This window comes from Medicago truncatula, chromosome 2, assembly GCF_003473485.1.
Source record: "Medicago truncatula cultivar Jemalong A17 chromosome 2, MtrunA17r5.0-ANR, whole genome shotgun sequence".
NCBI lineage: Eukaryota > Viridiplantae > Streptophyta > Magnoliopsida > Fabales > Fabaceae > Medicago > Medicago truncatula.
The window spans coordinates 16,382,322-16,443,269 of record NC_053043.1 but is presented as its reverse complement, the minus strand read 5'-3'; the positions used below and the strand labels follow the sequence as shown (position 1 = coordinate 16,443,269).

The window sequence follows — 60,948 nt, the reverse complement described above, 5'->3', positions numbered from 1 at the left end:
AACTTTTTAAAAAAACTGGATATAACAAAAAATATATAAGGTGTGAATAGAAAAACTCTTTTATAGGTTGCCTCCTAAATACATATAGTATTTGAATTGATTTGCTTCCTCAACTTGCCTAGAGTTTAATGAATGAATATTTAATGATAATTGGTTTTGAATTGATCATCATCCTTAAATTGTTTATCTCATTATAGGATGCCAAAAGGAGCATTAGTTTCATGATAATTTATGCAGGATCGATGTTCAAACTTCAGACACCTCACTTCTTCACATTTAATTATGTGAACTCTAGTCATTGAGCTATCAGAAGAAAAAAAACTAAAAATCATGCTAACTCTATTTAGATCGAAAACTTTTGACATGAGTATTAAGTTTTGTTCTCTATGTTGTTTATAGAACTTTTGCATACATTCGTACGTAAACACGCATTTCGAAATATAAGAGTTTAGTTCCCTCAAACAAATTGATATTTCTGGAACACCAAATATTCCAAATAATAATTGCAAGAATAATGCCATGTCTAGTTGCACCTTTCAACCAATCCTTACGCTCAATATCTGTGGAGGGTGCTAAGAAATGGGGCAGCATCGGTGCCAAACCTCTAAGGCGCGACCACACGAAAACAAACAATGCAAAAAGTCTTCACCGGTGCCATCACAAATTGGATACACAAGTCCAAGACAATCATACTCCTCCTCTTCAAAACCCCGCGAACATGAACGCAGTTATGACAAGGCTCTTAAAGGAAAAAGTGAACATTAGACAATAAATAGGAACCGAGTTTTCAGACATTAGTGTTCTTAGATACAACTCCTTTGGATTTATCCTCTATGTTGTTTGCTGATGCGCTAGACATCTCTTTTATTAGGCATTAGCCTTTTTTAGTTTTATCTATTCTTTTTCTTTTTTCCGTCTATAACAAAAAAAAAAAAAGTTTTACAGTGCTGTCTTTATAATTCATTCTCAAATTAGTCTTTGACTCTTAATATTTCAATATAGTTTATGTCTTCGTCAAAAATTTCTTAATTAGATTTCTATCTCTATGTTTTGTCACATGATGAGGCAATTAATTGAACAACTTTTGATAAAGGCAGAGACCATTTTAAAATATTGTGAAAAGTTTCTCAATTAGATATTGTCTCTATGTTTTTTCATATTGAATTGTTATGACTCATTTATTTTTTATTAGTTAATCAAAATGGATCATGACTCATTTAATTTTTATCAGCCAATCAAAATTTATCATGCCATGATTTTTTTCCCTATATATAGACATTTAACTTTTCATTATTTTCATGTGTCTTTTCCCGTCTCTTCCCCCCATAAAAAATTTCATAAAAAAAGGTATTTTATGTGTTTTAAAAGCATGGAAGATTTTGTCAAAAAAAAATAAAAATGAATGTTTAATCACTTGATATGGGGTTGATTTTCTTTTGTATGTGTATCTAATTGTTAATTTCTAATTCTTCTTTCTCAAGGGCTCATTGGAGAGCATGTGTCTATATTCTTCGACTTCAAGCCGTTCAATATTAGCAATACATTTGTATTTGATATAGAATCAAGATGTTAGAGTTTAGATACCTTATGTTGATTGAATATTACTTAATAAATTAATATGTCGAAAAATTAATCTCAATAAATTGATTTAGCTTTTTTCTATATCTATTTTATAAACATTTGTCTTGCATAAATGTTGTATTATGCATGAACTTTTATTCTTTTAAACACATCTCCTGACGTGTTACACATCATCCTAAAGGTTGCATACAGTTGGTTCACATCATATAATTTGGACAAACCTTTTTTAGTAAGAACACACCTTAACTTCATCATGATTTACTATGGCGGTTTTTCACTTATCACAATTTCTTCAATAGAATGTATCAAAATCTTCAATCTGCTATTGAGCAATAATCATATTTTCTCGAGACACATAATCACGGTTTTCTTGTGGTGGCTGGAATTTGAATTCTAAACCTTGCATATTTTATGCATTTTTCCTACCAATTGAATTAAGTTCACGAGGACATAATCACAGTTTCTAACTCTAAAGGAATGTGTCATAAAGTCATAGTTTTAAGAAAATGTTATTACATTATCTTCAATACAACTTTGATCAAATCAAAATTTACTCAAGTTTTTGTTTCTTATACTCTGACTAATGCTTATGTATTTTTAAATGTGAGGCACCGACTTCACTATACAAAAACAAAAGTTCGGATAATTCAATTCATTTTAACTTCATGAGTTTAATCTATAGTATAAATATTTGTCTAAAAAGTTTCCTTGCATTTCATTTAATATCTCTTTAATACTCAATTTATTTTAAAAAACCGATGTCATAATTTTTTGCAAGAACCATTTCATTCCTCCTAAAATTTAATTAATTCAAATTATTTTTCGTCAATTTGTTTTAATTAAAAAAAATTGGATACTAAAAATATTCCAGATTCTACAATTAATTTAAAGATTTGTCTAACATGTATAATATTATACACGTTAAAACAACTAGAAGTAACTTTTTTAAAAAACAACGATTAACTTTTGCTTATACCCTTATTGCAAAAGAGGAACTTCATCTAGAACGATGAGAAAGAGCGCCGATGAAAAAAGCGTTTTAATTAGTGTTTGCACTCTTTACAATTTTTCCTTTGATTTCATAACACCTTGCGTAAAAGGAGCCTCTTTCTCATATTGTCACCACCTTTTGCTCTTCTAAATTTTTTTTTGTCAATAGCTTAGTGACACTAGAATTCACCTTTTTCAAGGTAAATAAGTGGAGTGTCAGAGGTTCAAATCCAAATCCTGCAAATAACAATGCATGTCTCTACCAATATGCTCACGGGGACTCTTCTAAAACTTTTCTAATGACCTCAATATCATTCCAAATGTATGTATATTGTGACGCATATTTAATTAATTAATACAATTATTTTTTATACATGTATCCGGTAATATATTGCCACGTCAATACTCATATCAAAACACATATACACGAGGGAGTATTATTTTACACATGCATGTGTTCAAACGTCGATAAAAAAATTGTTTGGTGCAAGAGAAGCAAAAAGTGATTGTTTTTCCATCTTGGTCTGCAAGCCAGCCACTGCTCACTGCCATTCGACTTGATTTTAAGGTTTGTACTATCAACACTTCTGATCGAAAAATTGTCCGACACATATTATTACTATGTCATTTTCTCAGTGCTTCATAGATTTTAAGTAACTTTAGTTTTCACTTCCTTCATTCATTTTAACTAAGGATTATTGGAAATTGAATAGTTTAATTTCTGCATTTATCACATAAATTTTGAGTTCACAACCTGATTTTTCTTTTTTTTACTATAGGTTATGTTTGGTTTAATGTATCCATGATTTAGTTAGGGATTTGATTTATGATAGAAAATTATGGCACTGTTTAATTCAATTATACGTGATTATGAGGTTTTTTTCTGTTGTTGAACATCAAAAGTGTTTCTGATAATAGCATTTGGAATTATTGTTGCTAGTGTTAAATTGCAATTGCGGTTGCATGGATTTAAATGGTTGTTTGCTAATGTATTGACCTTTTGTGTTTTGATTTCAGATTTTGTGTATGATTTTGAATTCATTGAAGATTTCTTGCTGGCTATTGCTATTGATTTGAATGATAACAAGATTTTTTGGAGGTGAAATTTGTGATTGATTCATTGGCATAGATGAAGACAGCGAAATTTTGGCGTTTAAGCATGGGCGATATGGAGATATTGCTTGGATCTCCAGTTCTACACCGTCCTCAGATGAAGAAGCCAATGTGGATTGTTGTTTTGGTTTCATTTATAATCTTGTTTCTAACTTGTGCTTATCTCTACCGGATGCAAAACACTACATCTTGTAACATGTTCTATTCTAAACCGTGCATAATTGATATTTCTGTTCTGGCCGTTTCTCATATTCCTGTAAGTGTTTACATAGAGAGAGGGATTACATTAGATATGCCGCAAAATCCAAAAATCGCCTTCATGTTTTTGACTCCTGGTTCTTTACCATTTGAGAAATTGTGGGATAACTTCTTCCAAGTAAGGATTGTTTGTTACCTATCTAATCTATTATTTTGAATTCAATATTTGAACCATGTAATGTTAATTTGCATGAAGAGAGTAAGAGGCAACGAGAAGCTTCTGAATTATTAATGCTTCTTTCTTTTCTGGTAGGGTCATGAAGGGAAGTTCTCTGTTTATGTGCATGCTTCTAAGGCTAAACCAGTTCACGTGAGCCGGTATTTTGTTAATCGGGATATACGCAGTGATCAGGTGCACAAACTTCTTTGGATTTATTGACTTAGGGTAACTTGATGGTGTAACTATTTGATAAACTTCATAAACAGATTTTGTTATAATTAATATTTGAATGTACTTTTAAGTTCGGTTATTTGTTTCGAAAGTAGCAATTGCGGTAGAAAGTGTAAGTTATTGATTGCTTTCTAAGTAGAAACTTTGAGAGTGAGACTAATTAGATGCACTGTTGCAGCTGGTGTGGGGTAAAATGTCCATAGTTGAAGCAGAGCGACGACTGCTGGCAAATGCGCTCCAAGATCCTAATAACCAGCACTTTGTTTTACTTTCTGATAGGTAATTTGCTTAGTTTTTTTATAATCTATTATTATGTTTTAATTTCTGATCTTTTTGCATTGACTTTGCAGCTGTGTGCCGCTGTATAATTTCAACTATATTTTTGATTATCTGATGTATACAGATAAAAGCTTTGTCGACAGGTAGGACATGCTCCCTCCAAAGACAGTTGGTTGACATGTTCTTTTATGGTGTCCTTGATTAATGAGCCCTTCACTTTTCCATTTTAGCTTTAGGGATCCTGGTCCTGTTGGCAATGGCAGGTATTCAGAACACATGCTACCTGAAGTTGAAATTAAGGATTTTAGAACGGGTGCGCAGGTAAAAATTTTCTTAAATCTTGTTGCTGCTTACTCAATAATTTGTTTTTATCATTAAATATTTAAGTGAGTTGAGTCCCAGGGTCTCACAGAGGTCAGGGCAGGCCTCAAAGTTCATAGAATGTTGATTGCTTGCTCCATAATTTTAATATATGCTTTACCTGTTTTTATTACATGAGGAATATTTTTATTAGATGGGGACCAAAATCGTGAAAAATAAAATACGGAGAGTAAAATCATGATTTTAAAAATAGGGTGATCAAAATTGTATTTAACTCTATGTTATTAAATGTAGTGCTCAATTAAACATTCCATCACATTGTTAAATTCTTTATGCAGTGGTTCTCTTTGAAGCGGCAACACGCTGTTAAAGTTATGGCTGACCACCTTTATTACTCAAAATTTCAGGCTCAGTGTGAGGTATGCTTTTTATATGTAAACCTCATTAATTTGTTCAATTGTTAATATGAACATTCTTGACGTTACAGTCCTGTGTGGATGGGAAGAATTGCATTCTAGATGAGCATTACCTACCGACCTTCTTCACTGTGAGAATTTCGTTCGTGTTGCAAGTTTGTTTAACATTTTTAAATTGTCAGCTAATTGACTGATATTTCTGTTATAGATTGTCGATCCTAATGGAATTGCAAAATGGTCAGTAACTTATGTTGACCGGTCTGAGCAAAAAAGGCATCCCAAATCATACAGGACTCAGGATATTACATATGAACTTTTGAAGAATATTAAGGTATAGTGCTTCTTCTGCAATTATAACTTCTACCGAATCTTTTTGCATTTTTTATTACTTGAACACATTCTTCATGTGGATATTCATGTTAACTTTCGTATTTTTGCAGTCGATAGATGAAAGCGTGCACGTCACCAGTGACGAGAAGGTAAGTTGAGAGCTCCCTTGATCCTGATTTATCGATAATACTTTAAGCGACTTCACAATTTTCATTTGTTTCTTACAGAAAGAAGTACAAAGATGGACTTGTTTTTGGAATGGATTTCGGAAGCCGTGCTACCTATTTGCTAGGAAATTCAGTCCCGAAACAGAGGAGAGTTTGTTAAAGCTTTTTTCCAATTATTCATCTTCATGAGCTGGCTAATTTTCCTGGAAATGAACAGACCATACAAAAATAAAAGAGAAGGAAATTTTCTTAAGCTTATTGAACAGACCTACAAGACTTCTATTTGAAACTGTGTAAACCAGTTTCTCATGTAGAGTTTTTTTTAATTATTTTACTTATTTATCTTTTAATATATTGAGTTTTTAATTGTTTATGTTCATAGAAATTGTGTTTGCGAGGCAACAGTTGCTCAATAGCAACCGTTGTTGTAAATATTAGTGTAGAAGTTTTGCTCTGTGAAACATAGACACGACATTGACGCGTCGACACTAATAATAATTTAAAAAAATGAAATAGTTGATAGAAGTACATGTGTCAGTGTTATGTAAGACATGAAACACGTTTTCAATGTGAAGTGTTGGGGCTACATAGATTTTGCTTAAGGGCTTGATCTAGCATTAATATTCATAAACTTAAACTTGGTCATAGTTATAGGAATTGAGTTCTGAATGCATCCATGATAGTCATTAGCTACTAAGAAGTTCACAACCAATTCTTTGAAAGTAAATAAAGCTATTAGCTTGGTCATATCCCACATTGTAACTCTGCCAAGCTAATAACCCAATAATAGAAAGATCAATACCAATATCACTGATTGGATCTACACTTATACAAAACAAATGATCCCCCATTTGTTGAAATTTTTGACTTGTCAGTTAAGCTACCTATGCAGTAAGAACATTTTTTACCTGTTTAGTCCTAACCCTAGTATTCCATTGTAAGAACATTTTTTTACCTGTTTAGTCCTAACCCTACCTTCGTCACATGTCTCAAAGACCAGCATGTCCAAGCCAAGTGTTCCTGATGAGGATGAATTGTCTGCGTAAGTGGTGTTGTATGTCAATTGTCAGCCGATCGGTGAGGCCGCATTCACACAGTCGTTGAACTAACAGGGTTATTTGCATGATGGTGAATAGGTTGGCGACTTTTAAGGATCGAAAATATGACCTTGTTACTACCGGTGTCTGCGATGAGTGATTGTGGGATAGGGGGTTGACCTATTGAGATATTTGCTACAATGGTTTTACCTGTTGTTGAGGGAGAAATATTAGCTCTATAATCATTAGATACCATGTAACCATGTGTTCAATTCGATATCAAGTTTCATTTGGTCGTTTGGATGGTAAACAGAATCGCAACACTTCTTGTACCTCCTCAACTTCATGGGCATCCTTCATTGGAACAACCCTAAAAAAGTTTATAAAAACATATATTTTGAACTTAGAATGATAGTGTGTTAATTCGACGAACATGGTTGTTATAATTATTGGTTGTTTTGGTTTGGGTTTTATAAGAAAAAACTTAATTTAATGGCATAATTATCTTTTTGATCCTCTAACTATTTAATTGGTATCGGATTGGTCCTCTAACTAAAAATTGATTTATTTCAATCCTCTAAGTTTCTCACCGTTACTACATTTAGTCTTTTTTGTTAGTTTTATTCAAATAAGAGTTATGGTTTGTGTTATGTGGGTACCTGACCTCCTGTTTCACACATACATATGAACCATAACAGTTACCAATAATATCAATCACTATTTAATCATAATATCTTAACAAGACATAAGACCAAAATGATACTAATAAATAAAGTTAGAGGACCCACATAACACAAACCCTAACGTTTATTTGAATAAAACTAACAGAAAGAACTAAATGTAGTAATTGTGAGAAACTTAGAGGACCGAAATAAATCAATTTTTAGTTAGAGGACCAAATCCGATACCAATTAAATAGTTAGAGGACAAAAATGTAATTTAGCCTAATTTAATTGAATAAAACACTTTCATTGATTTATTTATCTTATTAAAAACGGTATCAAACTTGCTAAGAAAAAACTTTCTGGAACTCTTTAGTTTCCCAGTCTCATTGTGTCACATTTGTATTTTTCTTAGTCTCAGAAATAATTGTCACTTTAAAATAATTTAAAATGTTTTTTCAATACTCTTTTTTATTGAATTTCACTTCACTTGACTAAATTTCACTAACTGCAGTTAATAATTGGTACAAATTTTTTGGGAGACTTCACTCGACTTTTCACCATGATCAGCCCTAAATCTTTCCACATAAAGGTTAGTTTAGAGCGTAAAGCAAAAATAATAAGGGGGTTGCACCCTTTAACCAAATAATCCTTGAATGAAGATTATGCTTGCATGCTTCAATCCATGCAAGATACTCATCCTCGAGAATGGTGATTGTAAAACTACCACGTTTAAGGGTCGGTTGAGGAAGCTGCAATGAAGGAATTTCACAAAGATTGGTTAGGGCTTGAGCAAACGTCATTGCTTGCTTTTGGATTGGTTGAGGTGTTTTTTTTTTTTTTTTTTTTTGAGGATTAGAGCTTGTTGTTGTTTCTTGAAGACAACTCCATGTGTTGAGGGATTTGTGGTTTTGGGTTAGGGTTTTTTTGAGTGTGGTACTGTTTTTGGTTGATTCTTTGTGAGATTGGTTTGATACGTTGGGTTCTTGGGGGCAAGGCCATGGTCATAACATAGTATGCATGATGATTAGAGAAGAAAAGGCAATGGCGGTGGTGGGTGTTGAGAATAACAGTAGACTTTGAGAATAACTGTGGACCAACTCTAATCTATCTTAACAAAAATATATTAATCAAGGGCGCAACTCAGCGAACCTGCATATAAGCGCAAGGTTAGATTACAAAAAATACGAAGAGTGAATATCAACGAAGAATGGTTAGGGTTTAAATTTGGTGAATGGATCAAACGCCAACACAATATCAAAGTTCAAGTGTCAACAATTCCTTAAACAAAGCAGCAAGCATATAAGTTTTTGGGTTAACAATGTCTTACCCCCTGTAATATAGGTCATTTTCAGTTTTACCTTGTAAAATATTTTTTTTTGGATTTCTTCCTTGTAATTTGAAGAATTTTGGTTTTGGACTTTCATGAATTTTGAGAGTACAAAATCAAAGATATGGCAGGGGGTAAACCGAAATTTGCTGAAATTAATTGGGGGTAAACCAAATTTTTTTCAAATTACAAGGGGGTAAACCTAAATTTGCTCAAATTAGAGGGGGTGAAATTTTCTATGAAGGTCCAAAACAAAAAAATCTTCAAATTTCAAGGATGAAATTAAAAAAAAAAAAGTTTTATAGAGGGAAACTGAAAATGACATATATTATAGGGGAGTAAAACACTATTAACCCTAGTTTTTTCGAGCATGAAACATCAGAGTGTAGGCAGACATGACACTTTGAAACGTGCCGATCTTAACACAACTGAAAGATCAAAGAGTTGACGAAGTCAAACCATAAAAAAAAATATTTCAAACAAATGCATATGAACTCATCTAGAGAGATAAGGATAATATATATCTTTTGAGTTAACATAGCCACACCTTTTTGGGATTTTGAGTCAGAAGCAAACTCTTTCAGGTTATTAAAAAAAAAAGGAACCACGACAAAATGAGTCTCAAGTTTGAAGCCACCACAATCTCTAATCAAACAGAACAAAAGAAACACATAAACAAATAGGAAAATACGAAAACAAACATAAGAGCGCAGAAACAAACTGGCTCCACCGCAACAACAAGAACATGCGCAACAATAGATTGCACGTACAATTCGACGACAATAAGAACAAAATAATCTGATAGTATTGTTCAAGACATATATGAAATGAATTGTAACATATTTAAAAAAATTGAGGACGCCGAAATTTTGTTAATAAAAGTGGCATTGTTGATTATGTTACTGGTAAAATTTAAACTTCATCCCTTGAGATTATAAAGTAAAGCCCTGACCATTGAGTTAACACCTTTTGATTTAATTTAAAGAATTACAATAGTTTTTTAAATTATCTATGACATAGTATTTATAATATAATACTTCTAATAATAATATGTATGGTTAATAAATTGTAAAGAGGATTTTTTTTTAACCATTCAATTTCATGAGAATGAGGCCTTGGTAATTCAATATTTGTTCTAGAGATAAGTAAAGTCCGACTAATAATTGTTCCATACAAAAATCAAATTCAGTTTCTCATAAAAAATTGTTATTTGATAGAGCTCATTAACAATTTAAGCTCAATTTCTTGGTCAATTAATTATCAAGAGATCATTTTGTAACATTTATGCATACAATTAATATTTTATTTAAGTGCAATTCTTAAGTCAATTTCTTTGATTTACGACGGCTAATATTTTTAAAAGTAAGACTATGCTTGGAAAAAAAAAACAAATAACTAGTAAACTAATTTATAATGGATGATCTTATGTACCGTTTGATCCGGTTTTTTTCCAGCTTTTTTAAATAGTTTTTTTTTTATTATTATATTCTGTAAAGATAAAAAAAAATTGTTTATAAAACTTTTATGTTCAAAGTCTATTATATGAATAGTGCATATAGTCAAATAAAGTCGATATATTCTATATAGATAAACGTTAACATATAAAATATCAACTATTTATAGTTTTTACTAATAGATATAAGTAAAGACAAAAATTGTCCATTAACATTCCTTAAAAAAAAAATTATCCATTAATATATGTGAAACAATCAATTAAGTCAATTATTCTCTTCAAAGATAAATAAAGACAAAAATTGTCCATTAACATATGTGAAACAATCAATTAAGTCAATTATTCTTCGACCAAGTGGGTATGTATTTTATTCTTAAACATATATTTTGGTCAAAAATGAAATTATTATCTATTTATTATCAAAATTGTTTAAAAGAAAGTTGGGTGCAAAAAGTGATTTTTGATTATAAAAACAAAAAAGTGACTGTTTCGTTCTTCATATCTGGTCTGCCAGACAGCCACTGCCACTAAACTTCCAACCCTTTTTTCTGGTTTTAAAGAGAGAGACACCAAAACACAACACAGCAAAAAAGCCAAACCAAACTTTAAAAACACACACACATCGCATTAACAAAACGTTTCGTTTTCATTAAGAAATCAAAATCAAAATCAAATCACAAAACCAAACCCACTCTCTCCCCCCAACATTCCAAAATCTTCACAGAGCAGAAACAGATTCTCTCTCTCTCTCTCTCTCGCGGCACTCTCTTTGGAAATACACAATGTATGTTGATTTTTGATTCTGTTTATTTATATGTTACGTTGAAATGTCGATAAATTTTTTGTACTGTTTCACGTTTTCTCTAATTTCTTAATGTTGTTCTTGTTATTGTACTGTATCAATGTCTGATTTCTTTATGATTTATCTCTCTGAACATTGAACATGTATTAATAGGTTTATTCTTATTCTTATTCATTTACCAATTTTTAAATTATTTGTTTAAATTTTATTAGTGTCTCTTTCATAATTAATAGCTTTTTCATTGTCGTATTTGATTTTAAATTTTAAGTAGCATCACTGTCCTTTTCACTCTCCTTTATGTATTTTCAGTTAGGATTATTTAATTTAATAATTTAATTGATAACTCGATAGTTTAATTTTTCGTACTATAAATCATGTTTGGTTAGATACTTGATTCATGGAAGAAAATTACGGCGTTGTTTAATTCATGTAGTCGTAAGATTATACGTTTTTGTTGTTGAATGTATTCAATAAAGCACTGACAGACACGTACACCAACACTTCGACCGATAATAATTAGAGAAAATGACATAACTCAATGTAATCACATATAGTAGTGTCGTGTCAAACACGATACGTATCCGACACGGGACATGACTAATCCGAGGAGTATCTTTGCTTCATAGAATGTATCAAACATGTTTGTAAAAGCATTTTGAATTATTGTGGTTAGTATTAATGCTACTTTCTTCCTCTTTTTCCGATGGCTTTAAATTGCCATTGCGTTACGCTTCAAACTTATTGCGTTAAATACGGATAAATGCAGTCGATGTGGCCGCAATTTAAGTGGTTGTTTGCTAATGTATAGACCTTTCGTGTTTTGATTTCAGATTTTGTTTAGGCTTTTGAGTCCATCGAAGATTTCTTGTCGGCTATTGCTCTTGATTTCTTGTGATTTGTATCTGTAGTATATGGTGGATATTCATGAAAAGAAGATTTGTTCGAGGTGAAAGCTGTGATTCATTAAGATAGATGAAGACAGCAAAATTTTGCCGTTTAAGCACGGGCGATATGCAGATCTTGCCCGGATCTAGATACCGTCCTCCGATGAAGAAGCCAATGTGGATTGTTGTTCTGGTTTCAGTTGTTGCCGTATTTCTAACTTGTGCTTATCTCTTCCGGCCGCAAAACAGTACAGATTGTAACATGTTCTCTTCTAGAGGGTGCAACACTTTTTCTGATTGGCTTCCTCCTATTCCTTCAAGGGATTACACAGATGAGGAAATTGCAGCACATGTGGTTTTTAGAGATATTTTGAACTCACCAGTAGTTATGCCACCAAATCCAAAAGTCGCCTTCATGTTTTTGACTCCTGGTTCTCTACCATTTGAAAAATTGTGGGATAACTTTTTCCAAGTAAGGATTGTTGCCTATCTATTTTATGTTTTATTTATTATTTTACTTATTTGATATGTGATGCATCGTATTAGTTTGCAACTTTGCATTTACATATTTTATTTTTGTCATTGTTGTCAACTGTGGATTGCTGAAAATCGAGATATGTTCAAATAGGGTATTGCGGAATAAAAGCAATTTGTTTAAATTCCACTATACTAGTATTGCGCTGCTAGATGACAACACTGATTTTCATCAATAATCTCTTATGCAAACAGATGTTTGAGCAAGTGTAGCATGGAAATTCTGAGTTTAGATAAGGATTGATGGGTGACTTATACATGATTTAGGATGTGCAACATCTGGTGTCTACGTACAAATTAATTATATATCATCTTTTTAGGGATAACGTGGTCTGTGTGTGATACTTGATAAGTCTAAAACTTATGATCCTCTAAGAATATAGGAAATTTAATAATTTAGTTGATATCTTCTTATATGGTTGACTTAGATCACTGCAAGAAAGATGAAAATTTTCCTTAGGAAAATCACTGAATTTCCTCATAAATGTAGGTTTCCTAGGAAATTTCTGAGGAAAATACCTTGTCTTAGGAATGAACTTTGTTTCTGGTGTTTCATTCTCTCTATCTCCCTCTACGGAGTTGTGGAAAATGGAATTAATTTATGACTGAACTTGATTGCAAGTCCATTTGAAAGCAATAGATAATGTGTAGATATTCCAACTTATTGCAAAATTACTCACAATCCTCCCCCTTGTTTGATAAGAGGTGTTCTTGGAAACTGTTGTGGCAAAGATGTTGGAGCCTTGAATTATAGTACTACTTAATTAAATATTTCAACCTAATAATGTTAATTTGCATGAAGAGCATTAGAGGCAACATGTTTTACTCGTAAGTTCATTCATGATAATATTTAAGTTAGCATTTCCCTTTAATTAAAATATTTGAACCTAATAAGTAAATTCGTGATAAATGTAGAACAGACTTGATTTGATATGTGATTTCGTTGGTTTGTTTTCTAACTTAGCTTCTGAGTTATTGATGCTTTTTTCTTTTCTGGTAGGGTCATGAGGGGAAGTTCTCCGTTTATGTGCATGCATCTCAGACTAAACCAGTTCACGTGAGCCGGTATTTTGTTAATCGGGATATACGCAGTGACCAGGTGCACAACCTGTCTTCTAATTGCCCTGTTTACTAGTCATCTGTCAAATGTACCATGTCACATTTATATTCTTTTTAAAAAAATATTTAAATGTGTATGACATCCTTCTATTCCACTTTCATCACTTCTTTATTTCCACACCTTTAAACGCTTGTTGCATCTTATTAGTTTTTGCTAAAGTTATATGAACTTTTGATCAAAATCCACATCCTACTTTAGAGAAAAGAAATATATATGAAACTAAAACCTTCTTTGGATTTATTGACTTAGGGATAACCTGATGGTGTAACTATTTGATACAATTCATAAACATGTCTTGTTTTAAAGAATAATTGAATGTATTTTTAAGTTCAGCTAATTCTTTTGAACGTAGCAATTGTGGTAGCAAGTGTAAGTTAGTGATTGTTTTCTTAGTAGAAGCTTTGAGAGTGAGACTAATTAGTTGCATTGTGCAGGTGATATGGGGTAAAATGTCCATGGTTGAAGCAGAACGACGACTGCTGGCAAATGCACTACAAGATCCTAATAACCAGCACTTCGTTTTACTTTCTGATAGGTAATTTGCTTAGTTTTTTTTTTCTTTTTATATAATTTATTTAACTTATTTTTTTATTTCTGATCTTTTTGCATTGGCTTTGCAGCTGTGTGCCGCTATATAATTTCGACTATATTTTCGATTATCTGATGTATACAAATATCAGCTTTGTCGACTGGTATGACACGTTCCCTCCCAATAGAGTTGGTTGATATCTTCTCTTATGTTGTCCTTGATTAATGAACCATTTACTTCTCCATTTTAGCTTTTGGGATCCTGGTCCAGTTGGCAATAGTGGCAGGTATTCAGAACACATGTTACCAGAAGTTGAACTAAAGGATTTTAGAAAGGGTGCTCAGGTACATTTTTGCTTAAATCATCTTGTTGCCGCTAGCTCAATAATTTGTTTTGATCAATAAAAGTTTAGGCGAGTCCGGTTCTGTGGGGCTCACCAGGGTAGGCCTCAAGGCGGACTGCTTGCTCAATAATATGAATATAAGCTTTACTTGTTTTTATTATACAAGGAATTTTTTATCACGTAGAGAGCAAATTTGTGGACAAAAAAAATAGGGAGACTAAAATTGTATTTATGCCTATATTATTGAATATAATTCTCAATTAAACATGTCATCACATTGTTAAATTCTTTATGCAGTGGTTCTCTTTGAAGCGGAAGCACGCTCTTATAGTTATGGCTGACCACGTGTATTACTCCAAATTTCAAGCTCACTGTGAGGTGTAGTTTTTAAGTATATTGTTGCCATTAAAATTTATAGCAAATTTCTTTTATTTATAAAGAATTATTTTCATCAGACAAACTATTATTATTTTTTTACTGTAATTAAAAATATTCTATTGGAAAACCATGAATGCTGGCTGACCTTTTGTTTGGGTATACAACTTAATTAAGTGTTTGTTTATAAGCTATTCTAAAGAGTTTATTGAAGTAAAGCTAAATTAAGCTGAATATCAAAACTTGCATAAGATGTACTTGTATTGATATTCATAATGTTAAATCCATTATATGCTCCTCTGTTCAAACTAGAAAAGTGAAATGTCTATGGAAGAGTGTAATTAATAATCTATAAACCTCAAAACTGGTTAATTTGTTCAGTTATTAATATGAATATTCTTGACGTTGCAGCCCGGTGTGGATGGGAAGAATTGCATTCCAGATGAGCATTACTTACCGACCTTCTTCACGGTTAGAATTTTGTTTTTATTACAAGTATGTTCAAAGTTCAAACAGTTTTAAACTGCCAGCTAATTGACTAATATTTCTGTTATAGATTGTCGATCCTGGTGGAATTGCAAACTGGTCGGTAACTCATGTTGACTGGTCAGAGCAGAAGTGGCACCCCAAATCATATAGGGCGCAGGATATTACTTATGAGCTTTTGAAGAATATTACGGTATAGTGCTACCACTGTGACTATAACTTGTACAGTAAAACATTTTGCATTTTTTTAATTACTGTTGATATATCATTTATCTTCAATTATTTATGAAAATGTGCTTAGAGTGTAAGAATTGTCACTTACGCTTTCATCTTTTGATTCTTTGTATCTAACCTCACTGTCTTAGGTAGTTCTTCATTTTCTGCATTGTTGGAAATAATTTGAGGATTAAATTCTTTACTTGTTGAATACCTTTGCATTGTTGGAAATAATTATGTTGAAGTTATTCATGTTAACTTTGTTACATTTGCAGTCTATTGACGAAAGCGTGCACGTCACCAGTGACGAGAAGGTATGCATAGAGCTCTCTTGATCCTCATTTATCGAGAATATATCACGTGACTTAACAATTTTCATTTGTTTCTGCAGAAAGAAGTGCAAATATGGCCTTGCTTATGGAATGGAATTCAAAAGCCGTGCTACCTATTCGCTAGGAAATTCAGTCCTGATACAGAGGACAATTTACTGAAGCTCTTCTCCAATTATACATCCGCCTGAGCCAGCAAATTTTTCTATCAATTCTTTGGTCGGATCAGACGTTGATTTCGGCCGTCTTCTTGGTTAAGAGTTGTACATTGTAGCAGTATTGAGTTTTGATCACATGATAGCTGTTGATAATTGGTGCAAATTAAAGTACTGGCAATGCGGTTAGGGTGGTCGATTGGAAGCTAATGATTTTACTGTTACTTCCTTGGTAATTGATAGCTTGAATATTTTCCCCCTTCCATTTTGGTTTGGTAAAGTTTTGCAATTGCATAACAAATTTTGGTGGGGAGGGGGGGGATGGTACTCATTTTCTGATTGGTCCTTTGTATACTCTCAAAATGAATAGCTGAAATACAAATATATTGTTGGCATCTTGTTAGGGTATTGCATTTTTAAATTCATGGTTCAATTCCTTGATGCTATATTAGTGGCCTCTTGTTCGGAATTTTAAATACGGCGAACGCTACCACGGATCATCTACACTGTCATAAGTGGTCCATCATGTACCACCTTTGTTTACCGTTGGATTTATCTAATCTTCACTTTCATACTTCACACCCTTCACCTAAATTATTTCTCCTTCAAATTTCCCTAAACCCTTCCCCTAGTATGTCATTTCCTTCATCTTCGACCTCTATTTTAGTCATTGATTCCACCTGCGCTTATCGTTCACTACCATGGCATTGGCTCCTCTATCTTCTACCTCACTATTGCACTTGACACTGAAAAATGGTTTGATTAGGGGTTACAAAACAGGTTTACCCGTCCAAAACATGGTGGAGATGGCACACTTTGGCCGCGTTGAAAACTTCAACTTGCTCCGGCTAAAATAGCGGGTTAAACCATTTTGACACCTCTAATTTGAATCACCTATTGGAAGCTAAAGTGTTGAACGATTTATAAATTCATACACTGCATTATATAGTGACTTTAGGCATTTTTCATAGAGGTGAGAAATTGAAGATAAAAAGAGGGAAGAGGGAAATAAAATGAGAGAATGTGTAATAAGAGAGATAGAGACAAAACGGTGGAGGGCAGATCCCAACCCTAAAGTTAAACAACCCCAACCCTAAAATGACGGACTTATAGTGAAGATTTATAAAAGAATCATCATCCACCGTTTGAAATTATAGTGGTGGTTTGAAATTATCAAAAAATATTGAAGAGTTATATCTTGGTTTAGTTGTGGCTATGTCAAAATATTTACGTTTATGTTTTAAGGGACCGGTTTTTATATGTTAAAAAGTCTAGTCACCTATTTAAAAATAATAATAAATTAGTTCAAGGATCTATCTATATCACATCAATATTTTTTTTTTTAAAGAATGTTACATTGATTAACTATGTTATGTATCCTAAAATATTAACTAAATAAGTTCAATGCTACCCTGACTAATTTTCAGTTTTCATTTTGGTCTCATCACTAAAAAAAATCAAGACTTTGGTCCTTAACTTTTACTACAATTTTTAAAAACATCACTTTTACTACAGTTTTTAAAAACATCACTAGCTGTTAACTTTAACTTTAAATGTTTTTGGTGGACCAACCTTAACAGTGGTCCACCATAGATCCTATTACAACAATGATAGAGATTTGGCAAGTGAACCAAAACTATCGAAGTAATAAATAAGATCAAATCCACGAGGACCGTTGTTAATTTCTACTCAGCAATTTCGTTATCGAAAGGATGTATAAAATTTATATTGATGCCCTAGGCAGTTGAGTTGATTTTGTATCATAAACCGATTAAAAACAAATAAAGATTAGTTTTCAGAAAATTGAGAGAAGTATGGTTAAGTCCTTCGAATCCTCCGAAGTTCTCCTATGGTAATTTGCACTCCTAGTTTAATCAATGATTATTTAGTTTCACGACAGATTAACTTAGTAATTCTACCCAATCTCTTGACCTAGAATTCTCCCCGCAAGTGACAACCCCTTAATCTCTTAAGTGAATTCGAAACCGTTGGAGGTATTAAAGAACGTTAATCCCTATGTCATAACCTAATAATGATCTATCTCTAACTTGATTACTTAGGTTAAACCTATTACATAGTTCAGAGTTAAAAGCCAGAGTTAGTGGTCATTCAATTTCTATGATCAATATGCATATTCATAAAGCTAGGGTTAGTAGTCGATGATAAACATACACAAAGCATTAAACACAAGGTAATATGAATCATTTGAAGTAAATAGTTAACATGAATATTTAATCTCAATAATAATTCATAATGATAAATCCAAGTATCACAATCAATCACTCACAACCACAAGTATATCAATTATTTTCACAATTAGGACTCATGCCACAATATGATATGCCCCTAGACACGACACATAAATGCATGCGGTACCGTCGTCACCAACGTCTAGGCCGTCACCCCATGATGCCAACAGAACACCATAATCACCTCAATTGGATATAACATCTGTCACCATCAGTCATGAATGCATGAACATATGACTCGACAACAATGCATATGTTCACACAAACCATTCACCACATTGGATATAAAATCCGTCACCATCAGTCATGTATGTATAAACATATATCTCAACAATAATACATATGTTCACACAAACAATTCGCCACAATCTCACCAAATACTTAGCATATATGCATTCACCAACAATTCACCATCACATGTCAAATATGTACTCACCAACAATTCACCACAATCATTCAATATCAATACATGAATTTGCACATTCCAAGTGAAGATGAAATACAATAATCTTATGATGAACATCATTTCCAACACTTAACAAGTCACTCACATAACTTCATTCAACCATACAAAACTATTCACCAAAGATTTACAAGTTAAACAGCTTTAAAGAATCATTATCGACAAAGTCCGTATCAAGTGGCAAAACGGCCAACATTGATAATTTTCAAAGTTAGGTAACTTATTCAAGTTTTAAAACCTACAACTCCATCTTATTCAATCATGTAGTCATGAGTTTAAGCCACTTACGAACTATTAAACATTAGTTCAAAGATTAGCTTAAGTTCGTGTGAGAAAACCCAAAGTTCACATTTCCACATTCCCACCCAAAAAATGAAGTTTGACATGATTAAGACATTAAACCACTATACAAGCCTTGCCTAACTCCACATGGACTATAGACTCAACTTGTAATCCATTTTAGTTCACAAAAGTCCATTTCCGGCAAAATCCGAAAATTACCAAAAGTTCAAGTTTAAACCAAAATAGAAAATCCCAAATTCGAATGAGTAAATCATGTTCCAGTAGGTTTAGGAGTACAAACAGAGATTAAACAAGTTGAAAGAAGCATTTTACAAAGTTTGGATTGACCTCCTAAAGCCCGGAACGAAAATCAAAGGTTGCTGAAACTGGGCTTGTTCGCTTAAGCGACCAAGTTCCAGTAGCTTACAGTAATGTTCGCTTACTGGTTCGCTTAAGCGACCGAGTTCCAGAATCTACTGTGATTGTTCGCTTACGCATTCGCTTAGCGTTCGCTTAAGCGAACAATCATCAGTTCTGCAGAAAAATTACGGGTTTCAACCCTTTTTCATCCAAAAATCCCAATTTTGATCTCCCAAGGTTCAAATATGTTTCCAAAGTTTGTTTACAGGTCATAGTACTTAAAATGGTTCTCAAGAACACATAAAACATTACAACAAATGCAATTTGAACACAATTCACCAAATCAACCCATTTCAACAACAACAACTCATTTCTCATCATCAATTCATGATTTATACATATCTCTTAATAACAACAACATCAATTAAACATGAATCTCATCACAAATCAACAACAACATAGTACAATTCAACAATTAAAGCACAATTGACAATATACCATTTTCGCATACTATGAACATGCAATTTCACCAACAACAGTTCAATTATCACCAATTTCATGTACTCAAACATATCATCATAACAATAGCACAAATTTCAACAACTAAGAGCAAAATAATCACTTACTTAATTAAGCACTTAAGCATGCAATTAATGAAAAATTACAACTAATTGATTATGGTTGAACTCTAACCCCCTTACCTCAATTAGCAAATAATCCTAGCCAAAACTTCAATTTAGCTCCTAGAATCTCTAACACCTCTTGAGTCTTCAAGCTTTTCTCCCTTCTAACCCTTTTCTCTTCTCTTGAACTTTCTCTCTCTACCTCTCTCAAAATTCTTGTGAAATGAAATGAAGACCTATTTTCTCTAAAGTCTAGAACTTATATATGCTCTACTCAAATTGGCTTAACCCACTCATTCACAAATTCTAAAATGTTTCTACTCACTTAACGGTAAAATAAATACAACGATCACTTACCGGCTCACAACTAATTAACACACTAGTAACTTAGTAAAATAATGGTTCTCACTTGAAACACTAAAAATAATCCTCACCATGAAATTAATAAATTACCCTTACTCACAAAATGACCAAATTACCCTTCTAACACGAAAACCCATTAAAATGCACCCAACGATAAATAATCACACACAAGCACATAAAAACACATGTTAAAACAATTGAAAATAAATCTAGCGAAAATCGGGCTGTTACACTAACTCTTGGATGTGTTCCGTCAATACATCCAAAACTAAAGTAAAAAGATAAGGACTTAGGGTTGACCCTTGATGCAATCCTAATGTTATGGGAAAATTTTCGGTAGTCCCATCCTGTGTCCTCACACTAGTCGAAGCTCTCTCATACATATCCTTGATAGTCCTAATATAGGCAATCCTAACCCCTTTCTTCTCCAGGATTTTCCACAAAATCTCTCTCGATACTCTATCATACGCCTAGGTCCAAAACCTTGAGATTCTCCCAACGTCTCTTTTGCTACCTTTTTAATCTCATGTGCCACTTCTCTCACATATCATTTGCGCTTCCATGTGGTTGCCTGAAGCCTCCCTCTAATATATTGTGTTGGAATATCCTTAGTTTTTCACCCTTTAAATGCCACCACTTGATTCGCGGAGTCCCATTTTGACTTCTTCTCTTTACCTTTACATCCATCACCATCACTCTATGTTGGGCAGTTAAGCTCTCCCCAGGTATGACTTTACAGTCCAAACAAATATTCCTGTCAGATTTCCTAATAAGAAAGAAATCTATTTGAGAACATTAGACCCCACTCTTGTAAGTGATAAGATGCTCCTCTCTTTTCCTGAAACAAGTATTAGCTATAAGTTGATGAAAAATTTAAGATGGATTTACCCTCCGCATTAATCGCCCCGAGACCATACCCCCCATGCAAACCCTCGAAACCTCTCGAAACACTCCCTACATGCCCATTTAAATCCCCTCCTAGAAAAATCTTTTCTCCTAACGGGATATCCTGAATTAAGCCTTCTAGCTCCTCCCAAAACTTCACTTTAAGGTGTGCTTGTAACCCTACCTGAGGTGCATAAGCGCTAATTACATTAAAGGTGTCTTGTTCCACTACAATCTTTAGGGCTATAATCCGATCTTCTATCCTTTTAACATCTACAATATCTTTCTTCCACTCCTTATCCACAACGATGCCTACCCCATTTCTCGATCTAACTTCACCAGTATACCAAAGCTTAAATCCTAAACTATCTAACTCTTTCGCATTTTTCCCCACCCACTTAGTTTCTTGTAGGCATATGAAATTGATCCTCCTCCTAGTCATTGTGTCTACTACTTCCATAGATTTTCCTGTAAGTGTACCTATATTCCAAGTTCCAAAACGAATCCTATTCTCATGAACTAGCTTCTTTACCCGCACCCGTTCACGAAGATGCGGGAACCGTTGCTTATTTTTCACTACATCCAGGTGGCAATGCAGCAACCCTTGCTCATTTGACACTGTACTCGAGTCATACAAGGTGTTGCTTCCGGGCAACGACCTAGCATTCACACTATTTCGTATTTGGTCCATGTCATAGAGATTCGACAAAGTTTTACGTTGGCTATCGAGGCCTAACACAACCCTTTCCTTTTACCCGGGCTTGGGACCGGCCTTGGCAGGATTACCATAGATCCTATTAATTATTTTAATTTAAATCGTTTAATCTTTTTTATTAAACCATGACATTTGGATCATGCATGTCTATTTTATCTTATGGTGAGTCATTAACATCTAATTTATTTTTCTTTTTCTTCATCTTCTACATCACTCTTGTTCATCATCTTCAACATAATCTTCATCAGCACCATCTTTTATTCCAGATCTCTCCAAACCCACTCATCCTCTCCAAACCCACCCACAAAACCATTGTCCTCTTCTTCTCTCACCGAATCAAAAACTTAGTAGCATATACTCTATCCTTTAGTGGAGATCCTACTGGTTTCCATCTTCCCCATCGTGAAACCAATTATTCAGATTAATCACAAACCCATTGAACCCTTGATTTTTCATTAAAACCAAGTTTATAATAAACCCATATTGAACGTGTTCGCAACAAAACCAAACCCTCGAATTCTTCATCCCAAACCCTCAATTCATCATCACAACCCTCAATTCTTCCATCTTCATCCACAAGCCACTAAGAATGAGAAACTCAAGAAGTGGACATCAAACTTGATCCCTTGCTGAAATAGAATTTCACCGCAGTAGTAGTTGTGTGCTGCTTTAAAAAAAATGTATTCAATGGTATATTGATTTTATTCTTATCTTCACTGGTGATGTTTTGATGGATATGATGTGATGATGTTGTTTGTGATGCTCAGATTCTGGAAAAAGTTGAAGATTTGAGGAAGAAGAGAGAAAATGATGAAAAATGAAAAAAAATTAGATGATGACTGTTTACTATAAAATACAACGGACATGCGATCAAATGAGTAAAATCAAATAAAAAATTTTAGACATTAAAAAACTAATGGAGGGGTCCAAATTGAAAACTGTAGCAAAAGTTGAGAGATTAAAGTATTAATTTTTCGAGTTATGAGACCAAAATGAAAACTGAAAATTAATTAGGAGATCATTGGACCTATTTAGCCTAAAATATTTTATCACAAAAAATCCTTGTTTCTTTTGTTTCTTCTCATTTGATTACAACTCTCTAATTTCGTTTTTTTTTGTTGTTGATCACGAATTGTATCCCAAAATATTTCGGGATTATTTTCTAAGAACACCTTGTGCTAGAATGACCTATGTTAAATATTATTTTGACTTCTCAAGAAAATCTCAAGAAAAATAATAGGAACACTATATTGATTCCATTTATTTAAATTGATTTCAATTAAGAGTAATAAACTCAACCTCTATAGGTACAAAGGCAAAACGCCTTATTAAGGGCAAAAAAAACACATTTCCCAACACCCCCAAAATTTTTATATTTGCTAACACAATTTGCGTTGCAACAAGAATCACTACATGGAGCATTGCATTGTGCCAACCCAACTTCACAGGCAGGTTGAACTAATCCTGGAGGAGACCGATCAAAAGCACAAATGCATAAGTCGTAGAATGAACATGATGATCCTAAAACAGCAACATCTTTTGCATATGATTGACAATGAACTGCACAATTTATTTCATCACATCTACCCACAATTTTTGTGCATTCACCACCATCACCTTCCACCTGTATTAATTTCACTATGCTCCCAACAAAAAATGAAGTAGAAAAAGTGAGATTTATCGTATATAATTTAATATTCATCAGATCTTATGCAAGTGGTTGATGCTCAATGTGTGTGAGTGAATATCTCATATTTGATTTATACTTTAAAAAAATAGGCTTAAATATGTAAAAGATCCCTGTAAGTTGACGCGTTTTTTGTTTTAGTTCCTGTATCTTTTTTTTTTGCTTCGAAACAACCCTTGTATTTTCTTAACTTTTTGAAATTCGTCCCTGCCGTCGCCATCCGTTAAAAAAAACACACATGTTGCTAACGGAGGCTGATGTGGTGACCTGTGACGTGACGAAATTGGCTAATGTGTCCATCCATATGACCAATCACCAGGTTCAAGGGACCAAATCCAAAAACGAAAAATTACGAGAGGGACTAAATAAAAAAAAAGGGCACTAATCAAGAAAAATTCAAATTAAAAACTCATTTCTCTTCCATCGTCTTCCGCACTTCTAGATTCTTCTTTATCTTCCTTTTCTTTCAGCTTCTTCTTTATCTTTCTTTTAACGGATGGCAATGGCAGGGACGAATTTCAAAAAATTAAAAAAATACAAGGGATATTTCGAAACAAAAAAACTTAACTAAAACAAAAAATGCGCGAATTTACATAGACCTTCTTCTTATTTAAGCCAAAAAAATCCTATATATTAAGCAAGATACAATGGTGAAGAGGCTTACCTGCGGCAACTAAAACAAAGATGGCAAAGAAACTGAAAGATTTTGACATTTGGTACCCCATTAAACAAAATTCTTTGAAAGTTTAATATTCTGTAATATGTTTAGGTGCATTTAAATATAGACCCAAAAAAAGTCCAAATAGTAAGGATTCACTCTTGTGCCAAAACCTATGTGTATTGATTCTCCTCAATATTATATATGTAATGTTGATATACTTTTTTGACAATATTTTTGTTTGAAAATTGGATTTTTTTAAATGATTGACCAAAAAGTTAAATTATTTTTAAACACGTCAATTAAAAACCTTCGTCCAATGATATTTTAACATGTGCCATTATTGTGGTGTTGAACCAATTATATTGCATAATTTGGTGTTGATACGTCTTATTCTTCTAATCTTTTTATTGCTTCAAACTTTGCCTTTACTAAAGAGGTATGAAATGATTTATCTTTAATTATATTTGGTCAACAAATTCTAGCTACCCTATGATTACCAAAACGTATTTTATTACTTTACTGAGAATAATTTTGTTACCTTTTCTTAACAAATCAAAATGATATTATAAACACCCTTTATTGTTTCCATCCGTATATGGTGTGCAAAAAGGAGGAACACCAATAATATTTACAGAGTCTCAATGATATTCAAAAAGAGCATCAACCAAAAAACAGAAAATTACAGACATAATCCCATACAAAGAAAGGAATTTTTCCACCAGTCGTGGTAGCTATAAATAAAAGACGCCTGATTGGCTTTCAACCATAAAAAAAAGAATTTAACTTAATTTTTTCTAACAAAAGAAAAGGTGTAGAAACTGTTTATTGGAATATCCTATTGTTCCTCTCCTTCCAAATCACCCAAACAGTTACGAACCCAATAATATTGAAGTATAAATGAATAAACCGAGGCATGCCGCCATCTTAGTGAACTAAATAAAATGATGTCGAAGCGCACCAGAATATGGGACTGAATAGATGCCTAACCAATTCCGCACATTAGACCATAATTGACTGAAAATACTACAATGTAAAAAAAGGTGTAGCCGATTCAATGTCATCACAACCAGCTGCACATGCACCATCCGTTGGAAGAAGAATACCCCGCCGCTCTAGATTGTCTTTAGTCGGAAGCCGATGTCGAAGTAGTCGTCAAACCAACAAAGACACCTTAGAAGGAATATTCTTAAACCAATATCATCAACCCGAGACCTGTCTGAACTAGCACTGTGGTAGTAATATAGTGATATGCTTTCGTAACTAAAAAAGTGATAACTTGTCACCTATTTATTTTTCTTTAATGAGATATTTTTATGCTAAAATGGTATTTCTGTAACGAAAATTGATGTTTCATCAACTTTCTAAGCTAAATAAAGGTTTTAGTCACGTTCTTATGTATGCTATTCTCCAATCATATTTTGGCATGTGTCATTGTTGTTTTGTTGAACCAATCATATTGTATTATTTTGGTTTTATTGTATCATAACTTTTATTTTTATATGGTTTCAATATTATTCTACCTATACTATTAACCTATATATACCAATGTTTTCTTCAGTTGTCTCATCTGTCTTCTTCTCTTCCCTGTCAAACTAAATAACGATATTATAATGACACCAAAATCTGATAATATCTTTGAGATCAACCCCGTGAAGGAGTCATGGACCATAGTTGTTCGGATTGTCCTTGCTTGGTTTCTCTCACCATTTCAACATTCAGTTATCAAATTCGAAATTATTTCAAAAAATAATGTTTCATCCCTATTTTCTAAATATCACATATTTGTTCTTGGTTCTTGACTCACTGTAGTTTATAATATATTAAAATTCATCATTTTATTTTTCATCCTCTTTCTATCTCTCTATAGTTTTAGAGTCTTTTGTCTCTTTGTTCAATTTTTCGTCTTCTTTAACAACGGGTGATATATGTGGGTTACTCTTCGACGATTGTTATTTCGTTTTAACTAAATTTTATTGATTTGTTCTATTTTATTTTTCCAGTTATGTAGATTCATTTAAAGATGAAGCACAAAGGCTGCACAATAGTTGAAGTTTGACTACAAAGATTTGTAGAGTTCCTATAAAAAAAAATTAAAGGATTTGTAGAGTTGTATATTTTACAAAACTAATTAAAGTTGTAATTTTTTTTTACACAGTGTTGTATATTTTAATCAAGTTTTACATTTGTAGAGTTGTATAAATTAAAAATTTGATTAAAGTGTCTAATGTTATGTGGATTATATGTAGTTTTGTTCGCATTGAGATTTTTAAAATGCTAGCAGTAATATTGAAATTGTTGCAAGTGTCTAACTAATCACACTAATGACGAGTTATAAGTGTTTAAATCTACCAATTTTAAATAAAACAATAAATTGATAATATCTTTGGTAAAATGGTGTTTAATGAACTATAACGTTGATTGAAGTTAAATGGGTGTTTTCTCTCATGTGAAGGGTCATATATGAAGTAAAATAATATCATAAGAAAGGGGGTTTGCATTGTGATCTAATAAAAATTACCAAATAAAAATTCTTAAGTAAATACTTGGGTTTGGTTAGTGCGTTAGATAATGAAATAATAATATTGTGAAGTGTGTGATATTGTTTAAAGTAAAATAGATAGGGAAAAAGAAAATCACATACAAGAAGTTATCCTGGTTTCCCTAATGTGGGTTAGTCTAGTCCCCACAATACTGTGAGATTATCCACAAGGTAGTTGAGTTATAACTTAACCTCAACTCCTCCTTTTCTTTTAGATCACTTACTTGATCTATACAATATCTTTCTTTTCACCCCTTGGGCTTTGCACTAGTTTCACTTACTAGATTTTTACAAACAACAATCACTAATCACTTTTAGTGATTCTCTTCAATATCTTTGCTTTTGTTATACAATGTTTTTGATGCCTTTGTAAAGAACTCAAGTAAAAGAGTTGTTGCTGGATTTTTGCTATTTCTTGTGATGAAAGAGCCTTTGAAATATTCTTAATGCTTTGAGAATCAAGTATGATTATATTTGCTTAATGACTCAATGCCTTTCCTCTTTGTAAGCCCTTGTATTTATAGATGAAAGGAGTCCATTGCTGTAGTAAATAAAACATGCTCGTGAGGGCATAAGAGGAAGAGTAAAGAAAGCTTGCCAACTCATTAATGTGAAAAACTCTTGTGAAAAAATGTCTGGCAGCTTGTTCTTGAAATTCTGAGAACGTTCTCAAAAATTTGCTTTGGACAGCTTGCATTAAAGTGTGACATCATGAATAATACCATGCAGAATTCTTGCTTGCTAGTTGGCAACCAAGATTGCTTTTGTTGGGCTGTTAAACTCTCACGCCTTGGAGAGAAAGAAAACAAGTACAATAGATTTGGATTTTATCTATTCCTTTGTCTTGATGTGTTGTCCATTTCTTATTGGCTTTGAAACTTCATTCTTGATGTGTTGTCTAATTCTTATGGGTTCTTTTTTGTTTTCCCATAGGATCTATATTTATTTATTTCTCTTCATTCCTTTGAAGGTATATCATAATAAATATATTCCTTTTGTAGCATAGAACCTTTGATCCTTTTGTTCCATATTTCCACAAAGATCCTTAACACATAACTTCTTCTTAAAAGCCAAGATCTTCTATTTTGTCTTTGCTTGAGCTCACTTTGGCGTGGCATACCAAGCGTATTGTGATGAGCTTTGTTACGAGAATGTTCTTGAAAAATATTTGCTTGCTTTAAACCTATTTGTAATAACACTCAAGAACACATGTCAAATAACAAATAATCTCAGAATTCTTTTAATATAATTAAAATGTTTTGTTATCATTAAAACAATTTAAAAAGAGATTCTTGGAATTTATCTCAACAATATAATGCACTATAAATGCTTGGTATTTGGGCATTTGTTTGACACAAAACAAAAACACACAGAAACAAGAATTTTGTTGCATTAACAATATAATTCTCCCTCATTCTCTTACTCTAAAATCATTCATCAACTCTCTAATGCATGAGTGAATTGCTGAAACCATAAATCAGTAAAATACCATTAGGAGATACGCTTGGTGTGGTTGTACAATACACGTCAAGGAACTCATAGTATCCTGAAAGGGGATTCGCTGGTCATTCCTATTGCATCCAATATACAGTTATTGGTGGGGGCGAATCGAACCTAAAAGGTAGTGTGGCAACCCCATGCGCTTTGAGTTTTACATGCATAATCATTAAACTTTTCAGGTTTCAAGTGCAGCAGCATCTTCCCAACAATTAAGTTTGTGCTCACGATTTTCGGATGTCAAACCATTAATTGATTTGAATCGTCAATCTTTGAACTCTCAATTTTTATTCGTGGGAAGGGAAAAAATGAGTAAAAACCCTTATCGAGACTTTGGATTCGGGGGTTGGTTTCGAATAGGGAAGGTGTTAAGCACCCTAAACGACTTCGGTACTCCGAAGGAACCGCTTACCTAGATTATCTTGTGCAAAATTCATTTGCTTACTTGAAAAATTATTACCTAAAAATCTAAGTGAAAGAATGGAGAAGAAGTATGTTTTTGGTTATTTTTATTTGATTTGGAAGGATAAAAATCCTATGCCTACATACCCTTAAAGAAAAGGGATCAAAACCAATGTAGTTCACCTCAAAAATTTCTTTGGTGGGTTAGGTTGATTTTAAGATTTTTTCGAAAATGGGTTTTAAGAAGAGAAAGAGGCCTCAAGGCATGAGATAAAAGAAATGAGTGAGGTTGATTGATTTTAAATTTTGAAAATGATTGAAGTTGAATTAAAATTGATTAAAAATTTGATTAAGGAAATAAAGAGAAAATGTTGCTAAGAAAAAAGATTTTTTGAATTTGACATATTTGATTTTTTTTGAAAAATGATTTTTTTCTAAACTAACGGTGAAAACTAACGTAACGTCGTAAAAAAATAACGGAAAGCGGTAAATAAAATGTGGTAGTGTCGGTGCATGTGTCGGTGCTTGTGTTACCTACATTATTACATCAATTCCTAAATACAACCCTAGGGCCTTTATGCCAAAATAAAATGCAAGAAATAAAATTACATCAATTCCCTATTTATACATACTAAGTCAATGACAAAATAAAATGATGAGAAAATTAAATGTGCATGCTATGATTCAAGACAAAAATTAAATGGTTAGTAATCACAAGAAATATTATGGTGAATGAGACATAAGAAATAATAAGCAAGAATTAAGACAAATAAAAAAATTAAGGTCATCATATAAGAAATAAACAAAAAAACCATAAAAAGAAAACAAATAGAAAGGATTTTTAAAATTAGAGAAAATTAAAATAGTGAGAAAAATATTTTTTGGAATTTTTCTAAACACAAAAATGTCAAAAAGTGTAAAAAACAGTATTTAAAAAATAAAGATAATTGAAATAAAAAAATAATAAAACATTGGCTCAGCAGGATTAATTCTGGACCATTGGATGAATCCAGAGGTCCAGATCTGAATCCCAAAATCTCATCACAGCCATTGGATCAAAGATCCAAGGGTTAAAAAAAACACAAAAATAGAGAAGGTAACAATAGAAAGCACAGCGACCGTCAGATCAACGATCTGACGGCTCAAACAGAAAGCATACCATAGTCCACACAGCAGAATACATACAGAATTTAAAACAGATCAAACAGTGGCCGTCAGATCATGGAACGATCCAGATCTGATGGCTACTAACGCGATGGAGCATTGTATGGTTATGAGTACGCGCGCGTGTGATCCGGCAGAAAGAAATTAGTATAAAAGCAAGTTTAACAAAAAAAAACCATAAAACTAAAACACTTCTCTCTCTAAGTTAAACTTAGAGAGAGAAGCTCTCCCCTCCCTCAAGAACACGCGCGCCGGAGAAGATGAAGAGGGGCGGCCGGAGCTGCTCCGGCGCGGTGGTCGGCCGGAGCGCCGCCGCGCCGGAGTTTTTTTTTTTTTTGCTTTTTTTCGAATTTTTTTACATCAAAACACTCCTTTTCCCTTCCTCTACCCGAATCCAAACTCAAAATTTCGAAAACATACACCAAAAATCCTAGATCTACAAATGAAAGTGTGGAAGTTTTACCTCTTTTTCCGGTCTCCTTCTTTCCTAGCTTTTCCGGTCCGGTTCTCTTGTTTTCCCTTGCTACGGTTCGGTTGTTCCTCCCTTTTCCGGTTCGGCGCAGGTTTTTTTTGTTCCGGTTCGACGCAAGCTTTTCTTGTTCCGGTTCGGTTCTGGTTTTCTGCTCCGGTTCGTTTCTCTTTGTTTCAGATCTGTTTGGATGATGATTTGTGTGTATGGATTGATTTGAGGTTTTTTTTTGTTTTAGTTTTGTGTTGCTGGATTTTGATGAATCTATGAATGTTCTTCATGAGTTCATGTTATTTCTTTGTAATTTTAGTGTTTGATCTGAAAAAGGGTTGGAAAAGTAGAAAATTAGGGTTTGTGAATTGCTGCTGATTTTTCTGACGTGAACAGTGATTTTCGGCCCATTTCCCAATGATTGACAGTATATTTATAGAGACAAATTAGGGTTGGCTCTGGTACAAATCAATGACCAAAATGCCCCTGCAGCTGAGACTTGGAGAAAAAGACTTTAACACATAAATAAATAAATAAATAAAACAAAAACAAAATGAATAAAAAAATAAAAAAAGAGGAAGGAAGAAAGTCACTCACGTGACTTTCATTTCTTTGTTTTTTTTTCTAAAAAATAAAAAAATAAAAAAATAAAATAATAATAAACAAACTAACCTAAAAAAAAGAAAATAAAAAGTTCCTTCGAAATCTGACATGAGGTACTTCAAAGTATCCTCCCTGCCGAAATTTCGGTTGAAATGATTAAAAAGACACGCCTTTTAAAATACAATTAGCCATTTTAAAATGACTTGCCTGTTATGACTAAAAGGATTATAAAATGCGTTTATAAAAATTCAAATGAAGTGATTTTAAATATTGTAAAAAAAAAGCAAGCGAGGACTTAAATGCAAGATGAAAGTTTTTTTTTAAATGATTAATGACGAAAAACACGAGTTTTAAAAGGTAAAAAAAAATGAATAAAAGAGAATCTGGACTATTATAAAATATGGACAAAAAGATTTTAAATGGTCCAAATTTGGGGTATGACAGATGCCCCTATTTAAGTTTCTTCGTCACGAAGGTTTTAAAAGGGAAAACTTTTAAACCAAAGGGTCGAAGAGACTTAAATATAAAAAGACGTCAATTTGGACCGTTTGAAATGCCAGATATGCGATGCTGATGAATGTGATTATATGACTGCCCATGATACAAGCATGAATGTAAAGATGATGCATAAAAGACTGATTGGGGGACAAATGGATAAACATCACTGGGGAAAGAAAGGATAGGTAATGCTTAAGATTGCTGTGAGATAGCTTGGAACAACTGGACTATGAATGATAATGTTTGTTAACATTGTTTCCATTGTAAAGGTAAGGACATGGTTAGCCGACGAGTGGCAACAGTAAAGACAAGACGGACCGACAGGGTTTGCTAACATTGTGGGATAGCAAACACACGGTAAAAATAAAAGCAAGACGGACCATTAGCATTTGCTAAAAGCAAAACCTCCGGTGAAAGTAAAGACAAGACGGACCGACAGGGTTTGCTAACATTGTGGGATAGCAAACACGCGGTAAAAATAAAGGCAGGACGGACCATTAGCATTTGCTAAAAGCAAAGCCTCCGGTGAAAGTAAAGACAAGACGGACCGACAGGGTTTGCTAACATTGTGGGATAGCAAACACACGGTAAAAATAAAAGCAAGACGGACCATTAGCATTTGCTAAAAGCAAAGCCTCCGGTGAAAGTAAAGACAAGACGGACCGACAGTAGCATTTGCTAAAAGCAAAGCCTCCGGTGAAAGTAAAGACAAGACGGACCGACAGGGTTTGCTAACATTGTGGGATAGCAAACACACGGTAAAAATAAAAGCAAGACGGACCATTAGCATTTGCTAAAAGCAAAGCCTCCGGTGAAAGTAAAGACAAGACGGACCGACAGGGTTTGCTAACATTGTGGGATAGCAAACACACGGTAAAAGATAAAGGCAAGACGGACCATTAGCATTTGCTAAAAGCAAAGCCTCCGGTGAAAGTAAAGACAAGACGGACCGACAGGGTTTGCTAACATTGTGGGATAGCAAACACACGGTAAAAGATAAAGGCAAGACGGACCATTAGCATTTGCTAAAAGCAAAGCCTCCGGTGAAAGTAAAGACAAGACGGACCGACAGGGTTTGCTAACATTGTGGGATAGCAAACACACGGTAAAAGATAAAGGCAAGACGGACCATTAGCATTTGCTAAAAGCAAAGCCTCCGGTGAAAGTAAAGACAAGACGGACCGACAGGGTTTGCTAACATTGTGGGATAGCAAACACACGGTAAAAGATAAAGGCAAGACGGACCATTAGCATTTGCTAAAAGCAAAGCCTCCGGTGAAAGTAAAGACAAGACGGACCGACAGGGTTTGCTAACATTGTGGGATAGCAAACACACGGTAAAAGATAAAGGCAGGACGGACCATTAGCATTTGCTAAAAGCAAAGCCTCCGGTGAAAGTAAAGACAAGACGGACCGACAGGGTTTGCTAACATTGTGGGATAGCAAACACACGGTAAAAATAAAGGCAGGACGGACCATTAGCATTTGCTAAAAGCAAAGCCTCCGGTGAAAGTAAAGACAATGTAGAGCTTGGTATCAGTGAGGAGTAACTTGATAAGGGTAAAGCTTAGGGGAAAAAGAATTTGTATGAAGCTAAAAGGGAATTGTATGTATGTATAGACTGATTACTGGTGAGACCTGCCACTTTGGAACATGTTTGATTTGATGACATTTTGGAGTTGGACACACTGGGTGTGGTATCTGAGGATAGTGAAGCAAAATATTGGGCAAAAATGCAACTATGTATGAATGATATTTATATGCCTGCTATGTATGCATGCATGAATGAATATGTATGAGACTCATATGACGGTGTAATGGTAAGATTGTTGAGACAGGACTGGGCAGGTCTACAAGGAGAATGGCCCGGCATCACTGTGCGAACACTCGAAACTTTCATTGGGGATAAAGTCACAGGAGATGAATCAACCAATGTTGGGGTACCGCCCCTTAAACATACTGCTGGGGTAAGTCCTCCCAAACCGGGGTAGAAGTCGCCATTTATCTGGATGAAACCCATCAATCAACCATTCTGGCAGAAGTCACCATCAATCAAAGCACATGCAGAAGTTGTCATCAATCAAACCACAGGCAGACGTCGCAATTTCTCGGGATAAAACCCATCAATCAATCAATCTGGCAGAAGTCGCCATTCTACAAGCCAACACAAAGTGCATTCTTCCATTTGGCCAACTTGAACTGTGATGCCTCTGTCTTTGTTTTGTCACTTTTTGTATATATTTTTTGAATCCCTAACTTTTGCCTGGACCGCCCTTTCGGGTCTTCAATCCACCGGGAATATACTCTTTTTGTTTGTATGCCCCTAATTTTTGTCTGGACCGCCCTTTCGGGTTTTCAGTCCATCGGGACGCTCATTTTTGGCTTAAACCGCCCTTTCGGGTTTTCGACTTAGCGAGTTTTTTACTTTTACTTTTTTTGACAGAGGTCATCTCACAGCTTTTAGTCATGCCATCCTTGCAGAGTTTAACTGTCCTTGAGACGGATGTTGATGTATGTTTCACCTGCTCATAAGTTCAAAGAAGATGTACCTGTTGTTTATGCTTTTCAGAAGGCACGATAAAAGTTTTTTTTTTTTTTTTGAATTTTTTTTTTTGCTTTAGGTATTAACATCAAAAATAGAAGAAAAGTTTGCAAACAGAATAAATGAGAATTTCAAATAAATGGGCACAAGCTCAAGTTAATGTAAATGGAGTGGTGGCCTGCCAAAGGCGTGGTTCCACGGATTTTAAAAGTTTGGAAAATGGTAATTATTTGGAAAAGGAACATTGAACACACTAACCACTGTTCCCTCTACCAACTTTGAATTTCACTGTTCTGAGTCTTTGATTTGCAGACGCTTCAGATCGGAAGCCCTTTAACAGCTAAGATGCCCCAGATGAATGATATCTCATTTGATGCAATTACCTTGCCATGAGTCGAAGGTCTTTTGACGGCTGAAATGCCCCAGATGAATCATATCTGATTTGATGCAGTTACCTTGCCCTGATCCTTAACTTTTGCATAGATCGCCCTTGCGGGTATCAACCTATCAGGATAATCATCATTTGTTCATTTTTTTTTTTTTTATATATGTCTCTAACTTTTGCATGGACCGCCCTTTTGGGTTTTCAGTCCATCGAGACGCTCTTTTTTTTTTTGCCTAAGCCGCCTTTTCAGGTTTGCGACTTATCGAGCTTTTTCATTTTAACAAAGTATTTCTTGACTGCATCGGTATTCACAGGACATACAAGTTTACCCTCATTCTTTGTATTAGGCATTCATTGCCCCTGGAACTTGGTTAAATCAGATAGTATAACTTTTGAGCACAAGGCCACTCTCTTGACATTCATGGGGACGAGCCTTCTCTTGCTGAAAACTTGCTTCATGCTTTTGATACAACTGTCCACGCCATATGGCAGTAACACTTTTAAATTCAATCAAGCTTAGCTTTCATTGGGACTCCCGTTGACGGGACTTTGACCTCCATGTGAGGCACTGCGTTTATGTTTTATACAGAGGGATGGAGGGTGGGTTGCCCATGTTTGAAGTGTGCACTTGAAGTATAATATCCTTGCAAGACAAATGGTAGCATCTCGTGCCAGTCTTTGTACATGAAAGTCCTCTTCTGGACAATCTCTCTTGATATTTGCAGCTTCGACGGCCAAGATGCCCTAGTAGGAGAGAAATCTTAGTGGAAGTTTCTTCATCATCCTCTTCTTCAGCCTCATATACAAGGAACTCAAAGTCGAGCGAGAGTACAGGGTTTAAGTGTTCAACGGGTTTATTAATGCATGATTTGATTATTGATACAAATATTAGGATTATGCAGATATGTGGAAATGATTAAAGAAAAAGAAATTTTTGGTTTTTTTTGTATTACCATTTTTCCAGAAAAAGCACAAAATAAAAGAAGGTCGGGACCAAGACGACCTTTTCATTAATGATGAAAATAGATACAGCAAAAAGCCCTAAACAAGTTCACTTCCGTCTCGGGTGGGACGAAAGGATTTTTTTTATATATATTTTTTTTTTTTTAAAACATAAAGCCACAAACAAACATATTAATTGAACAAAAGAGTAGTAGAAATAAACATCAGCAAAGGCCCAATTGTAGCTAAACACTCCACATGTCAACACAAGGTCCAAAAAATCCGATAGCAGGTTAACTTGCACATTCAGATCCAAACTCTTCGAAAGGTATGAGATCGTCTTCGATCAGTTTCTGGACTTCAATCTTTAAAGAAAAACAGCGCTCAACATCATGACCTTGTGCCCCTTGATGGAAAACACAAAAGAGATCAGGTCTCCATCGAGCCGGCAATTTCTTCGGTATTGGAGGAGGTGGCCTAGTCTGGACAAGGTTCCTCTCAAGCAAATAGGGAAACAACTCCCCATATTTCATTGGAATCGGATCAAATTTAATTCTTGGAGCCTGTTGTCGAGGCTGTTGTTGATATTGCTGAAACTGGGGCTGATAACCCGGATTGCGGACAACATTCATGATGGGCAAAACAGTGGTAACAGAGTGAGAATCCAGATACTGTTGTTGACTTGGTCGAAACTGGGGTTGATAACCCGAATCTTGAACAACATTGGTGATGGGTCTAACAGCGGCAACAGAGTGAGGAGCCAGATGTTGTTGTTGAAGTAGCACTTTTATATCTTGGTCATCGAAGGACCAGACGTTATTTTCAATCAACTTCTGAACTTCTTCTTTCAAAGGGTAGCACTGCTCAGTGTCATGACCTGGTGCCCCTTGATGGAATACACAGTTGAGGTCAGGGCGATACCAAGGTGGCAGCGAATTCGGCACCCGAGGAAGTGGGAGGGTTTGAACAAGGTTCTTCTTAAGCAAAATGGGAAGCAAATCCGCATATTTCACAGGAATCGGGTCACACTGAGATGCTTTTTGGGCCTGATTTTGAGGTATAAGTGGTTGAGGAGACTGATTTTGAGGGATAACCCGCTGAGAACCCTGTTGTCGAGACCGTTTCATGCATATTGGCTGACATAGTGCCTGAGGCCTTTGTTGGACAAGCGGTGGATCCTTTGTAGCCATCAATGAAGATACAAGGCTAGTTAACTTCTCTACCTCAGCCCGAAGTGTTGTTACTTCTCCACGAAGCTCGTGGACCTCTTGCTCAAGTTGATCCATCTTTTGTGTTTGCTCGAGTGTCTGCATATGTGAGCCGAACTTGGATGAAGACATCTGACCACTTTACTAATGAATTGACCTTTTTATGGAGAAGACAGTGTGAGATACAGACTAGAAACTATGAATGCAAAATGATGCATGATATGCTTATGCAAAAATAGATTTTTTTTTTTTTTTTTTTTTGAAGGACTTGTTAAAGTGAAATGTAAACATGGCAGAGGAACATGGTTTCATTTGAAAATTGTCAAGATATTTACAATAGGTTTCTTTTTCAAAAGGTAAGAACGAAACCAAGGAAGAAGTTCTTTAACATAAGCTAAAAGCTTAGTTAAGATTTTGGAAGTTGTATTTCTCGGTGTTCATTCTTACAAGGTCCATATCCGTGATGTTTACAAAAACTTGTCTAAGTCCTTCAAAAAAAAAAAAAAATTTTTGATGGAAAAGGTTGTTTATGAATGAATGCATGTATGCATGGTTATGCTAAGTGGATAGAATACATGGTGAGGGTAAGTTCCACAACGTTGGAGTCAATGGTAACAACGCCATTTGGTAAGGACTATGGTTTCAAATGTACCTGTATCACGGGTTCTACCAAGTTCCCAAAGTCTTTAACCACTTCCGAATATTTATCGGGTGACAGGAGTACTCCCATTCCAATTATATTCGTCGGAAAGTCTCGTTTGGGTGTAGTATCGCGTATCAACTAATTCAAGAGTACTCTCGATTAGCCACCGCACTACGTCCTAAAAGGCCAAGAGGGGTTAAAGGTGACTAAAGGTCCTCAACTTCAAAGGTCACTTGAAAATAGCATGCCAAACATGAGTACTCACGTTGACAACATATACTTCCAAGATCCCTCCGTTGAGTGGGGTTATCACATGTGCCAATACCGAAGAGTACTCTTGGCATGGAACTATGATTATACCGCCGTCCTATCTTAAGTTTCCCTCAAGCTCGGGTGTAGAGCTTATCTCACCACTCACGTAATAAAGTAAACATGTAAGCAAAATATTTACAAAGCATAAACAAATAATAAAGCACAAAAAAAAAAAAAAAAGTAAGGTGGGTTTAACCCGCATAGGACCTAAGTCCCCAGTGAAGTCGCCATTTCTGTGCTCACGATTTTCGGATGTCAAATCATTAATTGATTTGAATCGTCAATCTTTGAACTCTCAATTTTTATTCGTGGGAAGGGAAAAAATGAGTAAAAACCCTTATCGAGACTTTGGATTCGGGGGTTGGTTTCGAATAGGGAAGGTGTTAAGCACCCTAAACGACTTCGGTACTCCGAAGGAACCGCTTACCTAGATTATCTTGTGCTAAATTCATTTGCTTACTTGAAAAATTATTACCTAAAAATCTAAGTGAAAGAATGGAGAAGAAGTATGTTTTTGGTTATTTTTATTTGATTTGGAAGGATAAAAATCCTATGCCTACATACCCTTAAAGAAAAGGGATCAAAACCAATGTAGTTCACCTCAAAAATTTCTTTGGTGGGTTAGGTTGATTTTAAGATTTTTTCGAAAATGGGTTTTAAGAAGAGAAAGAGGCCTCAAGGCATGAGATAAAAGAAATGAGTGAGGTTGATTGATTTTAAATTTTGAAAATGATTGAAGTTGAATTAAAATTGATTAAAAATTTGATTAAGGAAATAAAGAGAAAATGTTGCTAAGAAAAAAGATTTTTTGAATTTGACATATTTGATTTTTTTCTAAACTAACGGTGAAAACTAACGTAACGTCGTAAAAAAATAACGGAAAGCGGTAAATAAAATGTGGTAGTGTCGGTGCATGTGTCGGTGCTTGTGTTACCTACATTATTACATCAATTCCTAAATACAACCCTAGGGCCTTTATGCCAAAATAAAATGCAAGAAATAAAATTACATCAATTCCCTATTTATACATACTAAGTCAATGACAAAATAAAATGATGAGAAAATTAAATGTGCATGCTATGATTCAAGACAAAAATTAAATGGTTAGTAATCACAAGAAATATTATGGTGAATGAGACATAAGAAATAATAAGCAAGAATTAAGACAAATAAAAAAATTAAGGTCATCATATAAGAAATAAACAAAAAAACCATAAAAAGAAAACAAATAGAAAGGATTTTTAAAATTAGAGAAAATTAAAATAGTGAGAAAAATATTTTTTGGAATTTTTCTAAACACAAAAATGTCAAAAAGTGTAAAAAACAGTATTTAAAAAATAAAGATAATTGAAATAAAAAAATAATAAAACATTGGCTCAGCAGGATTAATTCTGGACCATTGGATGAATCCAGAGGTCCAGATCTGAATCCCAAAATCTCATCACAGCCATTGGATCAAAGATCCAAGGGTTAAAAAAAACACAAAAATAGAGAAGGTAACAATAGAAAGCACAGCGACCGTCAGATCAACGATCTGACGGCTCAAACAGAAAGCATACCATAGTCCACACAGCAGAATACATACAGAATTTAAAACAGATCAAACAGTGGCCGTCAGATCATGGAACGATCCAGATCTGATGGCTACTAACGCGATGGAGCATTGTATGGTTATGAGTACGCGCGCGTGTGATCCGGCAGAAAGAAATTAGTATAAAAGCAAGTTTAACAAAAAAAAACCATAAAACTAAAACACTTCTCTCTCTAAGTTAAACTTAGAGAGAGAAGCTCTCCCCTCCCTCAAGAACACGCGCGCCGGAGAAGATGAAGAGGGGCGGCCGGAGCTGCTCCGGCGCGGTGGTCGGCCGGAGCGCCGCCGCGCCGGAGTTTTTTTTTTTTTTGCTTTTTTTCGAATTTTTTTACATCAAAACACTCCTTTTCCCTTCCTCTACCCGAATCCAAACTCAAAATTTCGAAAACATACACCAAAAATCCTAGATCTACAAATGAAAGTGTGGAAGTTTTACCTCTTTTTCCGGTCTCCTTCTTTCCTAGCTTTTCCGGTCCGGTTCTCTTGTTTTCCCTTGCTACGGTTCGGTTGTTCCTCCCTTTTCCGGTTCGGCGCAGGTTTTTTTTGTTCCGGTTCGACGCAAGCTTTTCTTGTTCCGGTTCGGTTCTGGTTTTCTGCTCCGGTTCGTTTCTCTTTGTTTCAGATCTGTTTGGATGATGATTTGTGTGTATGGATTGATTTGAGGTTTTTTTTGTTTTAGTTTTGTGTTGCTGGATTTTGATGAATCTATGAATGTTCTTCATGAGTTCATGTTATTTCTTTGTAATTTTAGTGTTTGATCTGAAAAAGGGTTGGAAAAGTAGAAAATTAGGGTTTGTGAATTGCTGCTGATTTTTCTGACGTGAACAGTGATTTTCGGCCCATTTCCCAATGATTGACAGTATATTTATAGAGACAAATTAGGGTTGGCTCTGGTACAAATCAATGACCAAAATGCCCCTGCAGCTGAGACTTGGAGAAAAAGACTTTAACACATAAATAAATAAATAAATAAAACAAAAACAAAATGAATAAAAAAATAAAAAAAGAGGAAGGAAGAAAGTCACTCACGTGACTTTCATTTCTTTGTTTTTTTTTCTAAAAAATAAAAAAATAAAAAAATAAAATAATAATAAACAAACTAACCTAAAAAAAAGAAAATAAAAAGTTCCTTCGAAATCTGACATGAGGTACTTCAAAGTATCCTCCCTGCCGAAATTTCGGTTGAAATGATTAAAAAGACACGCCTTTTAAAATACAATTAGCCATTTTAAAATGACTTGCCTGTTATGACTAAAAGGATTATAAAATGCGTTTATAAAAATTCAAATGAAGTGATTTTAAATATTGTAAAAAAAAAGCAAGCGAGGACTTAAATGCAAGATGAAAGTTTTTTTTTAAATGATTAATGACGAAAAACACGAGTTTTAAAAGGTAAAAAAAAATGAATAAAAGAGAATCTGAACTATTATAAAATATGGACAAAAAGATTTTAAATGGTCCAAATTTGGGGTATGACAAAGTTATATACACTTCATCATGTTCATCTTTATCATCTTCTTAGTCAAGTTATTGCAGCAGACCCCACAAACAAGATATACAACATTAACTTGAGTTGAGGTTGGGTAAATTAGGTTTCTTAGTTAGCTTTTGTTGGATGGTTGAAGCATACTTTGGATGATTGCGTACTAAAGAGAGGAGTTGGGAAATGATGAAGAAGAAGGAAGATTTTCTTTCATTTTGGTCACAGGATACATCAAAATGTGTTTGATCCTTTCTCGGTCGTCACGTCAGTATTTTTGACTGAGTTAACGTCCTAGTCAAAGTCAGGGACTGAAGGACTAACAAATTAAAAAAGGGGAGGATTTATTTAAATTTTCGTTTAAGTCAAGAACCAATATGACAACGAGTTACACATCCGAGAATCTCTTTATAATATTAGAGCATTGCCCTTTTCTTAGGCAATATCTAGTCGGTATTTATTAACTTTTACGTATTTTATCTTTTTTTGAAATTACGTATTTTCTCTTTTAGTCAATATTTACAAATATATATATATATATATATATATATTGTATTTGTAGCTATAAAAAAAAATTGGTCAATGATAATTTCAATAATCCATGTTTTGTCATAAAGTTTTACTCTATTGATTCACATATACTGCCCAATTTGTTGATTCCTTTCTAAGAACACCTTGCGCTAGAATGACATATCTTTAATACATTATTTTGACTTCTTAAGAAAAGTAGGAACACTATATTGATTCCATTTATTTAAATTGATTTCAATTAAGAGTAATATCCTCAACCTCTATAGGTACAAAGACAAAACACCTTATCAAAAGCAAAAATACATTTCCCAACACCCCCCAAATTTTGATATTTCCTAACACAATTTGTGTTGCAACAAGAATCACTACATTGAGCATTGCAGAGTCCCAACCCAACTTCACATGCAGGTTGATCTAATCCTGGTGGAGACCGATCAAAAGCACAGGTGCATAAGTTGTAGAATGAACATGAAGATCCTAAAACAGCAACACCTTTTGCATATGATTGACAATGAGTTGCACAATTTGCTTTATCACATCTACCTATAATTTTTGTGCATTCAGCACCACTTGCTTCTACCTCTATTAATTTCACTATGCTCCCACAAAAAAAATTAAGTATAAATTAGTGACATTTAACGTATGTAATTTAATAATCATCGGATCTTATGCAAGTGGTTGATGTTCAATGTGTGTGAGTGTTGTATATCTCTTATATCGATTTATACTTAAAAAAAATACTATATATTAAGCAAGACACAATGGTGAAGAGGCTTACCCGAGGCAACTAAAACAAAGATGGCAAAAGATTTTGACATTTGGGACGCCATTAAACACAAATTCTTTGCAAGTTTGGTAATCTATGCATTACGTTTAGGGGCATTTAACTATGGACCCAAAACGAAAAAGTCCAAATAGTAAGGCTTCAACAAAACCTATGTGTACTGATTATGCTCAATATTATATATGTATTTTTTGTTTGATATACTTTTTTTAACAATATTTTTGTTTGATGTATATTATTATCTGAATGCATTTTAACGATTTCTATGTTATTTCTCATGTAAAGAACACACCAGCTTCTGTTCTTATTCACGAATTTTATTAAAATGTTTAAGGGTTAAACAAGTTTTTGCTCCCTGTAAAAATCTAAAATTTTGTTTTTAGTACTTATAAATTTTTTTAACAAGTTTTGGTCCTTCGAATATTTTTATGGGGGTGTATTGGATTAGGATTTTAAAGGATAATTTTTTTTTTAAAAAAGTCTTGAGGATTTTAAAAGACTTTGCAAGATTTTGATGACTTTGATGATTTTAAAAGACTATTAAGGATTTCAATGGATTTTAATTCATAAGATTTTAAAGAATTTGAAATGATTTTATGGATTTCAAGAGATTTCAACAGATTTTATGAATTTTAAGAAATAATTGAAAAAAATATCATAACGCACTCTCTTTCACAAAATCTCAATAAAGACTCTTTTATTTATTTTATTTTATTTTTACAGGAGAGCTAGAGCTACAAAATCTCAATAAAGACTCTTTTATTTATTTTATTTTTTACGGAGAGCTAGAGCTAGAGAGAGAGAGTGAAGGAACCAGAGAGAGAGAGAGAGGTTTTTTACGGGAGAGCTAGAGAGAGGTTTTTTACGGGAGAGCTAAGGAGAGAGAGAGAGAGAGAGAGAGAGAGAGAGAGAGGAAAAGAGAGAGTAAGAGAGAAGGGAGGAGAGAGAGAGGGAGATAGTAAAATCTTAAAAGAAAAAAACAATCCTAAGAAATCTCATGTTTTCATGAAAGACTTTTTCATGCTAAAATTTCACTATAAAATCCCACAAAATCCATCAAAATCTGATTTATTAAACAATCCTTCGAAATTTGAATGATTTTGAATACCACTAGACTTTTTTTAAGTGATTAAGAGTCTTGATTGAATACCACAAGACTTTTTTTAAATGACAAAGAATCTTGATTGAATAACACAAGACTTTTTTTAAATTGGAAAGAGTCTTGATTGAATACCACAAGACTTTTTCATAATAAAAAAGTCTTTTAAAATCCCTTAGAATCATGATCCAATACACCCCTTAGTCAAAACTTTTAGTTCGTTTTTAAGTTAACTTTTCTGTACCTTTCTCATTTTCAAATAAATTTTCACGGCCCCGTTGAATCACATTCTGGAACCCTAACACCTGTAAACATTGGATTATCCATCCCTTTTCTCCCACAATGGAAAATAATTTCTACTATTTATTTATGCTCAAATCATGGGGGTTTTTGTTGAGAATTCTATTCGCTGTATAATGGCGAAGAAACTTGACGGGTTACATCCTTCTTTAATCGTCGCGTTTAACCTAACACTTGAGATTTTCAACGAGGTTCCTCTTCCTGCTGAATTACAAGGTGAAACGAGTTTGTTAATCGATGTTGCTGTTTTGGGAGGATGTCTTTGTATAACTGTGAATTATGAAACTACTAAAATTGATGTTTGGGTGATGAAAGAGTATGGATATAGAGATAGTTGGTGCAAACTTTTTACCTTGGTTAAATCGTGTTTCACTTCACATTTGCGATATTCAAATCCTATAGGTTATTCTAGTGATGGAAGTAAGGTTCTCTTTGAAGGAATTGAGGTTTTGTTGGACGTGCATTATAAGAAGTTGTTTTGGTATGATTTGAAGAGTGAACGAGTTAGTTATGTTGAAGGAATTCCTAAGCTGTTTTTTTTTAAAAAGCCTATGATTTCGTGTTTTAAAAAGCAGATGCGGTTTCTATATAAAGGATGAAATGTTTGTATGATTATTAATCATAAATGCATAATTCAAAACAAAAAAAAACAAAAAATCATAAATGCATTAACTGTGAAATTAATTAAGGAGAAGCAAGGATCACATGTTATTTGAATAAAACCATGATTAGTGTCAAACCTCCCTTGAAAAAGAACAAAAAAACAGCTTTCAAAAGATTTAGGCTTAATGTGAACACAATGGTACTTTTTACGGTTGGTTGGATATGTACCCTTCATCTAATCATTAAACATTGTGTCTATATTAGTTTATATTAAAATTAATTCAATTGTTAAACAATTTTCACCTATGTTTATTGATATTCAATCAAACTTTAAGGTACCTAAGAATTTTTCTTTTACAAATACATGCTTATAGAAACATATGAAACAGTAAATACATTCACTAATTACTAAGACATACATATGGTAAAAAAAAGACAAACATAAAATAAAGGTTAGAAAAGTATTTTGAACAATAACAATATCTTAAAAGTTGTGATATTTTTTTTTTATAAATACGAACAATATTAATATTTTCTTTAAGATCGAAGAGAGTATTTATGAACAAAAAATTGTGATTTAATATGTTTCAAATAATGTGGTATATAATATACTTCAAAGTGCAGTATATAAAGTTTTGAACATTTCACACGTATTTAAAAATGTAATTAATTTTATATAGAAAATAAATATTATGAATTATTTTACAAAATCGTCTTTAGTAAATGATATGACAAAAATAAATGAAAAAATTGAAAGAATAAAGACTAATAAATAGTTAATGATATAACATGAGAAATAATGTTAATGCTTCATTGATACATATAATCTCAGACAATTTTTTTCCATAGGGACATAAAAATTTTGTACCTTAGGGAGTACCGAATAGTAACATAGGTTTTTAGTACATTTATGATTTCAATTGGCAAGGATTTAAAGCAATTTAATATTCTTCATCGTCATATTCACAAATGCAATACCTATCGTTCAGATATTGAAGATCATTGCCAACATATTGAGCACATGTCCCAGTAATATATTTGTTGAAGAAGCTGTATTTTCTGGCACATCTTGAACTGCAACAGTTTGAATCACAATCATCTTCGCAAATTCCATACCCAAAACTGCACCTTGGTACTTCTGAAATTGTGGTAGTAGATGATGTCGTATCGAAAAAACAAGTGCATTTGTTGTAGTAGTAACATGATGATGAGATTGCACCGTTCTCTATACAATGTGTGTTACAATCCATCCTAGAACAGCTACCCACACAATTCTTGAGCATCTTCCTCCAGCTAGTATTGATTGCACTGTGCTCCCACAAATTAGGGATAGAAAAAAAAAATAACATAAAAAGAGAAATAAATAACATAAAAGAAAAAAGGTACAGAGCTGAGGGACATTGGACTTGACACAGAAATAACTCAACCGAGGATACATCATGATAAAACAGTAAAAAGAAACGACCCTAATAAATCCTAACAAAATGAACTCTCATCACGGGTGCAATCCAGTGAATCCGCGTACGGGCACGAAATTAAGTTACAAAAAAGATGACGAGTGAGGGTCAGTAGGATGAAAGAGGTTTCTTGTTGATAATTTTAGGTATATTTCAATTGCCCGTCAGATCTAGTAGGGCAAAGATTGTCGGAATCTAAACTTGAGTTATTCACGCCGTCAACACGTCTGTGTTTGTTGGATCAAATGATCTAGATTCTAAATTGAGTATTTTGTACTAAAAGAAATAAATTAAAAATTTGCATTGAGTATTTCGTGTTAAATGTGTGAATGCGTCGGTATTTTTACTGCGTGGAATCTGATTTTGGTATCGCGCATGTGGTTGGTGTGTAGTGTGTGAAAGTGTTGTAAACTATTTGATATCAAGTTTGATTGTCAATAGTTATGATACATAAATGAATAAATCAATGATGGAGAAACTTACATGCGAAGACTGAAACTAGGACGGCAAATATATATAAAGAGTTTGAGTATGAGATGCACTTCGCCATTAGACAATATTTCTTTGTCAAATTTCTTTGGATTTGTTACTCCAATGTATTTTTTGTTGTTTCTAGTGAATCAAAAGCTAGGTATTTATAAGGTTTTAGGTTAACTTAACATAGAGAATCAAATTAGTAGTTTTGTACAGAAAGTTTTTTATGGAAAGTTTTTATTATATATTATGTCCTCTGATAGAACTAGAATGAAATGGTAAGAATTTTTTGTCAATTAAATAAGAGGGTTTGAGATCAAATACAAATTTATGAATGCTAGTAATGTTAAATCTCTTGTTCAAATACAAATTTGTGCGTAGGGGATATTCGACTCACAGTCGAGAGCTACTGATTAACACATTGGCTAAGGATCTAGTTCGACAACAATAATATCGTTTACTCAAACACTTTTACTAATTGTAGAATTCGTGCAATAATTAGAAGGAGTAATTAAAAATCAATAATTAATAGTATATATTTGGGGGATAATGCGTTGATATTCTAAAATAACAAATATTTAAGATACTAACAAAGTTCAAACGTGACTCTTTTTATGAGACGAGTAGAGTATTTTTTTTTTTTGTTTTTTTTTTGTTAACAATATGATTTTAGGGGGATGGGGTCTTAATAATTCAATATTTGATCGTGAGGTAAGTATAGCCTAATGTATTTAAAATTATGATCGATCATTGTTTAATGAGGTTTATTCAAAGCCATAATAATTGGTGATTGTAATTAATACGATGGAATACTAAGTTTCTATAAATTATTAATTGTTATAATGATTTTTAAAACTACCGTTTGAAGGGGGAAAAATTGTGAAAAATAATTTGATGGCAATGAGGTTTCTTTATAAAGGCTAAATTGTTTTTTTTTTTTTTGCAAACTTAAAGGCTAAATTGTTTTGATTGAATCATAAATGAATTAAATTCGAACAACCGAGAATTATATTAAGAGCGTTTATAAGGGAGTTTCTCCTTTAAGGGGGTGCTAGTTAGCATTTTCTTATTTTAAAACTACCGTTTGAAGGGGGAAATATTCTCGAAGAATAATTTGATGGCTGACAAGGTTACTATACTATATATGGCTGAGTTGTTTATAGGTTTAAATATGTCTTTAGTCCTTGTACTTTCATCAGATTTTGATATTGATCCTTACATTTCTTTTTGTTTGGAATTGGTCCTGCACTTTGTAAAAATATTGGTATTGGTCCCTGCACTTTGTAAAAATATTTTTACAAAGTGCAGGGACCAATGTCAAAATCTGATGAAAGTGCAGGGACCAATGACACATTTAAACCTTGTTTATATGAATCATAAATGCATTAAATGTGGAATGAATTGAATGATCGATCATATACTATTTTTTTTAATAGAATCTCCCAAAAAATTAAGAGATGGAAGGTACTTCTATTTTATTTTTATTTTCTAAAAAAGTCATTCTATTTATTACAAAATCGGTGTCTTTTTTTGTGATAACACTCTGACTCCAAGACGAAAGGGACCTTTAGTAATCTAAAGTTTGATCGAAAGGTAAGTAAAATAGATCTTATCAAGAATTGTACCACGTAATAATTGAACTCGAATTCCCTCGAACTTGATGGAGCTCATTAACACTCGAACCCAATTATTATTTTTTTCTTTCCATTTTTTATTATATATACATATAGAGTTAAACATATATAGGTAAAAAATTCAACTTCTGAATAAACTAATACATACAAGAAAAGTTCCAAAAGAAATAATACAAATACATTTAAATTAATAGTAATACACATTTTTATTACACTTATGATTTCAATTGATAAGGATTAGGAGCACTTCAAGTTTCATAGAAACAAATGCAATACTTTTTGTTCAAATAATGAAAACATTTCCCAGTAGCTTTGTAGGATTTGTATCTAGTGGCACACCTTGAATTGCAACAGTTTGAATCACAAATACCTTTGCAAAGTCCTAGCCCAACACTGCAAGTTTGTACTCCTTGGGATTTTGGGAAATCGAAAATACAAGTGCATTGGTTATAGTAAGAACATGATGATCCAATGGCACCACCACCTGGATAGTTTCTACAATGTGTTTTACAATCCATCACAGAACAGCTACCAACAATTCTTGGGCATGTAGCTTCTACTAGTATTGATTGCACTATACTCCCACAAATTAGAGAAAAAATAAATACACATTCAAACAAAAATTAATCAGGTCTAACCGGAACAAGATTGTTTGTAGTCACTTTCTGATCAGGTACGATCACATATCATGTTTGATTGTTAGAAATTATAATAAAAAAATTAGTATTTGAATGATGGAGAAACTTACCTAGGAAGACCAAAACTAGAATGACAAAGATATATAAAGAGCTTGAGATGAACTTTGCCATCGCCATCAGACAATATTTGTTAGTCCAACATGTTTTTGTTGTTACCCGTGAATCAAAAGCTATGCATTTATAGATTTTAATTTGGTGAGTTTTTTTTTTTTTAATTTGGTGAGTTAATACGCATTTATAGATTAACAACTAACATAGAAACAAATTAATATAGGTTTAACAGAGAAAGTTTTTATGGAAATATTTTAAATTTTAATATAATTATTACTGGAGTTGCTAACTTATTATCACCTAAAACATGAAGGGGTAAGTCACTTGTTACTGTTTTAAAATATGGATTGCTAACTAATTTTCACCTAAAAACACGAAGGAGTAAGTTAACAAGTCTACTCTCACTTATATTTTTTACTAAAAACTTCATTATATCTTTAATAAACATCACTCTAATAAAGGGGTATTACTGTAACTTGCTTTTTCTAATAATTTTTTTGGTCGAAACTGTTTTTTTTAACATGCTTCTTGTGCTGGCATTTTTTCTGTTGCCGTTGTTGTTTTAAGACGAAACTGGTGTCGTAGAAATAGCTTTCATACCATTCCAGTGCTTTAACTGGTATTTGTTATTAATTTTTATTGGATAATGCTATCCCGTGCCCACCTCCAAGCACCGGTTAAGGAACAATAAATAATATAACTCCTTTATTTCTCCTTAATTAAAGTTATAAATAAGTCAACTAATTAAAATAAGAAAAATATGCTACTCTATTAAATTTCTTATTTTGTGACACTAGCATAAAATTTCCACACATTTTATGATTTTGTATTTGATATTTTAAATTTTATCTTTGGAATTGTTTATTATTTCAAACTTTATTTTAATTGAATATGTTGTTAATTATGCATAAGCTTTCTGTGAATTGGTTTGAAAGAAAAAAATGATTCACAAAAAATTTACGGAAAGAAAAATTGGTTTGACTAAAATCCACATGAAGAAAAAAAATTTGTTAGGAAATGAAAAAGAGAAAGGAATGTAAATATGTGTAATGGAAAAGGAAATTTAATGGAGTATTAAATACAATTTTTTTATTTTAATTAGTTGATTTATTTATCATTTTAATTAAAGTAAAAGAAATGAAATATATTCATTTATTACTCCTTAACCAGTGCCCCGAGTACATCGGTTAGCAATACCTTTTTATTTTTATTTCAGGAACCACTTTGGTATCAACAACTCTTTGCACATGCATTTTTCTTTTATGAATTTGAAGTGCATATCATAATAAAGACATATGTATATCCACATAAAAAATATATATCTTTTGTTGAAAAGATGGTAAGGTTGTTTCACGTTTTTTTTTTTTTTTGGTACAAGGTTGTTTCACGTTTTAATTACGCCACAACATTAAAACTTTAGGATTTTTTTTGTTGAGAAATTTTCGAAAAAAAATAAGTAGCTAGCTTCAAATAAAAAAAGTTGTAGCAAAATTAAATAAATTAGACCTCGGAAGCTCTTTGCGATAGCATAAGACATAACAAACATATTAAAGAAATATATTTTGGTTTTTGAAAATGAATATTACAAATTTATCCCTTGCTTGAAACAAATTTTAAGTGGATAGAATTAGTTCTTTAGTCAAAAGCAAGTGAGAGTATATTTGCTAACTTACTCCATATTTTTAGGTGAGAGCAAGTTAACAATCCCCTACTATATAACTGGCGTAAAGACGAATATTAACATTACTTTAAAACAAATTGAAATACTGTAAAAATAAATAAAAATTATTAGATTTTTTTTATTCCGACCCTGTATGCGAAAAAAATTCCAAATCTGACTCCTATCAGATTTATTTTCTAAAATGATCCACTTTCTATTTTTGTTCATTTTTTTTGTGGTTTTCCTTATTCCCACCATTTGAAACGGGGGAATGAGCCTCCTCTCTAACACATGTCTACGCGTGATAGATTCTGCAGGTTTGACTTGCTTTTTTTTCTTTTAATTATTTTCATTCCCGCCGTTTGAAATGGCGGGATTGGATAATTGATTTTTTTAGTTTTTTGGGCAACATATGTATACTAAAAACAAAAATAATAATAAATAAAAACATATTAATGATAATGATGATAAACATTAATTTATTTGAACACACAATACATAACATTATTAACTACCGATTATTTATACTCGGAAAATTTCTCCTAATATGACTAGTATGCCGACACAATCCACATCGTCTCGGTGTCGGAATACTAGGTTGATTGGACTATAGGTGTAACAGTTAGGTTGTGTGTTCCTTTAAACACAGAGTTCCATGACTCAACGATATTGCTTGTCATGTGCCCTCATCTTCGACCCTCCTCGTATGCTTGAGTCCATTTTTCTTTCGGTATATTGTCCACCCAATCTAATGCACGTTGATTTTCCTTATGGATTACACCACGATAGTAATCAAACAAGGGTACGTTTAGGGCATGTCCTGCACGTTAAGAAAAAACAATTAGTTAGATAGTGAACCTATTTATTAATAACACAATATTAAAAAAAAAAAAAAAAACATAAGATAATATTTTTACCCATATTATTTACTAGATCCTTAAGCTCTCCATCCTACATTGGCGTAAATGGATGTCGTGGAGAAAGTAGTTTTTGTTTTTATTTCTTATGAATAAATTAATTAGTGTTTTTAAATGCATAAATTAATATTTATCATCATTATCATTAATATGTTTTCATGATAATGATGATAAATATTAATTTATGCATTTAAAAACGGCGGAATGAAAAGAAAAAAAAAAATCAAACCTGCAGAACCTTTCACGCGCAAACATGTGCTAGAGAGGGGGCTCATTCTTGCCGTTTCAAATGGCAGGAATGAGAAAAACAACAAAAATTGAAAGTGGATCATTTTGGAAAATAAATCTGATAGAGGGTCAAATTTGAAATATTTTTGACATACAAGATCGGAATAATAAAAAAAATTCAAATTATTACATGATAAAATAACATACAAAATAAATTTATATCAAAATACAATTTTCTTATATATGGTCAAAAGAAGTTTTTTTGTTATTTTTTGAACAGACCAAAATGAATTATATTATCAAATGAAAAAAGTCTTCAACACAAAGATGTGTCTAAGAAGACTTAAAAAAGTGGGGTGTCTGGGGTTCGAACTCTGACCCCTGCATATAACAATGCATTATACTACCAATTGAGCTATGCTCACAGGACACAAAAGAATAAACTTTAAATATGTGGAAACCACTTATTTAGATTGAAAGAAATGAAAAGAAAAAAAAAAGGCTAAATTGTATTTTTGGTCCCTTAACTATTTAGGTAGTATCGCTTTGGTCCCTTAACTAAAATTTGATTTATTTTTGTCCCTTAGCTTATCTCCGTTACACATTTTGGTCATTTTGGTTAGTTTTAATTCAAAAACATTAGGTTTTCTTCATTTTCTTCTAGAATTTTTTGGGGATTTTTGTTGTTAAAGGTTGATGGAGATGATATGAAGATGAAAAGGAGGAGAAGAAGATGAAGAAAACCTAACGTTTTTGAATTAAAACTAACAAAAAGGACCAAAATGTTTAACGGAGAGAAGTTAAAGGACCAAAAAAATCGAATTTTAGTTAAGGGACCAAAGCGATACTACCTAAATAGTTAAGGGACCAAAAATGCTATTTAGCAACAAAAAAAAAAAGGGTTAATAGTGCTTTACCCCCTGTAAATTTTTTTTTTTTAATTTCATCCTTATAATTTGAAGATTTTTTAGTTTTGGACCTTCATGGAAAATTTCACTCCCTGTCTGTAATTTGAGCAAATTTAGGTTTACCCCCTTGTAATTTGAGAAAATTTCGGTTTACCCCCCTGTTAATTGGAGCAAATTTCGGTTTGCCCCCTATCATATCTTCGATTTTATACTATCAAAATTCATGAAGGTTCAAAACGAAAAATCATCAAATTACAAGGACGAGATCCAAAAAAATATATTTTACAGGGAGTAAAATCGGAAATGACCTATATTACAGGGGTAAAACACTATTATCCAAAAAAAAAAAGATAGAGACAAATGATTTTAGATAAAAAAAATGACACAAAACCATATCTTTATCAGTGAAGGAGAATAGTCTCTCTCACTAAAAAACCATAATCGACTGGATGCGGCCACCATCAAATCAAATGAGATTAGAGACATTATTCTTTCTGACTCGATTTTATTGTTGTAAGTCAAACATTTAAAATTGTCATTGAATACTCCTTCTGACTCAAATTACGTCATTTTGGCATTTTTCACACAAAATTATCATTTATTATTTGTATAATAAAACAAAAATTGAAAAATTGAAAAAAGAAAGAGTAAAGAATATTAAACTGTATAGTAGACAGCGAAACATATGACATGCTAGCCAAAATAATTAGTCGTTTTTATATGTCATTTTATAATATTAATAAATCATTAATGTCTTTTTTCAATATAATAATCTCATCTATTTATTATTTTATCTCTTTTTAATTCTTTTAATTTATACTTCTTGTTCCTTTTCAACATAGGACAATTTTCTGAAATAACTCATATTTACTCTTTATAAAAAATTAATTTTATTTTTTAATTTATGTGTAATTACAAAATTGACATATAATTTGACACATGGGGAGTAGGTTTTTTTACATGAATTTGTCTATTAAGATGGTAGAAAACAGACTTAGGTAGTTTGATCATGTAAAGAGAAAATTTGTTGATCTTGCAGTACGTCGAAGAGTATATCAAATAGATAAGAGTTTGATCAAAAGATGTAGATGAAGACCTAAAAAAACTATAAGAGGAATTATTAGAAATTTTTTAGAGGTTAATGAGTTTGATACAACATTATATCGTAATTTGATCCATGTAGCCAACCACACACTTTTCTTATATTTATTATTCCATAGATAAGGATTGGGAGCTATTCATTTAGGGTCATACAAACAAATGCAATAGGTTGGATCAGGGTCAAGGATATGAAGACATTTCCCTTTAATATTTTTGTATTCATGTGCGTAATAGTTAACGCAATTTTCATTGCAACAGTTTAGATCACAATTTTCGCAAAGGCCAAATCCAACACTGCAAGTTCGTATTCCTCGAGTTTTTGGGGGTGGCGTATTGTAAAAACAAGTGCATAAGTTGAAGTAACGACATGATCCGGTTGGACTTCCTGGAAGGTTATTACAATATTTGAGGCAATCCATTGCTCCACAGTTACCCACAATTCTTGAGCATGCTTCTACTAGGATTGATTGCACTGTGCTCCCACACAAATTAGGGCAAGAAAAAATAAACAATGAAACGAAAATTAGTTAGGTCTAATGGGATCAAAATTGTCGACAATATGTGGTTGTTGGATCAAACGGTCCAAATTTTAAATTTGATTTTTGTATTTAAATAAATAATTAAAAAATTGTATTGAAATTTGAATAGTTTGATCTTGAATATACTGAATACGTGAATTCGTCAAACAATACTATGGGAAAATCTGAATTTGATATAGAGCATGTGGTTAACGCAAAGTGTGTGCAAGTGTTGTAAATTTTTATAAACTCTTGCATATCGAGATTGTAAAATAAAAAGAAAAAGTAGTATCAAGATGATGGAGAAACTTACTTGTGAAGGTGGAAACAAGGACGATAAAGATGCATAGAGAATTTGAGATCTTCGCCATTAGACAATATTTCTTCGTCAAGTTTCTTTGGTTTTGTTACTCCAAAATGTTTTTGTTGTTACAAATCAATCAAAAGCTCGACATTTATACATTTGAGGTTATATCTCATTGGTAAAAATTTGGTCTTATGCATAACTTTAAGAGATACATGCATGGTTCAAATCTCTTCGGAGACAACTTTGTCATTAATGTCATTTTAATTAACAAGTATTTTTAACTTTTTGTTCTTATAACTTTAAGAGATATACAAGGTTCAAATCTCTTCAGAGACAACTCAAAGTTAGTGTCATTTTAATTAATAAGTATTTTTAACTTTTTGCTCTTATAACTTTAAGAGATACATGCATGGTTCAAATCTCTTCCGAGACAAATTTGTCATTAATGTCATTTTAAATAAATTTTTATTTATTTTTAAAATCTACGCATTATAAGCACACAAAAAAAATTAATAGTTTTGTGGAGAGGGTCATGTTAAGGGTACTTGTTAAGAAAATACAGAATAAAAGATTTGCATTTGAAACAAAAATATTTTACTTCTAAAATATTGAATCCACCATTTCTCAACACAATATCTATATTTGTGTCATTAAACAATGGCCTAGAGTCACATTTTAGTATTTTTCTTATGGAGAAATATTTTTATGGAAAGATTTAAAAATTTAATATTTTTTGTATAGAATCCTCCCGCATATTTTATGCAATGTCTCTATCAATTGAGTTAAGCTCAAAGAGATGTATAGTATGTGTATTTATTATCTTCAATATTTTTTTTAACAACATGTTCCGTACATTTGTTGTTTGTCAGGTAGTCTAGTGACTAGAATTCACATTTTAAGGTGAATAACCAAGGTGTCTAGGGTTTGAGTTCCGGCCCCTGTATATTATAATGCATTGTCCTTACTGATCACAGGTCATCTTATGTTATTCTTAACATGTTTTTCAGTCGTTTTTAGTAGATTTTACCAGCAAAACCGAGAAGTATTAGAGAAATTGTCTATGATTTCGAAACATTTGTAATGTTTTCTATATTTTATGCAAAACCGGTTGGTTACTCAACCCGCGTCGGGACGGCGCATGACGGGCTGGGCTAAAAAGGCCCGAAAAATAAACGGGCTCAAAAATATTTGCCCAAGCCCGTCCCTTTGCGGGCTACGGGCTTTCGGGTCACCCCGGTTACTTAAAGCTTTTAATTAAAATATTACACTAAAAAATTCCAATCAATGCTAAACTTCTCAAATTACCATCATGTGCCAAATAATATTACATATTAAAGTAGACATTGTCGACAAATTACATTCAAATCCACAATAAATGGGCTACCCGCGGCCCGGTCGGGCTAGGGCTAAAAAGACCCGGTTTTAAACGGACCTAATTTTTTATGTGCAAGCCCGACTTTTTTCGGACTTTTTCGGCCCAACCCGGCAAGCCCGGCCAGGTTTGACAGCTCTAATGTTACATATGTATATTTTTGTGAGGTTGATTGAGAGACCTTTAGGTAAACAAATATTATATGTATTTTCAATAGATTTTGTAAGGTTCCTGAAATGTTGTTCCACAAGTACATTTTTGTGAGGTTGATTGAGAGACCTCTGGTTAAACCTTAATATGTATATAGTTAGGTCTAATATAAATTTAAGATGGTGAATATATAGTGCTATGTGTGAATGGATTTGTTAAAGAATCTCACATCATATAAGAGATTGTCTAAACAAGTGTTTATAAGCGGGGGCAAACCTCAGACCACAAACCAATTTTGTGGAGTTGTGTTAGACCCAATAAAAAAACTCTAAGATAATATAATACATATCAAGCACCTTACAAGATGTTTAAATTTTCCCCTAGGTCTGTTTGGCTCGCGGGTTTTGAAGGGGAGGGGAGGGGAAGGGAGGGAATATTTTAAAAAATTTGTGTTTGGTTCAATTTTTAGAAGGGGATGGGAGGGAGAGGAAGGGGAGCAAAATCCCTTATAATTTCATTTATTGCTCCCCCTCAAATTGGAGTTTTTTTGGAGGGGAGGGGAGGGAAAGATAAATGGTTTAATGAAATTTTAATTATATTGACATAATTATCCTCACATTCATTTTTAAATGACAAAATTGTCCTTATTAAAAATTTAAGTGTTTTCAATATATTGCTTATTACCCTTTTTTCTTAACATGCCTATATCATCCTTTCTTTTCTTTTTTTTTTTTAAGTATACCACATATTCTTTTCTTCTAATATTTTTTTTACAAGAATTCTTTTTTTTTTTTTACTAACGTTGTTCTCATTTTTTTATTTAATATTTTTTAATTATATTATATATTAAAACATTATCAACAAATTTTGTGCGGGATTTTTTATAAATATATTTTATAAATTAGTTCTAACAATAATTTTTTATAAATATTTTTATATTTTCGTAGATTATTTTATAAATATATTTTATAACTCAGTGCTCTAATATTTATGAATACCCAATATCTTGTTAGAAGTTTTGTGTATGATTATTTATGGTGTTTACGGTTACTAAGTTTTCATGTTTAATTTTTTATTAAGTGAATAATTTAAAAATCGTGATACTATTTTAATATTAGAGGGATAAAAAAGTAATTTAGTTTTAAAATCCCTCCCCTCCCCTTGTGAATCAAACATATATTTGATTAAAATCCCTCCCCTCCCCTTCCCTCCCATCATTTGAACCAAACATATATTTAATTGAAATATCTTCCCTTCCCTTCCTTCCCTTTCCCTCCCCTCCATTAAAACCCCTCCCCTCCCCTCCCCTTCGTTGAACCAAACGGACCTAAGCTCATTTATTGCTCCCCCTCAAATTGGAGTTTTTTGGAGGGGAGGGATGGAAAGAGAGATGAGTTAATGCAATTTTAATTACATTGACATAAGTATCCTCATGTTTATTTTTAAATAACAAAACCGTCCTTATTAAAAATTTAAGTGTTTTCAACATTTTTTTTTTGAACAAACTAAAATGAGACATATATTATAAACAATGGCGATTTACCGTGCACAAGACATGCAAAAGGTAAACCGACCAACCAATATACAACAATAGGGTGCTATTTTAGAGTAACACCATAAAAAAGTTACAAAAAAACTACACAAAAACACCCATGCAGGGAAGTGGGTGTTTCGACTGGTCATAATAAGAATAAACAAAAGATATATGCGATGATTTCAGCACATAAACGAGTTCAGCTTCACTTTATCAGCTAAATAAGAAGGATCACAAACCGTTTCTTGGAATACACGGTTATTTCTTTCCTTCCAAATGACCCAAACAGAAGCGAACCAGATTACTTTCAGGTAATAATGAGTGGCTCTAGGAAAGCCGGCCAAATTAGAAAATTGCTTATTATATTGCTTATTACCATCTTTTTTGTAACATGGCAATGTCAATTTTTTTTTTTAATGAGAACTGCATATTCTTGTCTTCTAATATTTTTTTTTACGTGAATTCACTTTTTTTTACTAACGCTGCTTTTATATTTTTTTTATTTTGATATATTTATTTTATAGTTTTTAATTGTATTATATATTAAAACATAATTAATAAAATTAATAGAAGATTTTTTTATAAATATATTTTAAAAATAATTTCTAACAATAAATTTTTTATAAATATTTTAATATTGTACTAGATTATTTTAGAAGTGCTCTAATATTTATGAATACCTAATATTTTGTTAGAACTTTTGTGTTTGATTATTTATGGAATTTTTGGTTACTGAGTTTTCATGTTTAAATTTTTATGAAGTGAATAATATAAAGATCTTGATATTGTTTCAAGGTTAGAGGGATAAAAAAGTAATTTGGTTTTAAAATCCCTCCCCTTCCCTTATGAACCAAACACATATTTAATTAAAATCCCTTCCCTCCCATTATTTGAACCAAACATATATTTAATTGATATATCTTCCCTTCCCTCCCCTCCCTTTCCCTCCCCTCCGTTGAACCAAACGGACCCTAAGAAAATTTCATAGTTGAACAACGAAATTAAAAGTTTTAAATTTCAATAAAAATGCATTAATTGAGTTTTTTTTTTTTGTCACAATATTATAGGTGTGAAGTTTCCATAACTTTTTAACAATGATTAATCACTCACTTTTGAAGAATATGTGAGGCACGCAAGGTGAGTTCTCCTCTTCCAATCAAATTTTCTCTATACGTAAAAGTCAACGGTGAAACAACCGGTCATTTGATCAAGGGATTCAAGACTCTTCGTACTTTGTTTTAGTAAAGGAAAAACTAGTCCATTTCATTAGTGAATAATATGTACAAATAAGAGGGTACATCATAAAAATTGTGGGGGCTAAGATGAGATAAGGTAGCTTTATTTATACTTTTAGTCACCATATTTGCTTGCATCCGACATAGCTCACAATAAAATTATTACGAGTTGACAATATATCCTTACATCAAATGGTATCTCTAATCTCGTTTTATGGAATGGAGATGGTGTTAACAGAATCAACAACAAAGTTGCAATCAAACTAAAAAAATAACAGATGATGTGTCTCGATTGATGGCACAATTAGTAGCCTCAAATAAGCTCAAGGCCATAACTTCTGAAGGACTAGAGGTGAACATAAAATATTTTGATATGCTCAGCAACAACGCACTTGAGGAAACAAAAAAACAGAAGTTAAATCCAGTAATTGAGTTGTTATTAAATATGGTGTAATCCACATTATATTTAAACGTGGAAGGAAGTGTCTTTAGCCACGAGACTTCTTGGTGCGTACCCTGACCCAGATGCCTTGTTCTTTGCATACAAAGACATTCATGAAGCGAGTCTTTAGCATACTGAACAATGAATAAGGGAGATGTATTAAATTACATTACATTCGGGTAGAGCCTTCCAACTACAACAATTGTCTTATATCTGAAATGGGGTAAATTCAAACCTGCTAAACGGCAGCTCTCAAGCATTCACTCGGAAGTTTTATTGTTCCATTCAAAAGATTAAATTCTTGTTAGGCTTGGTTTAAATGATGGTATTCAAATGTCAAAAGAATGAGGTGCATTCCTTGACACTTCAATACCTTCATCTAAGCCAGTCTAACAAGAATTTAATATTTTGAATGGAACAATAGAACTGCCGGGTGAAAGCTTGGGAACTATCGTTTAACAAGTTTGAATTACCTCATTTCAGAGTAAGACAATTGTTGTAGTTGGAAGGTGTATTCCCTACCTAATCACGATCTTCTGGTGGAATCAAACTGTCGATAATATCTTTAGTTGATCTCAGCAACGTTACATGAATGTGCTCCCAAAACATGCTGCTCACGTTATCGTCGTTCTTTAATTCCACCCAACTTAATGATATTCTCCCATCGTTAAGTGTTGGGCGTTTATACCGAACGTATTCCACCCTCCTTGTGTCCCGGGGGTTGACTCCTTGGTTAAATTCACTCAGTTGATCCTTGATACCTCTTAACGTGACACCAACGTGCCGAACCTTCAACCTCTGAGGTTCTCCACCGTTGAATTGTACATGAACGTCGAACATATCGGTCATTGCTTCAAATCTACACAATAAGAAATTAAAAACAATCAATGAAAAACTCATTCAAACATTTTATCAAACACTTGGAGTGCAAATTATACATAAAACCTAAAAATCATAAAAATGCAAAAAAATATAACAAAATTATTTAACTTATATCAACTCTTAAAATAAATCATATACTCTTACATGTAAATCTACTTAAAAACTAAAATAAAATAAATCTACTCAAAAAAAAATCATTTATAACAACTAAAATGTAAGTTAATACTATGATTACTTACTTGTTATTTTGTTGAATAAATTTGGTTGGGGTTTTTAGAGAGATTTGAAAAAATGTAGAGATTGATTGAGAATAATAATGGCGGAGAGAACTTCTGCCAGATTTGTATCAAGAGCGCATCGGCAGTTAACTACCGATGAAATCTTCGGCATTTAACTGCCGTCGGGGATTTTTCGTCTTTTACATCTGTTTTTCAGCTGTAAGTATACAACAATTTTCATTATGAAATTCATCTTGAACACCATGCATCTTATGAAAATCAAAGAAATTAGAGTGTTACTTTTCCCACCCTGCTGCCTTCACGCGCCTTGCAAAAATTTCAAAAATACCTCTGGTCCGGAATTTATTTTTCGAACCAGATTGTTAGTGCTTTCCGAAAACTAAAATCTGGAATATTCCGATATGAATTTTTTTGTCTTTTTTTTTTATGTCAATGGTCTTTGTTGACCGTTATATAACCCCCACATAAGCTGCAATGTAATTGCAAGGCTCGTATGAACGGTCAACAATGACCATGACACCACACACACACACCTAAAAACTACCTAAAAAACTAAAAAAAATTGAACAAAATAAGAAAGGATGTGAAGTGCAGAATGAAGGAAATTGTTGAAGATCCAAGCCTTTTTATAGCCTTAAATCAATCATATGTCATAAGTACAGTCAAATAAAATGTGTTCCACAATCAAAGCCGTTAAAAAAGACATTAAAACTCCACTAACCATCCAAACCATTGGTGAAACGCCACCGTCCAAAATGAACTGAGGGGTTCCGGATTTTATATTCCATGATTTTTTTCCTGGTGTAGTTTACTTGAAATGAAAACAGGACTCCCTATTTAGAGTTATCTGGGCGTTGTGGGCCATATAAACTGTCGGTTCAATGGGGATCACACATAAGAATCAATGTTGAAGCTTTCCGTATTATAAAATCCGAACCAACCCTCACCCTACAAAAAGTCTCATGTTTTCCTTTGTTTCACCTAGGATCGTATTTATTCGGATGATATATTCCGAAAATCATGTATAATTCGGACTGCATCAGGCTCATTTGGCCGGTGGTCTGTACCACAAAGAAAACATTTTTCAAACATTTTTCACATTTTTGACTGCATTATTGGCTTCAAACACGTTTTTTGACCCTCCCTCCCTATAAATAGGCTTCAAAAGT

At 33.0% G+C, this 60,948-nt stretch overlaps 3 protein-coding genes and 1 long non-coding RNA gene across 5 annotated transcripts; 3 read left to right on the top strand and 1 right to left on the bottom strand.

The window, feature by feature from the left end:
• The first annotated feature begins 3,585 nt into the window (after window positions 1-3,585).
• LOC11442808 (glycosyltransferase BC10) lies at window positions 3,586-6,112 on the top strand. The gene is made up of 10 exons (XM_003594986.4): window positions 3,586-4,060; window positions 4,196-4,294; window positions 4,512-4,612; window positions 4,684-4,755; window positions 4,843-4,933; window positions 5,272-5,352; window positions 5,421-5,480; window positions 5,558-5,680; window positions 5,790-5,828; window positions 5,907-6,112. Exons 1-10 carry the CDS (start codon window positions 3,701-3,703, stop codon window positions 6,033-6,035), a joined length of 1,155 nt encoding a protein of 384 aa, XP_003595034.2. The 5' UTR covers window positions 3,586-3,700; the 3' UTR covers window positions 6,036-6,112.
• Window positions 6,113-10,826: 4,714 nt separating this feature from the next.
• Window positions 10,827-16,522, top strand: LOC11443620 (glycosyltransferase BC10). Of its 2 annotated transcripts, none has more exons than XM_024776547.2 (11): window positions 10,827-11,112; window positions 12,039-12,486; window positions 13,549-13,647; window positions 14,103-14,203; window positions 14,289-14,360; window positions 14,448-14,541; window positions 14,838-14,918; window positions 15,327-15,386; window positions 15,472-15,594; window positions 15,893-15,931; window positions 16,009-16,522. In XM_024776547.2, exons 2-11 carry the CDS (start codon window positions 12,103-12,105, stop codon window positions 16,135-16,137), a joined length of 1,182 nt encoding a protein of 393 aa, XP_024632315.1. In that variant the 5' UTR covers window positions 10,827-11,112; window positions 12,039-12,102; the 3' UTR covers window positions 16,138-16,522. The 2 variants fall into 2 exon arrangements, with proteins under 2 accessions (XP_024632315.1, XP_003595032.1); XM_003594984.4 differs by having other exon boundaries at window positions 11,961-12,486.
• Window positions 16,523-23,265: 6,743 nt separating this feature from the next.
• Window positions 23,266-24,567, bottom strand: LOC120578027 (uncharacterized). The gene is made up of 2 exons (XR_005643984.1): window positions 24,393-24,567; window positions 23,266-23,679 (listed from the first exon to the last, which is right to left on the bottom strand). It is a non-coding gene; the product is annotated as an uncharacterized lncRNA (long non-coding RNA).
• An 18,882-nt stretch (window positions 24,568-43,449) lies between these two features.
• Window positions 43,450-45,045, top strand: LOC11440608 (F-box protein CPR1). Its single transcript, XM_003594978.2, has 2 exons — window positions 43,450-43,872; window positions 44,962-45,045. The coding sequence occupies exons 1-2, from the start codon at window positions 43,450-43,452 to the stop codon at window positions 45,043-45,045; spliced, it is 507 nt and encodes a 168-aa protein (XP_003595026.2).
• The last annotated feature ends 15,903 nt before the right edge of the window (window positions 45,046-60,948 follow it).

Coding starts and splice junctions, on each gene's coding strand:
- LOC11440608 (XM_003594978.2), top strand. CDS start 43,450: ATGGGGGTTTTTGTTGAGAATTCTATTCGCTGTATAATGGCGAAGAAA. Junction 43,873..44,961: donor ATGATTTGAAGAGTGAACGA/GTTAGTTATGTT, acceptor CCTATCGTTCAG/ATATTGAAGATCATTGCCAA.
- LOC11442808 (XM_003594986.4), top strand. CDS start 3,701: ATGAAGACAGCGAAATTTTGGCGTTTAAGCATGGGCGATATGGAGATA. Junction 4,295..4,511: donor GGGATATACGCAGTGATCAG/GTGCACAAACTT, acceptor GCACTGTTGCAG/CTGGTGTGGGGTAAAATGTC. Junction 5,353..5,420: donor AATTTCAGGCTCAGTGTGAG/GTATGCTTTTTA, acceptor TTGACGTTACAG/TCCTGTGTGGATGGGAAGAA.
- LOC11443620 (XM_024776547.2), top strand. CDS start 12,103: ATGAAGACAGCAAAATTTTGCCGTTTAAGCACGGGCGATATGCAGATC. Junction 14,361..14,447: donor AATATCAGCTTTGTCGACTG/GTATGACACGTT, acceptor TCTCCATTTTAG/CTTTTGGGATCCTGGTCCAG. Junction 15,387..15,471: donor ACTTACCGACCTTCTTCACG/GTTAGAATTTTG, acceptor TTTCTGTTATAG/ATTGTCGATCCTGGTGGAAT.